We start from the raw sequence: 72,089 nt of genomic DNA, 5'->3' as shown, positions 1-72,089 counted from the left end.
CAAGCTAAGCCTTAGGCCTGGGTCGAATCAAGCCAGATTTTTTTTTGTTTTTTTTTTTTGACATTTTTTATTTTTTGTTAAATAAAACTAAAATACTTAATTTTTCTTTGGGAACAAATTGAAAAAACAAGAAATCCAACAAAGAAATGAAAAAATACTTAATCAAATACAAAGTGGACAACAAATTTGAAAAAATAAGAATTTTATTTCATTTAAATTTGAACAATACAATGGTCGGATGAATAAAATATGGAAAATGGAACAAATTAATAAAATATAAAAAATAACATACTACTACAAATTGAAAATAAAAAATACATTGTTGAAAAAAATATCAAATAATTTAAATAAAATTGAAAAGAAAATCTACAATAATTTGAAAAAATGCTACACAATTGTTAAGTATACAAAAAATATTGACTTCATCATTTTCTTTAAATACCACCTGCACCTCCATCTCCTTGACTTTGATCATTTGCTTTAGGTGAAACATCATATGTAGTGTCATTCCCTCCTTTGTATTGTAATCTATCCTCAGCATCCAGTCAATCTTTAAATCAGATGCACATCTACAAACTTTCATCATTCATACAGCTTCTCTTGTTGTTCAGCACCCTAGTATATACACTAAAATAAGACTCCGATGAAATTGTAAACACCAGAGGGGTTAATAAATCACGTGCCATGACAATAAGAACTGAATATTTTTTTCATGTCCAATCCACCAGACTAAAATATAAAAATTATTCATTTCCTTAAGTCAAAAAAAATCACCAAAACTAGAAAAATTTGCTTGTAAATAATAATTATTACTGAACTTGTTGATGAAGTGACAATAGATTTCTACCTTCCACTTATTAAATTCCATAATGCTTTTTCCACTAATATAACTAGTTTTAGAAGTGGAAGATGCACTTGTACAAATTGTAGATTTCTTATGCCCTATCATTTGAGATTCATATAAACTATACATTTCAAATAATAAACTATTAATTTCTTCTTTTTTATTTTCAATTTCAATACTCATATTTTTACAATATGTTTCAAGTAAAATATCTAAACCATCTTTACTAATCCTAGGATCTAGTATTATAGCTAAGCAATAAAGAGGAAAAATGTTCTCTCAATATTTTTTAAATTTATTTTTCACTATTTCAACAATACTTTTAAATTATGAATTTTTCTATATTTTGCAAAAAAATCACTAATCATCATTAATTGATAAGCTAAATTACAACTAATTGGGTAATAAACACCCGATAATTCATTAGTTACATCATAAAAATGTAAAAAAAAAATCATTTATACAGATTGTCATTTCCTCGTCTTCCTCAAGTATAATATCATGTGGCATTTTTGCATTATAAAAATCAATAAGAATGTGTTTGTAAGAAATACAACTTTCTAACATAGTATAGAAAAAATTTCATCTATGTTCAACATTTAATACAAAATGTTTATATTTTAAACCATAACTTTGACATGCATATTTAAATTCTTGTTTTCTTACTCTAGAACTTTATATGTATAAAATACAATTTCTAATTTTAGAAATATGATGAGAAATAATATTTAAAGAATCCTAAATACATAAATTTAATATGTGACATGCACATCTAATATGAAATAATTTACCATTTAAACAAGGTTTTAATGGAGATTTTAAAATATTTATTACTAGCATTATCAAAACTATTAGAAAAATGTTTATTTTCAATTCCATAAGCATATAAAGTATTTAAAATACTTACAGGAATAACTGGGCTAGTATGCAACCACTTAATCTTAGTAAAACTTAAAATATTTTTTTGTAAAAGCCAATTTTCATCAATAAAATGATCAGTAGCAGAAATATAACTTATATTAAATTTAGATGTCCAAATATCAAAAGTAATTGCCACTATAGCTAGAATTAGGATTTGATAAAATAGAAATTAAATTTTATTTATATGAATAAAAATTTGATAAAATAGTAATTGCAACTCTTGCCTCATTTTTTCTTGAGAATGGCATTGCCTTATTTCCTTAGGAATTAAAAGAGTATGGATAAATGAATTTGCCTGGGTAAGTGTTTCCTGAGAAATAGTTACTTGGGTAAGTGCATTTAACCGGGTAGATAGCTTCCCAAAAAACGAACAGAGCCTTTGATTGCAATGTTTTTCTTTTTCCTTTCTTTTTTTTATTGTGATTTGAATTGATGAAGGAGAGTTTTGCTGGATTGGATTCCAGAGTAAAGGCAGGGGGACTAAGATGACTGTTAATAAAATTTTAAGATGACCACCCTCCGATTGGACAATGCACAATTATTTATCATGGTTTTAAACACATAAATGTCACTAGTAGACACCAATAAGATAATCCAAGTTTAGACATCCCCCAACCAATTAAGGAAAACACCATTTTAATATTTCCTCTAACACACCCCTGTGTACATAATCTGATAAGAAGGGTGGTATAAACATCAAAACTTGAATCTGTCCAACCAAACATGATTTCAATATGATGAGGTCAAAACACCTACATGGTTCGTGTGAATTCCAAATAAGGTAGTCCATTAAATAGTTCAAACCGATCAAATTGACCCGACTCAACCCGTTATGGTCAGTTTTCAAAAAGCTTGTATCAGTTTCGGGTTGGTTAAATATGAAGCCTACTAGTCGATTAGGTTTTGGTTTAGTTAATTATAAATCTATTTGAAACCAATCCGAACTAACTATCTATTCTATCATTACATATCTTAGAAAAATTCTAGCTTTTGCATTCTTCTTCTCTTCATCATGATTTTTTGTTTTTTTTTTTTCTTATTTTCGGCCACTAGCACCTAACCCTTTGTCTCTCTCTCCTAGGGGCCAGACCCAAAGTAGTGTGACTTGTATAGAGTTCAGGTACGGTGACCTCTAGCTTCTATTAGTTCTGTTATCATTTATTAATTTCTTTTTATAGTTTCTGTTTTTGTATTTGCGTACAAATTTGCAACAAACTGGTTGGTTCATAAATAAAAAATTAATTTTCTTCCTTTTTTTATTTTTCCAACGAATCTTGTGTCCACCAGTCAATTTCTTTTTAATTATGCAAAAGAAAAACCTCACTCACATGGGCATTCAAATTGATGAAACCGACCATAAACTAAATTTAATTTACCATCAGTTTTGAATTCTAATGGGTTGGTTTCGGTCTCCATAAAGGTCAACCCAACAATTTTGTTTCGATTTGCAATTTTATGTTAAACCAAACCGACCCAACCAATGTACAACCCTAATTCCAAATAAAAATACAACACAATGTTCCAAATACGAGTTCCAAATAAAAATACAACACAATGTTCCAAATACGAGTTAAGGCCATGATTTAAAGTATCAAATACATTTTATACCAAACTGTATTATACATATTGATTTTCAAGGTCACTAAAACCCTATATAATGGGAATTAGGCAATTTCATGTTTTAAGTAACTCATTGGAGGGGCTCGCTCATAAAGTATTAGGCTCAAGCTCAATTCGAATTAGAGACTTGAGCTTGAGCTCAAGCTTGGTTCGAGTCAAAAGCTTGGAAGTTCAAGCTTGGTTATCTTTGATTGCAGATCTCTCAAGCAGCCAAGGTCTCCCTCAATTGTCGAGATGTCAAACCGAGGTCTCCCTCAGCTGTTGAAGTGTTGAGCTAAGGTTTCCCTACCAAGCGAAGTGTCGAGCTAAGGTCTCCCTTTGTTGACAAGGTGTCGAGCTGAGGTCTCTCTCAGTTGTCGAGGTGCTGAGCCAAGATGTCCCTTAGTGACCGAGGTGCCGAGTTGAGGTCTTCCTTAGTGGTTAAGGTGTCGTCTAGCTCAAGCTCGATTCGAATTAGAGACTTGAGCTTGAGCTTAGAAGTTCAAGCTCGGCTCAGCTCGAACTCAACTACCTTTGATTGCAGGTCCCCTAGCAATCAAGATGCTGAGTTGAGGTCTCCCTTAGTTGGAGAGAGTGGCATTATTGCAATTTATAAGGAGAGATATGGCGAGAGAGAGAGATGACATTCTTGTTATTTGTAAGAAAGAGAGAGAGTTGGTAGGAGAGAGTGGCATTCTTGTAATTTCTATGAAAAAAGGCAAAAAATACTGGTAGATTCCATTTCCCTCATCCTTAGGCCTTCTTACGTACACATTTCAGCTTAATATATTTATATAGATAATGCTAAGTGTGCACTAATGGTAATAAGATGGGTATTGATCGAAAATGAGAAAAAAAAAAAGTATGAACTCTTTTTTTAGACGCTAGATACTGCATTTTTCAACATCAAGTAACAATACTCTAAACCATGCCCAAGTCTTAGCCTAAATCTTAGCTATTCAAGGTGGCATTCTTTGGAGATAATGTGTTTGAAATCTAAAAAGAGGTATAGATGATTTTCTAATTTTTAGAGGATTTGAATCCATAAGTTTGTTTATGTTGGATCAAACCCTTTACCATCTGGAATTTATTGATTTTACTATTTTATCCCTAAAACATACTATTTGGAAATGTTGAATTCAATTGGCATTATCTCATAAAAAATAATTTTCAACCTCAAAATAATATTGAAACAATACAAATAAAAAATATTAAATTAATAGTTACTAATTAATAAATGAAATGATTAAAATTATAAAAAAAAATAATTATGACTATAAAAATATTAAAATAATTAATAATTTACACAAATAAAAATTAAAATATTTTTTAAAAAATAATGAAATAATTAAAATTTACTAGTTAATAAAAATAATTAATAAATAGTATAAGTAAATTGAATAAAAAATAATTAATGTTTAATAAAAATATTAAAATAATTAATAATTAATAAAAATATTATTATTACTCACCAAACCACCGTTGTTGCATGTTGCAGCAATAGTGGTGGGGGGAGAGAGAGAGTTGTCATTGCAAGTTGCAGTGGCAATGGTGGGAATACAGGGCAAAGAGAGAGAGTGAACGAGCGAGCGAGAGAGAGAGAGACAGAGAAGTCAAATGTTTAGGTTTTTTGGGTTTGGGGTTATTAGAAGTAATTTGCATAATTTGCAAAATATTGTAAGGATATTTTGTACTATGCACCAGCTCTGAAATGTGTATGAGCGCGTTAAGAGTCGGCCCAAGGTCTATTATTTTCATATTTGAAAATAAGATTCAAACCAATTTTAAGAGGTAAACCAAACAAGGGGTGAGGTTTGAAAAGTAGCATTTTCAGATTCAGACCTTTGAAAAGTGCAATCAAACGACACCTTAATATCTTTTTAACATTTCAAATCTGAATTTTTAGATTTGTCAAACGCCACCAGAGTGTCTCCTTCATAATTACCGCTTTCCTGTTGATGGAAAGTACTAATGACTAATGAACCAGAATGGCAAGTGTGAGACATTAATGGTAGTATTCTAAGAATTTATGATGGCGGCGCTTGCTTTCTTAAACTATCTTCGGTCCAATTAAGTTGAGTTCATGGCCTTCCATTATTGTATATATCTTTGTTTTAACTGGAGAAATTAAAATTGAAAGTGGCAATTCCTTTCTTGTTGAAACTACAAGTCAGTTTAAACAAAGTTTTAAGTTGATTTTAAGCCCAATATATAGGCTCATTTGCTAATCGAGTCGAAATCGACCCCAATAAAGTTTGGCTCATGAGACTCGCGAGCTTAATCGATCTTTCACACACATACACAATGAAATATAAATTTAAAACCAATCTAAAAATAAAATTATTTTTATGATGGCAAATAAATAATTCAACTTTTTAAGTCAAATGTGTCAACCATGATATAATAATTAAATGAAAAGATGAAAAAATATAAAGCACAAAAATATTATGTAATAATACAAAATTTTATAAATAATATTTTATGTTAATCATATTAAGGAAAATTAGTGTAATAAATAATAATTGCTTTGTTGATGTTGAAAATAAAATTTAAATTTTAAAACCAACACCAAAATGAATGGAATAAGTAGATCAAATATCCATAACGATAAATCTAGAAAAGAGAGGGAGCTCTTACCTTCCCGCAGTTGAATGGAAATACTTGAACCCTACAGACAAAAAAAAGTGGATAAGAATGTTAGATCTATAAAGTACAAACGCAAATCTGTAAAAAACATAGCTTGATACCGCCGGAAACAATGGCGTTTAGTCAGCTAACGACCGTGTATTACAACCGACGAGAAAGAGAGTGACAAAGCCAAAAAGGGGAAGAAAATAATCGCCAAGGTTTAGGGGTTATAGATTTGGCCTTACCTTGGCCGGATATTGCTTGAGACGTCATCGAAGACTTAACCATTGCTGAGATGTTGAAGTAGTGAGAGAACGACTATGTTGGAGAAGATGGGGTCATTGTAACTTTGGAGGAGAAGCTCTAAGGCACATCTGAAGACACTGTCTTTAGAACGTTATTTTCCCCCACTCAGTTTTACTGAGTTTGCTGTTGGGCTACAAGCAAATTCATTCCCAGGATACAACAGAGCCTTGGGCGAGAATCTTCAACCAGCAAAGTTGAAGAGTCTCCAAATAAACCTTCTGTGAGACTGTAGCAGACCGAACTGAGAGAGAGAGAGATAGTGAATTTCGAAATTGTGTGATTTGGAGTCTGATTCATGCTCCTTAAATAATTTGTGAAGAGGTATGAGGAAAAGGTAGGTGTTGGTTTAGAGAATGCACCTTGAACAGTCACAATTTCAAACATTGTGACTGTTTAAAAAGTAGTTAACAGTTAGTGACTGTTAACTTTGAATTGTGCCTCTTGATCACACCCGATCGAATCATGACCGTTGATCTCGTCAACGGTGATCAACGATCAACAGCACACCAAAACCAAAGCTACCCATCGCGAAGTGCGAGCAAAGTGTGCCTCTAAAGCGCCTCATTGCGCCATACACATGCGCGCACACGCGTTGCGCGGCATCGAATCCCCATACTCTCTTCTACTAATTCTAAGGAGTGTAAATCAGCTCTTATTGAAATACTGAAAACAAAACTTGTAATTTTCCAATGTGGGACAAGTTCAAAACTGGGTTTTGTAAAAGAAATTTTGATTTTTCAATCAAGTGTGCAAGTGCAATTTCTCATGTAATTGACCAATCAAACCCATTGGATTTAATCTCTTATGAGATTAAAATCCAACAATCCCCCACATTGATTGATCAATTACATAGTTCTCTCTCAATCCAAACTACTATGACACAATTATGCATACAAAAGGTGTTTATCAACTTAAACCTCTTGTTAGTATAGTTATCCCAGTGCCTTGTCAAAGTTATTGGTGGTAAGACCTTAAACCAATTACTCTCAAAACAGACTAGAGACACCTATACACACAAAATGTCCAATCTCTACAAAAGTTTCAAGTTTTGCTCAGCATTGTTATGGCCATGTGCTTCTTTCCTGATTTCATGAACAATCCCGAGAGCAAACCCAAACCCTCATGAGAAGCAGCACCACTTTTATGTTCACATAGGTGAAGTTTCACTATGTGCTCCATTATTTGACACATTTCAAAACTTCATTGAGATTTTATCTCAACCTCTCATCATAACGGACAGCATTGTTTACTTGACCTCACATAGGTGAAGTTTCACTATGTGATGGGAAATATCTCAATGTCAGTACTAACAATCGCATTGCTGTAACTTGTTGTTACCCATTAAACCCAATACTGATGGTTTTTCAGTTCAAGTTGGGTTACCATTACAGGTGACTAAGTAAAGGGTTTTAATCTCATATCTTTGGTTGTCATTCTTACCAATTCTCTAACTAAGCCTTGGTAAGAGAATCAGCCAAGTTTTTACTTGACCTCACATAGGTTATAGTGATGACTCCATCTTGAATCAGTTGCCTAACAAATTCATGTCTCAGACTTATATGTCTGGACTTACCATTGTAGGTACCACTGTAGACCCTTGATAGAATTGTCTCACTATCACGGTAAATGGAAATTTGAGGCATAGAACTAGGCCAAAGTTTTATATCCAATAATAAATTCCTAATCCATTCAGCCTCTTTTCCAGCAGCCACTAAGGCTATGAATTCGGATTCCATGGTCGAGTGAGATATACAAGTTTGTCTCTTGGATGCCCAAGAGATTGCACCCCCACCAAAGACAAAAATCCATCTAGATGTGGACTTGTTATCTCCATTACCGGTAATCCAACTTGCATTAGTGTACCCTTCTAGTACAGCTGGATAATCACAGTAAAACAAGTCAAGTTCCAAGGTTCTCTTGAGATACCAAGAACTCTCTCAATTGCCTTCCAGTGCTCTGCACCGGGGTTACTTGTAAATCGACTGAGTTTACTTACTGCAAATGCAATCAGGTCTGGTACAAAGCATAACATACATCAAGCTTCCTACTGCACTAACATACTCAAGTTGCGCAATTGCTCTACTAGTATTTTCTACTAGCTTTATACTAGAATCATATGGTGTGCTATATTCTTTAAACCCTAAATGCTTAAATTTATCAAGTACTTTCTCAATATAATGTGATTGGCTTAATGCATAGCCCCTACTATGCTTTTTAACTTTTATTCCCAAGATGGTATCTACTTCTCCTAAATCTTTCATCTTAAAGACAGAGGATAAGTAGTTTTTAGTTTCATTTATGACAACCATATTTGTACCCACAATAAACATATCATCAACATAAAGACAAACATCTACTCCATAATTTTCAATGAATTTTGAGTAGATGCATCTATCAGCACTATTATGTTTAAAGCCAAAAGCTAGAATGCAATAATCAAATTTCTCATGCAACTATTTAGGTGCTTGTTTTAATCCATATAGTGATTTAACCAGTTTACAAACTTTCTTCTCATTTCCAGGAAGAACAAATCCTTCTGGTTGTTCCATATAAACCTCTTCATTTAAATCATCATTTAAGAAAGCGGTTTTAACATCCATTTGGTGAACAGATAAATGATAAATGAATGTTAATGCTATTAGTGTTTTAATAGAATTTGTTCAAGCCACTGGTGCATAGGTGTCAAAGTAATCAATCCCTTCCTTTTTATTAAATCATTTTGCTACCAATCTAAATTTAAAAATTTGTATAGTTACATCAGTGTTGTATTTTCTTCTAAACACCCATTTACATTTCATTGGTTTTGATCCTGGAGGCAGATCTACTAATACCCATGTGTTATTTAACATTATTGAATCCATTTCATCATTTATAGCTTCTTTCCAAAAGGCAGCATCTCTAGAGATCATGGCCTCACTATAGGTTTTTGGATCATTTTCAATGTTTATGACAATAGGTATTTTATTTAAAATCTTCTCTCTATCAGCCTCAACAAAAAATACAATTGACTGAGTAGAGATAAAATCTGAACCTAAGTGTTTATCTGTTCTTTGTCTTTGACTTCTTCTAGGTCCTATTGTAGGTGTTACAGTTGTGTCATTTCTTCTTTCGGTCTCATTATTATCAACAGGTACTAAGATCTGAGTTTTTCTATCATTTTCTGTGGATTCATTTTCTATAGGTTCAGAACACATTTTATTTTCAAAAAATTCAACATCTCTAGTTTCAATTATTATATTGGACTCTAAGTATAGAAGCCTATAGGCCTTGCTATGTTCTGCATATCCAATAAACATACTTAGCTCTGAGTCCTAATTTGGTTCTTTTAGGATATGAAACTCTACAATATGCTAAGCACCCCCACACTTTTAGATATGCTAAATTAGGTTTTCTTCTTGTCCATAATTCATATGGGCATTTATTATTAACTCTAGAAACAATTCTGTTATGTAAATGGCAAGCTGTTAAGAGTGCTTCCCCCCACAGGTTTAAGGGTGAATTAGCTTTCAACAACATGCAGTTTATCATTTTTGTAAGTGTTTTATTTTTCCTTTCAGCCAGACCATTCTGTTGAGGGATATAGGAAGCAAAACACTGATGTATTATTCCAAATTCTTCACAGAAAGAATTAAACTCATTTTTAAAGTATTCAACACCCCTATCACTTCTAAATATTTTAATTTTCTTTTCTAATTAATTTTCAACTTCAGTCTTATATAGTTTAAACATGTCAAAGGCTTCATCCTTAGTTCTCATAAGATAGACATAGATGTACCTAGAAAAGTCATCTATAAATGTTATGAAGTATCTCTACCTCCTCTAGTTAATACACCATTGAGTTCACAAATGTTAGAATGGATTAGTTCTAGAAGTTAAGAATTTTTCTTAACACTAGGGAAAGATTTCTTAGCTATTTTAGATTTTACACATATTTCACATTTTTCAGTTGATTCATTATTATAAGCAATTATACCAAGTTTGCTCATGTTCTTTATGGATTTAAAATTCAAGTATGCTAATTTATCATACCATAAAGAGAAAGAATCAATAATATAAGCGTTAACTTTTCCTTCATTAATACTTAATTTGAACATACCATTACAACCATATCCATTTCCAACAAACATCCCATTCTTGGATAGGATTAGTTTGTCGGATTCAAAGGCAACTTTGAATCCCCTCTTACAAACAAGATTTACTGAGACCAAGTTCTTTCTAATATCAGGAATATGGAGAACATTCAGGAGAGTCAGTGTCTTTCCGGATGTGAAGTTCAACTCTACGTTGCCTCTTCCAGCAACTTTGGCACATGTTTGATTTCCCGTCTGTACCTCCTGGCCATCAGTCACTTCTTCATATGTCTTGAACAAGGACTTCTCCTTGCAAACATGGACTGTGGCGCCTGATTCAAACCACCATCCAGAAGACGATTCTGCCATGTTGACTTCAGTAATCATGGCCACGAGATTGTCTTCTACCATGTTTGCAGACTTGGTTCCACCTTTCCGATGTCGGCAGACTCGGGCATTGCCCCTTTTTTCCACAAACATAGCAGGATCCTTTCTTATTGTTGCTCTTCTTGAAGTTCACATCCTTCTTCTTTACTTGTAATGCAGGGTTAGTCTTCTTCAATCCGTTTTTCACAAAATTGACCTTAGAGTTCAGCATACCGGCCAGGGACTTATCCCTACTATCTTTAAACCGAGACTCTTCTTCAACACGAAGGTGTTGCTGAATTTGCTCCAAGGTAAGTTCTTCAACCTTGTGTAGAAGTTTCTTCCTATAATCCTTCCAAGAGGGTGGAAGTTTGGCAATGATTGCTCCCACTTGGAAAGATTCAGGAATGATGATGTTAAGGGATTGAATTTTATTGACTATCACCTGTAGTTCATGAACTTGCTCTAGTATGGGTTTTTGGTTGTTCATGGTGATGTCAAAGTATTCTGCAATAAGATACTTATTCGTACCTGTTTCTTGCACCTTGTATTTGAATTCCAAGGCCTTCCATATTTCTTTTGGAGATGTAAGTTCCTTGTAGAAGTTGTAGAGCCGGTCTGATAAAGCATTCAGTATGTGTCATCAGCACAGAAGTGAGTGGGTTCAGGAAGTGATTGCAGATTCGGGTCCAACAAATAGAATATCTTCAGTGTGGTCAGAAAGAATATCATCTTGTCTTGCCATCGGCTGAAATTTTCTCCATCGAACTGGTCTAGTCAAACAAGATCTTGGTTCATCATCTCGATCGAAGTCATGCTTGCTTCCGCCTCAATTGCAAAATAATGTTCTAAAATTGTTGGAGAAGATGGGGTCACTGTAACTTTGGAGGAGAAGCTCTAAGGCGCGTCTGAAGACACTGTCTTTAGAACGTTATTTTCCCCCACTCAGTTTTACTGAGTTTGCTGTTGGGTTATAAGCAAATTCGTTCCTAGGATACAATAGAGCCTTGGGCGAGAATCTGCAACCAGCAAAGTTGAAGAGTCTCCAAATAAACCTTCTATGAGATTGTAACAAACCGGACTGAGAGAGAGAGAGATAGTGAATTTCGAAATTGTGTGATTTGGAGCCTGATTCATGCTCCTTAAATAATTTGTAAAGATGTATGAGGAAAAGGTAGGTACTAGTTTAGAGAATGCACCTTGAACAGTTACAATTTCAAACATTGTGATTGTTTAAAAAGTAGTTAACAGTTAGTGACTGTTAACTTTGAATTGTGCCTCTTGATCACACCCGATCGAATCGTGACCGTTGATCTCGTCAACGATGATCAACAATCAGCAATGCACCAAAACCAAAGCTACCCATCGCGAAGTGCGAGCAAAGTGTGCCTCTAAAGCGCCTCGTTGCGTCGCACACACTAATTCTAAGGAGTGTAAATCAACTCCTATTGAAATACTAAAAACAAAACTTGTAATTTTCCAATGTGGGACCAGTTCAAAACTGGATTTTGTAAAAGAAAAACTAATTTTTCAATCAAGTGTGCAAGTGCAATTTCTCATGTAATTGACCAATCAAATCCATTGGATTTAATCTCTTATGAGATTAAAATCCAACACTCTAATCACAGTCAAGACAGTCCGATATTTTTTTCTCAATGTTTTCTCTTTTCATCGGGGTCACACTATATCAGTGCGTGGTACAACCCCGCATCGTAACTTTTAAGAAACCGCATACCACATTTTCGCATCCCATCGCAACAATCAAATGCATGAAAAGTGAGAGTGTTATTAGAATATTCTCATTTTTCCATCCCAATCACAACAACCAAATACACCGTAGACTTCTGAATTTGATTAAAAAAGATTATTTGCACATCCCCTATCTTTGTATTCGTCGATGTGATGATTTTGTATTTGCTTGGATTGTCTTGTTTTGTTGATGTGTAGTACTTGTGTATCTATTTCTTACTCTTGATGGATTAAGTTTGAAAATGAGTCATAATGGCTGATTGGAGGAAACTTTTCAGGGTTTTCACCTTGCCTCGTGTTTGTCATGTTCCTCCGTGAGGGAAATAGATAACTCATTCTATGGCCAAACATGGGCTCTCTCTCTCATTCCTTCACTTGGATGTAACCAACGCGTCCTTATATGTCGAACGAAATTTGGTTTTATACCTAAAAAACTACATCATCAATGGGTCAGATCTATCAGAGGTCAGCCTCAACCCAAACCCAACACAAGATCCGGACCCAACCCGACCCTATTCCGATGGAATCAGGCCAGGACAGGCTTACTATGTAACCCGACCCACTGACATCCCAAGGTTAGCCCCAGTTTTTTTTGGTCTACAAACCTAAAAGTCAATAGCAATTTTCTTTGTAAGATTAGGACCAATGCAAAGTCGACGTGTTGAAATGGGACCATCTCTAACTGAGACACATCAGTGATTTTGAGTTGAGATGGGCGCTTGTCCTTTTAGTGAAGCCCGAAAGTTCAAACCCACTTTTTACTATTTTGTACCTACTGTGGACCCATTTGCAGCAGTCCTTATGGGCTTTGTCCAACCCAGCAATCCAAACCTCGGCCTTTGTGTTATAACGACAAAAATATAATTCCTTACCTGTACTGTAACCCAAGACTTGCGTAAAGGTATGTAAGTCGTTGACAACTTAAAAGAGAAGCTGTGAATGTGATATGAAGAAGGAGATAATTAAAAAAGTTTAAAAAAAAAAGTGTAGCGTAGTATACACCCGTGAATTGCTTTATGTGTGCATTCCGTAAGCTCAAAAGTGGTGAGAAAGAAGCCAAACCGTGACAAACTCTGCCTTGAACCAACACGAAGTTAAGGTTGCGTTTAATGACGTAAAATTTCATTGTCAATTTGTATTTTTACATTTATTTTCAGTGTAAATATGGACCGGTGAAAAAGTTTATTTCCAGTGTGTATTTTCATACATTTGCTTTCAGTATATGGTTTATGTCAAAAATTGGTATAAATCACTCTATCTGTTGAGTTTTACATAATACATGATGTACTGAAATTTTAAAAAATCGGCATTGAATTCCACTGAATTACTCGATGGAATTTACACCAAAAACAAAGAAAAATATTAAGTTGAAGTCAATGCCAGAGATCCTGTAAATATTTGCTACCTTATATAATCCTACAAGAGCCACAACAGCTGTTATCAGTTATCACTTCATTGTACTAAAAGACATTTCTAGATTGTCCATTTTTTCGACTTGATGACATCTACGACGTTTACTTTTCAAAAAATGTTAATGGGCTATTTGTTGGCCTCATTTGCAATTGGATTTATGTTTTGTGGGCCAACATTTTACGACTGGAAATTCGACTATCTTGCTAATTAATGAGGGCTGCATATATAGCACATAACATGCACTGTGGTGTGGCTAATGGGTTGGTGGTTGTAATTCAATGGGTTGCCTTCAAGTGGATAATAATTTCTGGTTGGTTGTTTTAATTGACTTCAGAATGGGACATTTTGGAGTCTGAAATTAACTCTGACATTTTGGAGTTCAGAATGGGACATTTATGGACCCATTGACCATGTGGATGGACCTAGTTAAGTCGTCGATTCATTGATAAATATTTTTGCAACTTGGGCGTGTTCAACCTGAACCTAGACTGACCCAATTCACAATTTCACACGGGTAAGACTTTTGATCCCCGGGTGGGGTCTGGACCTAAAATTTTGGTCTTTTTAATTTTCAGGTTAGGTCTAGGTCTGAACCCAATCTGATCCCGGCCCAACTTTATCTCAATTATATACATGTATATAATTTTTTTTTCTGCTTTAATGTTAAAAGTGAATATTTAACAAAAGGGGTGAATTTCAACCTAGGTGCAACCTTAATAATTGGGCCTAAAACTTACGTCCAAGGTCGAGTTTGAATTATCCAACCTGAACGCACCCAATTATGTACATGTATATATACATATATGCATAATTTTTTTAATAAACCATACATACATACATGTATATCAATTTTTAGTATGAGATGATTGACCAATTCAAACCCAGCCTGAGCCTAAGCCCAACACAAGTGCATCAAATTTTATTATCACAGGCTGGGCTCAGGTTGGATAATTCAAACTTGACCTTGGGCGTAAGTTTTAGGCCCAATTATTAAGGTTGCACCTAGGTTGAAATTCACCCCTTTTGTTAAATATTTACTTTTAACTTTAAAGCAGAAAAAAGAAAAAGAAAAGAAAAGACCACCCCATTAACCATTCTATATGATCGTTTAAGTGATGGCCTGGTGGGAGAGAATGCTCTTATGATCCTTAACGCTATGTTTATTTGAAGGAAAGAGTAGGGAAAGGAAGGGAAACGTAGAAAAACCCATGCACGATTTGTAAAGATTTCCCTCCCTTTCCCTACCTTTTTCTTCAAAGCAAACATAGCCTAAGTGATGGCCTGGTGCCAATTGAGTGGTGGCTCCGTTGGCATGTAACCGGGTAAGTCCGGACGAGATGCAGTTTCGAGCCCTGCTACTAACGGCACTAAAAAAAAAAAAAGTGATGGTATGGTGAGATTAAGGTTGTTCATTTCTGGCTCAGACCCGCTTTACCCATCCCGGCCCAATGCTGAAGCTTGGCTAGGCATGGTCCGGGTCCGGGCCATGATTATTTCTTAGTACGTAGCAAGTGGAAATAAATAGGTATGGGCCAGACATGGTAGGCCCCAATTTGCGTGTTGACATGTTGAAGATTCCTGTACTCCTGCTAGTGTGCCTTTACTGCCCCTCTACGGAACAACAGAGAAGGGAAGAGGATCTGCTTTCACACCTGGCGCCTTACACGCATATCCGAGAACATGCGTCACATGCATGTTCTCGATGCACAGTGAATATACCTGTGAGGCGCCCATTTGTAAGGAATAGATCCCGTCACTACTTCAGTCCGAGTTGATATCTCCTTCCTTCCAACATAAAAACGCGTACAGGGAGTGCGGATACAGATCATGTTAGAACTGTTGGGACGATTTCTTATGTTGTGAGGAGAGATTCGACCTATTTTATTCCTGATAATGACAGGCAAATTGTTTTGGATTGCGTCGTTTTTCAGACGCGTTTTCGTTTTACCATGCTTCAATCCATTCTTAATCAATCAACCCAACACTCTTAATCAATCAACCCAACACTGGACCATTTGGTGGGGTTGTGATAATCACAGTCACAGTCATAGGCAGATGATGTTTTTGTCTTAGATTTTAGAGTTGCATCCGTTACAAGTTAAAATCTAACAAGCGGATTGGATCGTTGTTAGAGGTGAGCCTATTTTTTAAACCGAACCGATATCATGGATTTTGGGAAAACCATAAATCAAAATTAAATCAAAGTCAATCAATTAATCTATTGAGAAATATTAAAAATACATATAATATATTATATTATATATTATAAATATATATTTACAAATAATCTATATATATATATATATATGAAAAACATATATAATACATACAAATATATATAATATTTATAAACATATGTATACCAGTCGGTTCAATTAATCATTAATTTTTTATATTGATTAACCAAAACCAAATCAATACCTTCAGTTTGTCAAAAATAGAAAATCAAACTAAATCAACTGGTTTGGTTAACCAGAATTCTTGTTTCGGGTTCATTGATTCAATTTGACTTTTTGATTTTTCAGTTTTTTATAATTTCCCCTAATTGTTATAAGTCAGAGAGACTACCAACTGAGACACATGTGACTGCAATATATAGATTTCAATCACTCATAATTACAACTTAAATGAAGCAAACATTTAGGTGAAATTCAATTCCAAGTCACCACTACAATCAGTACCAGCGAGACTTACCAACAAGTTAATTTGCAGCTTGCATTTTGGATTGGATTGAGTTCATATTTTTCAACCCTAACTCGAACTTCAATTTCAGGAATCGGGTTTAGACAACTGGTCTAAGTTATACTCCTAAATTTAATACAAATTGAAATATCAAATTATTTAGGAATCATACCTATTATTCATATTTTGTGAGGCTTCATCTCTCCAGCTAAATCAATCCATTAATTTCTAGGAACCAGGCATGGGTGGTCAACGATCAACATCGTTTTCTTGTACCGATTACCTCCCAACCCCTAGTGGCAGTGTAATTCAATTCCAAGTCTCCACTGGAACAAACCTGCAACAATACCAACTGAGCCCCATCAGTTGATAATCAACATCTAATTGGAAATTTGGAAAACCTTTTGAACATTCAGGAATACAACCGATTTCAACTTGGAACGACCCCTTCTCTATCATTGTCTCAGGAATACAAATTGAAATTCTCAGCCAGCCATTCAAAATCTCAAACTCGGTACCAACAAAGCAAGCAAAATTGTTTTTAAATCATTAATTATATATATGTTTTTCAGACTCCTTACAACAATATCACTCACTGTGTACGTATCTATACTTTAAACCATGGTTCTAACACTTTGTTCTGAATTGTCACCCTTTATCAAAAGAATGAGACTGTCCAAAGTCACATCAGTGAGTGAAATCAATGAGTTCCTAAAGTTGAAAGCCTGCTTCCGCAACAGTAAGCGAAGACTTGGCAAAAGCGTCCAAAAGTCTTTGGCTCCACAAATGGAAAACCGTGAGGCGATGGGAATAACAGAGGAGAAGCAATCAAAAGTAATTGGCTGAACGTATCAGTCATAAACATTTTCTATGTGAATTCTCTTTTACTCAAAAAAGATGTAAGCACAGTCCAATCCCTTGACAGTCGTACATTACACCTTTGGCAATTCAGAAACCATCAGTCCAAGTCAATCCGAAAGATGTTGGAAACTCTTGTGTCACGTTTCCACCCTTAACCCTTTGGCTGTGTTTGGTTTGATAGTAAATAAGTGAGAAGCAGAAAGTTCAGGGAAAGTTCTTATGGAAACTTGTGACAGAGGAATAGGGCTACGGTAGACAGGTAACCATTATTCAATATTTTGAATCTGGTAAACTAAAATAAAGTATTGGGTGCTTTTTTTTCTGGGTTTTATGGGTGTTAAGCCCATTTCCTGTGGGGTCATCTTAAATTGGACCATTTCCTGGGCCGTCTTTATCTCTATACCTAGTACACCATGGGCTGAGGCGCTGAGTTCGAGTAGGAGAGTGGCTGGACTAGTTAACATGCATGACTCCAGTGTTCTTACTTCCTAGCTTGCCATGCAGCAAATACGTTTAGAGGCAAAAAGAAGGATTCAAGTTATCGAATGGAATCCTTAGATTGATGAGAACAAGAATGTACATTACCATATTGATTGATTTAGTGGGTCTAGAACGGACTGTAGACTGTGGAGTTTGGAATTGGGGTGCAACTTGGGCGGGCCAACCAAAGCCTGGACCAACTCAGTCTGCATTTTTGCATGGGATGGATCTGGGCCCTAAAATATGGGCTTTTCTACTTTTTTAGTCTGGACTCGGGCCTAGCCACTAGATAACCAAAGTCTGGCACAACTGCATATATACATGTAGTGATACATATATGCATACATGTATATTCATGCATACATAGACACACACACACGCACACTCGTATACATATACATACATGCTTATTTGCAAAAAACAAAAATCCTATTCAAAGGCTTAAATTAGTGATACTGAATAGGTTGTACAACTTCTTAGAACATTAGGCCCAACAACTAACAAGGCCACTTAAGCCCAATTAACAAACCCAAGCCTAACCCAAGTATGTCAATTTTAAGTTCGCGCTGAATCTGGATTGGAATTTGGAAAGATCAGGCTTGACTACGGGCTCAGTCTAATCATGGGCCTAAACCCAATTTTTAGGATTGGGCCTGGTTTGACCTTAAACCCATCCCAACCCGCCCGACTTGCACTTGCACCCATAGGAATTGTCACCTCAGTGCATGCTTTGGCCTTTTATGGGGATGGACCTAAAAGCCCATAGTCTCTGTGAACCGACATCGCTATCCCTGAAATCGACAATCAACTCAACCGACGTTCAAAACCCATTTACGGATTAGGATGGCAAAGAATCAGAGATTAAACACATGTATGTACACAGACCGACGTATGTAGCAACAGAACAAGAGCAGTTGATTAGGCTTTGATGGAAAGAATTTGATCATGGAAATATTGAATTCAGTAGCCCAAATCTTTCGAGAGCCACGTAGAAGCGTGCAAGGCACAGCAAAAACTGCAAAGTCAACTACTTACGAGATTTGTAAGCATCGTCACTTTCATCGGGAGAGTGCAGTAATCGTTGAATTTGTTGCTGATGGTAGACGAATGAACACGTCTATAAGATTCCTGGTGGAATGAAATGATTTCATATTGGCTCTTCATTGCGTTTAAGAACACAGATTCATCATCTAAAACTAAAACTGAAACGGAGCCATTTAAAAGAGGGGGTGGTTTCAGGATTTCTGTACCAAGTGCCTAATTTTCATATTTCAATATAACTGGAGTCTGAGACTGGAAGTGTTCCATTTTAGACGAGGACACCAAGAGTTCTCCATCACCGCACAGGCACAGGTGTTCCCTCTAAAACCGACTACGGATCACCCTGCCAACAAAATATGTTCCAACAGCCTTCAAACAACATTTGACACCACATATCTTTGGTGGGCCCCAATTTTATAGTGAGATACGCGGTGTCAGATCAAGATAGTAGGTAGGGTGTTTTGCCGTCAGGTGATCCAAAGTCCTAAAACCAAGCCGTCACCTGCCAATTCATGACATCTGCTGTAACGACGGCCCTAGAAGTAATGCTGGTGGGTGGGGGATTGGCGAGGAAGTAGGGATGAAATGCCAAGACGTCAAGATGCATTCAAGGGCATTTTACAATTTTGACAACCAGCCCACTTTCAAGAAATGTTGATCAAATGAAAGGTCATGGTCATATTATAGAAGTTTTAACCTTTAACATTGTTAACCCTTTTTTTTTCATTTTAATTTGTTGCTTAAGCATGATGCCTTTGCTCCAGAAGGGAACCATTGACATTTTGTTGCCCAGTGCAATTTGGGGTTCTAAAGATCTATTCAGTGGGTTTACTAGAATACATTAGTTCGACCTGCATTTCTTTCATGGATTGATTCTCCACAGAAACCCTTTTAACAATGTGCTTGAGGCAGCCCCTCCTACGGGTTTCCATCATATGGTTTATTGGTTCTCTCCAGTAAGGGCCGTAAGGCTCAGTGTGGGAAGAGTGTAAAAAGAAAATGTTCAGCGCAAAAGATGATGAACCTTATATTTGCACTCTTTTAGGCTTAGTTTGGAAGGAATACAAAACTTTATATTTTGTATATATTTGTAATGTACATATTTATATTTATACTCCTTCCAAACTGAGCCTTACGGAAAAATATCAGTTAACGATATTCCCAATGAAGCACAAGTGCACATGATGCTGCACTCGGCACTGGCAGTAATAAGTACACGTTCGACACAAAAACAAGGTCTAATCCTGCAACATCAGCTTATTCTGATTGTAGTAGACACGGCTTTGATAAGATTCCGAGTCATAAATGAAGTGTTTTAATGGAAAAAACTTTTGGTTCTCACTTCTTTTGCCATTGGGGGCCTGAGAGTATTTAGGTGTTACAAAAGACATCCTGCAATGGTCCAAAGCAGAGACAAGTAACACTAAATAAGTTCACAAGCTAATCATTGGTAGCACCAGTAAAAGATAATAGTGCACAAGGAGGGGATCAAGGGCAACATTATGCTAAGGGGAAAAATTGGTTTTACATCTTTCAGAGATTAAAGTACTCCCCTCTATACCCTTTCCCTGCATTGGACAGGAGTGAACATTCATTCTTTGATTAGCATTGCAGTAACCTCTGGCATCTCCTTCATGTATACCAACTTCTCACACTTTAGCACCAAGGAATGACTGCAAGAGAACATCTATGTTACAAAGAGAGCCTGCCAGTAAAATATATCACATTTCCCATCAAATATGGGGTAAAAGTAAAAATTAACAATACTTTTAAATGACAAGTCAGGGTCCCCCTGTTATATGACAGCAATCCAAAGAATTAGGTGACGAATCACTTAAAGGATTTTTTTTTAACAAAAAAGTTAACAGTGAGACCCATCCACCCATTTTTGCTGTTTACATTCACTTTTCAGATAGTTTTGGAAAGGAAATAACTACCATTTAAAAAGAAAGCTATTCAAATAATGGGTCACGACTATGGTACTGGAAGACATGATAATGGAAAAACTTATAACCAATCAACTGGTATTATAATAGTAATAAATCAAGAGGTACTCACCAAAATTCATGGGAGGGTTTTGAATTTGATGGTCAAAGTTCTTTCAGTATCATGCCTTCCTGGCATCATAGATTTAGCTTCGAATAAAAAAAAATTCTTGCTGTGTCCCACCCACTTTCTAAAGGAAAACTGATAGGTTATTTTAGATTTTCTTAAGAAAATTTTAGCATTTTCTCACAATCTATCACTCTTTTTGGACAACCAAATACATGCAAGTCTTGTTTTCACAAGTACTTCTAAAAAATACTCATTTTAACAACCACTTAAGGCTATTTGGTAACCCACTTTTCAAATCACTTATTTGTTTTTAAGTACTTATTGCGGTGGGAATGTTTGGTAAGCTACTTTCCCCATAAGTACTTACATTGACACAAATGACAATTTTAGCCCTTACTTCACTCATACATAATAATAATAATAATAATAGGGGAAGATGACAGAGAACAAGTCTCCAAGCTGACACAACCCAATGATCCAATTGGGTTTCTTCAGATTATCAATGACCGGCTGAAGCAACCCAATGATCCAATCCTCAATACCAGATCTGTACACCTTCCACAGTATTCCGAGAACCATGTTCACCCATTTCAGGGACTCTTTTCTTTGTAAATCCTTCTCGAGAAACAAAGAAAAGCTTGTAGGCACCTGTGGTCAAATACCAGTCCGAGCATCAAGGCTCTTGTTTATTTCTATTCCTTGATGTCCACAGCTTATCAAAGACAACCCCAACAAAGAAAAAAGAAGACAAAAAGACCCACCACATTCCTACTGATTGGAGGAGAGGGAATGGGGTGGATTACTCCCAGATGAGTCGTGAGTTTATCGACCATAGGATCTTCCTGGAAGATAGTAAAACTAGACGCCATTTGAATATGCTCCGGAGCAAGTTCTCCATGGTCTAATTCATCTGCAAATTGCTTAGCAACCAAGACTTTTGCACCCCGCCTTGCTGAATTGCAAAACTCAATACTCAGATTCGGATTTCGACCATCGGTTGAAGGAAGCATACATGCTCTACAAATCCATCTTCTTCGAGAAACCTTACTGGAGACGATTCCAAGAAATAATTTTTTCCCACAGCACCCAATTAACCGGGAATTCCTTACATTTCCACCTCCACTCCTAACCCCAATTCTATCAATCTTACGAGGATAAACAGAAGGTGAAACCCAAACAAGACGCGAGACAACCCAGCTCGCAAAAGCAAATTGCAAGATCATTTAAACCGTTGAAACTCAGAGACCCAAATCTAGAAGGGGCTCTGCAATTCATACGAAGTAAACAGGTAAACATGAATCCAAAGCCAGATTGACTGGCAAGGGAGGGGCGGAAGGAAGATGACAAAGTTGAAGCCGTGATGCATCAGATTGGGGAGTGGGGACAAATCAGGGAAGAAGATGATGAACAATGATTTTTGGGCGCGGGGGTATTTTAGGCATTATAGAAATTTATCAGGGACTGGTTCGTCCTAATTTTTTGGAGTACTTCTTCAAAAAGTTTTAAAAAAGCCAACTTGAAGTCACTTTTTCAAGGTACTTTCACTTTTTTACCAAACACCCATAAGTACTTATAAACCACTTAATGTGTGGTCCCATGTCTTAAAAGAAGTACTTGTTTTACTTCTTTTAAGTGTTCTCAAACAGGACCGCAGTCATGTTCATTTCAAAAAAGAGTTTGGCTACAATGCTGGAAAGACATCATGCTGGAAAAACTTATAGCCATTGAACCAGCACATAAAACTGGTAGCCAATCTGGAAGGTTCTTGTCAAAATTCACGGGGGGTTCGATTGGTCAAAGGCTCAAAGACCTCCCAGTATTATGCCTTTAAGAACAGATTAACTGTCTTAACAGAATTAACTATTTTACCAGTGGAAATGACGTTAAATAGAACAGATTGGAGAAACAAGATTCATGTAGTCAACCCCATAAGTTGGGATAAGGCATGGGTGAGTTGATGATGTCGATCATCATCATCATAAATTTGAAAAGGAATCTAAAGAACACAGTAATAGCATATGTAATTGTGACACACATGCAGAACAATATGTCAAAATGCATTAAAATTCAATTGTTGTTTACACCAGTTTTAGACTTCTGATTGAAAAAAAAAAAGAAAAAACAATGAAGCTACTGAAGAGGCTTGTCCAGAGAACCATGTAACCAAATTTGGCTCTCTGAATACTTTTTACCAAACATTGCTTAGAGGCTTTCAATGTCAGCCCCAAACGGGCACATAGTTGTTTGAACCAACATGTGACATTCATAACACATGAAATTCAAAAATTTGATCATAATATGAAATTTTTCCAAGAAAATCTCTAAATATTAAATTACATAGAATATACAACTATGCAGTATGACCACAACAGATGCATCTCACGATTCTCACCAGGGAATTTATGCAATGGGCCACACCATGCATGTTCCATTTAGTGGGATGTAAATTGTGGTACACCACCCAAGCAGTCCTATGGAAACAACAAAGAAAATGGAAAGGCCCTTTCCAAGATTTCAGAGAGAGGGCGGGGCCAAAACAAAATGTTAAAGAAACATACATTTGTTCAACCCCTTTATTAGCCATATTCTACAGATAATCGTTATACAATGAATTGAAGGTGTATATAGTTTATTCCATCATTTTGTATAGTTATATCCTAGATTCAAACTCCACAATTTTTAAGTGTTTATGTTGAAGCTGAAGTTAAAAACATTCATTTCAAAACATGTTTTTCATATTAGGTGGTGATTGGGGGCCAAATGTTCCGCCACCTTGTTACCTGCCAAGGTTCAGAAACATCTGTATTTGAAAGTATAGAACTCACATTGTTTTTTTTCTCAGTTCTTTAAATACAGAATTCTATGACAAATGTGGATATGTTTAGATTTGGATCTAGCCTTCCTATGAAAACACATTATAATAGCAACAGGATCAATCCAGTTTGTATCCTTTTGAAAGTAAACCTGTAATGTGTACTAGACTACAAACTAAGGTAAAACCACATCTAGCTGCTTTTTCTCCCATGGTTCTGGTTGTACATTTTTTATATATATCTGAACATAATGGTTTATGAAATTTAATAGACAGCATGTGGACCAGTCTAGCACAATATGACAAGTACAGAAAAAGCAATGTTTTTTAATAAATTATAATCTGAGTATTCCTAGACAGTGAATCTTATCTGAAATGCATGAAATACCAAAAATGGATAGACCTGCTGAATTGCCCAATCATAATATGCATCCTACATGTGACCATTCCATCATTCGCCTATATTCATATAGCATTTAGACTTGGATGTCAACAGAATCAGGCTCAGTATGGAACTGACTCAACCCAACCTGACTCAAAATCACTCTGACCCAAACCAGACCTAACCCAACCAATGAAATAGGATTCCCAAAACCGACCCACCCCATCCCGTGAACATTACCCCAGTTCTTAGTGAAGGCTATATTTACAATGTTTTCAATACCACTATATCAACAGGTCGGTGTCAATCTGAGCCCAATCAGAAACCCGGTTAAGATTGGCACAAAGCCACAAACCTGATCCAATAGGGTTAGTCAATGCAGGTTTACCATTAAACCTGGTCCACAGACATCTGTTTCAAAATAAACCATTTTTACACACAAATTGTTCAAAAATATAGGTTTTAATTCCTTTTTTGAAAATGATAATATTTTTTAAAGCAGGGTATGGGGGTATAGTACTGAAAGAGCAGTTTTGTATAGTCCCTGTATACATGATGCCTCTTTTGATAATTAATATAGTTATACTTCACCTTCTCTCAAAAAAAATGTCAGTTCTTCCACATATTACAGTTGACATAGGTTAACATAGGCTATAGGACAACTGTGTTTTAACACTGGGAGATATACATACCGCATGCATGTAAATATGTGTAGATGCATATGCATGTGTGTTTAAGTTTGCATAACTATCAAAATATATGTATGCAAGTGTTTATATTCTAAGTATATGTAAGGAGTTGATATATCCAGGCAGAGTTGTCAAGGCGACTAGGCAAGTTGGTTTTTAGATATGCAGCTGGTTTTTTGTTTTCCATATAAACTTGTATTGTGCAGCGGAATTGCAAATGCAGGTTCCAAAAATTTTAAGTGTCTAATTTACAAATATCAGTTGCATGCGATTATCTAGTAGGAAAGTACTGATGCCACATGAATTATTATCTATTTCCGAAGAAGTATATTTCCTCCAGCATAACTGTAACACAAGCACAGAATTAGCACCTATACTGCAAATTCTCCACATTAGTTTCCACCAACCAAATTAGGTTAACAATATATAATTCAAATTGGTAAGAATTTACTTACATTATCTAAAAGAAAGGCTAATAATTTCAAGACATTGTAAAGGATATTGATGAATGATGATGGAGTTAAAAGACACATTCAGAATCCCTTGTGTGCACTCGTGTCATTTTGTACTGGAATACCTTTCAAGTTTCAACCTATTCAACATTTTTTTAGCAACTATAAACCTATTCAACATTGAACAGTCTCAAAATTTTGACCCATATTGCATCTCAAAAATGAATACATGATTCAATTTATAAAATTATGACCAGAGGCATGTCTTTTTTTCCCTTTCAAAGGTGAGACAATACAATCAACTATTAAATGAACAGAAAAACTTAACAAATGCAAGAAATTGCCTCAGTATTTATCTTTAGTCTCATTAACAAAGAAGATTTCTGGGTGGCCTCAGCTGGTACTTTGGCTTCAAGAGGGGTATTAAGGATATTGAAACACCTGAGGCTCTATTGCTTCAGAATGTTCTTGAAGGGGTTATTCTAAATTGTTCCCATCAAGATCGCTAAATTTGGGTGGCCTACCACTCGATTTTTCTTCACACACCTCCTTCCATACCCTTTTACCGTATCCTGACACATTGCAGCCATTCCCAGAGAAATAAATTTTGAGTTGGCCGGTGCCTCCTAAAATTAGGGCTTTTGTTGGGAGATTTTCCATTTGATAATGAACACTTGTGATAATTTGGAGAAGGCATAATTGGTGTCTCTTCTCAGGCCCTCTTTATTTGGCAAGTGGTGAGACTGTTTTTCATTTATTAATCTCCTGTCAATTTGCCTCCAGCATTTGGGTTAGGTTTGGTTCTCTTTTGGGATTCAGGTGATCTCCAAATAATGTGGCAGGACTTTTCAGCTCATCCTTGTTGCTTAGGAGGGGTAAGATATCGTGGAAGTGTACTAGGATGCTATACTGAGGATTCTATGGAAGAAGAGGAATGGGAGCATTTTCAAAGGAAAGGCAAGAACCAAATAGAACTATAGGAAATTACGCAACCAAGGTGATCCACTGGATCAAAACTATAGAGTATAGACCTATTTGCTCCATTTTCCATGGATGACATTATGACAGTATGGGTCGTTAATTTATGGTTGCTAGAAAAAGCAGTCAAGCTTGTTGGACTTCAGCAGGGGGTCTCCAGTTAAAACTGAATTTTGATGGGTGTAGCATCAGAAACCAGGGACCTTCAGGTGGGGCATTAGAGATGAGAAGGGACCGTTAATAAAAGCTTGTAGCCATGTACAAATGTCAAGCACCCAATTTAAGGAGTGCTGACCCCGCATAGAAATCCACAGTTACAATGCAGCCCAAAATAGTTCTTTCCTAGATATCCCTTGTTTGGCTAAAATGTCAACCAAACAATTAGCTGATCTTATAATCCATCTAACGTTTACACCAACTCCCTTGTTAGATACCTGATTTCCCTCATGGGTTGTCTGTGGGTCCAGATTCCTAAATAATCTGCTTCCATCCATCCAATCACCAATCCGGTGTCCCCCTCCACTTCAATCTGTTGGAAGTCCAATTGCTTAGCCAATCTCAAGCCTTAAAGGAGGCCCATCACCTCTTAGCAAGTCTCCCATCCTATTGACCCTGAGTATAAAGCAAAGATTCTTCCTCCTCCATCCCTTAAAGATCCCCCTACATCTGATGGTCTCCCAGATTATCAAGTGAAGTCCCATCAAAATTCAGTTTAATCCTTTGATGTGCAGATGGGGCCCAACTATCCTGGCAGAAGCTTAGGCGTCAAAAACTTAATAGTCAAGGACTGAAAAGTGGTGCTGGGATGGTTAAAACTAAAAAGGTGATAATCCACGTATTTGGCAGCACAGATTTGTGACAAGGGAGATAAAACAGTTGATGGGAGAGTCAGAAGCTACTGTTACTTGGCTAAAGGAAATCGCTTAGCTGACACATTGGCTAAGCAGGGGTTCAGAGGAAGCATCTATTTTGGGCTCAAATGTAATGCAAAAGTAAAGCAAATAGAAGAAAGGAAGGGGGCATTGAACAGACCGTGTTTAGAGATACAGTGGCATTTTATAAATATTACGTTCTTTCTGTTTTATAATAAAACTTTCAGTTACTGGTCAAACTAGGAAAAAAAGTTTCAAAAACCAAACTTGACACTGGACCTATGGATAGTCTTTCACTGCTATCTGGTTAGAATTGCCCAAAATTGTAAACAAAAAATGGTCATTTTTCAAAAAAAAAAAAAACTACTAGAAAATAGGATAATTATATAAAATTAAATGTCAAAGTCAAATATTTTTATATGAAATAGGGATTATCCAAGAGTTGACCAAGGGACTACTTGAAGATGTCCCTAATCATTCTGGAAACTAATTGACAGTGCATGCTTTGCTTCAACTCCAAAACAAGTTAACACACTCAAAAACAAAGAAAGTCCAATCATCATATCAATATCAAAAGGTAATACACATCATGTTTTCCATCCATGAATAATAAAGTCATAAAAAGTTTAGAAACTCCAAAATACGTCAAAAATAATAAATAGGAACCAAGAAATTAAAAGCAAGAAGAAAGGAAGAATAATTCCTCATTGCAGTGCTTTAACAATCAAATTTCCATGGCATTGAGGAATACACCTCTAACATAATGTCAATTGTATTTTGAACCTCTAAGGTTGTGCACCAAGGTGTTTTCCTTGAGCTTTGCTTAAGGCACAAGTCCTAATACCTCTTTTAAAACACTTTGAAAAATTTAGAAATTGTCTTCACTGAAGGTTCAGAAAAAGATAATATACTAATACTTCAGAAAAAGAAAATTTGCAAGAATCTCTAGTATAAGGTTGCAAACAATTGAATATACCTTACAAGGAATACAGTCATATTCTCAAGATTGCTAAAATAACATTATAATATGTGCAATAATATATCACAAGTAAATCTACAGATACACTAAATATGCAGAACTACTACAGTCTACATTAAGACCTATTTTACAAATGGAATGAAGCTTCTCTTCTGTATTATGATTTATGAGAAGTCATTTTACGAACAAGATGAACGTGATAGTATGTTATGTGCAATTAATTCAAACACAAATTCTGACCATAAAGCATTTAGGTCTTGTCATATCATTGTAGAAATTATCGATTCTTATAGGGAATTGTGTGGCAGAATGTTCTCAATTGACAATACACTTTCTGAAGATCAACAATTATATGATTTACTTCATAAATGATCAAAAGTTTAAAGATTATCAAGGCATACCAGCCAATGATTTTAGGCTCATCGCATGCACCAGTAATACCTAAGAGCATCATAACTCTGTTATTGCCTCAAAACTTCACCAGCCTAGATGGTCATATCAATTGGTATTATTAAAATTACTGGTCAAATAGATCCCCTAGGTTTGAGGAGGTTTAGGTCACAGACAAAAGACAGATCCTCCTGAGCTCCAACTATTCCCATCCTGCCCATCGCATACAATATTTCACTTCTTTGGAGTAACAAAAGTTGAATTTACCTTGACTCCTGCCAGAGTACCAGGCTTAGATGTAGTTGTGCTCCCAAAGTTGAACCTTGCTTTCTTTTCTGCAGGCTTTAGTATTTGGAAAGAGCACATTAGTGTCTCATCCACACTCATCATGGCACCTGAATTATCAAATTCCCCACAGTAATTAGGTGCTGAAAAAAGTGTTACAAGTTGCCTGTTAGCAAAGAACTCATATCCATCTTCCACAACCTGACACCATCAAAGCACTAATTAGTTGAAAAGTTATAATTGCTTTGATTCTAAAAGATGACTCATAACTAAAATGGCAATGTAAACCTGGTGAGCACGACAAACTAGATCCAGATCATGCTTTTCAAGAAACTCCGAAACCTTATCAGCACCAAAAGTATATGAAACTCCTCTATCATTCATCCCCCACCCTTGAATATCCTTACTGGGGTCAGACCATAGAAGATCGCAGAGTAACCCAGTGTCTGGGACATCTGTTGGCCGTTGTAAATTTCGTATTTGATCCAAATTATGAAGGTCTGGAGAAAGTCCTCCATGCATGCAGAGAATCTTCTCATCAATTAAAGCAGCAACAGGTAGGCAGTTAAAACAGTCTGTGAACACTCTCCACAGTTTGACATTGAATCTTCGCTTACATTCATCATAAAATCCATATATGCGGTTTATGGAAGCACATTCATGATTACCCCTCAGGAGAAAAAAGTTTTCTGGATATTTTATTTTATATGCAAGGAGAAGGCATATTGTCTCCAGGCTTTGTTTTCCCCGGTCAACATAATCCCCCAAGAACAAGTAATTGGCTTGAGGAGGTAATCCACCATACTCAAAAAGCCTTAGAAGATCAGAATATTGTCCGTGAATGTCACCTGAGCATAACAGAAAGATGTCAAGGAAAAAATATACAGCATTTCCTTTTTCTTACAAATAGTTACACTACATAGTTAATCTACAGAAAGTGAACATATATGTGTTTTTGTAAGTAACAACAATAGATTGCTTGCAAAAGAACATATGTTGTGGTTTAAGTAAATTGGGTCTAACCAGAGCCAACCCAAGCCCAAAACCAAGTGCAGAAGAGTGAACACTAGCCCAACTGATCCAAGCACAACGTAGGGTGCTCAAATAGACCTTCAGTTTGAGGCACTTGTTGCTTAATCCTGGCTTGGCTTGGACTGTTTAACTTACCAAATTAAATTTTTTAGTTTTAGGGTGAACAATGAGAAAAGAACCACAACTCCTATTTTTCCCCTGAACCATCAGCAAGGTCTGATCTGAAAGATTTTTCTTTTGTAATAAATTTTTTATTTAAATAGAAAAGGCACTGGAGCATTCCAAATTCCAAATTGAAGTAGTCAAGTACTCAATTTGACATTTGGATTAATGCAATACAAGTAACAGTAATGAAACAGCTAAAATACTATGAACCACCTGGATCACTTCAAGAGAAAAATCAAAAAGAAAACTTAAGATTTTGATTTTAGAAGTACAGGAATGGGAGGGGATTTCAAGTTCTTTTTTGGGTGGGGGAAGCCATTTTCATTATCACATGTCACTGTCTCCATTGCCATGCAGTCTCCACCATCACAGATCACACTACAACCAAAAAAACAAAAAACTTGAAATGCCCTCATCACCATGCAATCTCCACCATCACACTACAACCCAAAGTCCGCCTTATCTGAGATTAGTTGCTTCACTGCATTGACTAATTTCACTCTATCCTTTAAAGTCCTCCTCTCAATATTGTTAAGTTATTGCCCAACATTGATACTTCTTTGAGGGAGCACAGCCTCCTATGGAGAAGAAGAAGAAGAAGAGGGTTCAACTCTGCCTTCATTCGATATTCACTGTTCCTTTATACAAGGTCTGACAAATCATACCTAACTTGCTGATATGTATAACTACTTGCTTAAGGCAGACCTTAATGTCATAGTTTTCTTATGTAAACGTTCTTGATAGATGCTCTCAGCCGCATGGGTCCTCCTCAAGATTCAATGGGCTTGCTGCTATCATGGGCCCAGCTCTAGCTTACTGGATTACGCCCTGTCACTAGTCGTGGGCCTCCAATTCTAACAACTCCCCCACCCTAGAGACTGGCCTTATCGTCAAGGTCAAGATGATGATACTTTGTGAAGAGCTCATATGGCTCCCACATGGCATCATCAGGCGGGAGACCAAACTAGACCACCAAGGCTTCCAGGATTATTTTCTTCCCTAATTTACCATAGCAAAAGTTAACAATCTTCATTGGCTCTATGATGAGCCCACCATCTTCTGAGTAACTTGGTAAAGCAGTGGTGGAAGGAGTGTTGGGCCCTATGTGTTTCTTGAGTAGTGAGACATGGAATAATAGGTGGAGCTTGGAGCCTACTGTTAGATCCTAATGGTAGGCCACTGTCCCAATCTTCTCTAAGATCTCGTATGGGTCATAGAACCTGGGAGCCAACTTATGCCATCTTCTTCAAACTATTGTATGCTACCTATAGGGCTGCAGCTTGAGGTAGACCAGTTCACCTACTTGGAAGTTAACAGGCAATGTAACTTTCATGTATTCTTGGGCCTCTAAGAGGTTGGCCTTGAGGGTTCACAACACTTCATCTCATGCTAACAGTTGTTCTTCTACAAAGGTGATTGAAGTAGATCCCTTCTCATAGGGGTGAATAACAGGGGATTCTTGACCATACAGAGCGTTGACTGCCGCCATACCCATTGCCAATCGGTAAGAAGTGTTGTACCAAGATTCTGCCCAAGGAAATCAACGGACCCATTGTCGTGGCTGCTCTCCAGCGAAGCAATGCAAATAGGCCTCATAAATCTATTCACCACCTCGGTTTGTCCATCAAATTAAGGGTGATAGCTGGTGGAGTGCTACATTTTAGTCCCCTGAAGGCAAAAGCACTATTGCTAGAAGTTACTCATAGATGGTAGGTCTCTATTTTGTCGAGTACCACGAAGCTTAGCTACACCCCTTATAGGAGTGCAACTTGAGTTGACCCAAGTTAACATTTTACACTGCTTCAGCCTCAAGCTTTGTGCCAATCCCATTCAAATATCAACAAAAGTCCAACTCCATCCCAAGCCTACCCAAGTTGCACACCTAGTTCCTGATAAACATTTCCACCACCTAGGCTACAATTAAGGATGAGGAAGAGTTAAGAAATGCCCAAACTTTGTGAGCCAATCAACAACCACCATGATAACAGTCTTCCCTACAGAGGATATTAAACTAGAAATGAAGTCCATCGATATCTACTCCAAGACCTGGCCTAGTATCAACAACGGTTGAACCGCTGAAGTAAACTGGCTGGCATTATTGCTTCATACTTCTGCTACATATGGAACAATTGGCCACAAAATCATGGATGCCATCTACATTCCCATCCAATAGTAATTTGAAGACAGCCAATTAAGTCCATAATACACCTAAGTGTCCCCCATGGCTGAACTGTGAAAGAGCTCTAAAAGTTGAAGGATGTAGATAGATGAGTTGAGAACCACTAGACATCCCTTTACAGAGAAGAAGAGTGAGAGAGCCCAATATATTGTACCCAAGAGCTGACGCCGGGTTCGTAAGCCAACTAGTTCAGATTTGCACCAGGTCTAGATCCTTCTAGGCCTCCTTTCTAATGCTGTCTGCTAAAGGGTATATGCGCTGGATTACCAATACATGGGCCAGGTTAGGATAAGATGCCTACAGCCTTGTTAATTGGGCTGGATTTATATTCAATGAGGTAATCATCACCCAACAAACCATTTTTGTTGCTCCTCCATGTGGGACTGCTATTTTAACAAAATCCTTTAAGCTTCTCTAATATGTTTTGATTATGAACTAACGGTGTAGTAAGTAGTGCCACCATTTTTGAACTTATATAACCACCGCCATGAGCTCTTTGACATAAGTAGATTTGTGCTTGGGCTTGGGCTAATAAGGCCCGACTGAAAAGACAATTGGTTGGCTTTCTTGCATAAGGGCAATCCCCAACTCTGTCCCTGAAGCACATTCCAATACAAACATTTTGTTGAAGTCAGGTAGGGCCATGGCTGGAGGTGATGATACCGCCTTCTTAAGCTCTTCAAATGCTTGACGAGCCTGACAAGTCCACCAAAATGAATCTTTCTTCAAAAGCCTGGTAAGCAAGGCCACCAATAGTCCATAGTGGTGAATAAACCCCCTGGCTCCTATAATATGCAGTTAGGCCCAAAAAGCCCCTCAACCTCTTAATGAATCTAGGTTGAGGCAAATCTAGCATGTAGGTTATCTTCAAAGGATCACCCATTACTCTTCCACCAGCAACAATATAGCCCAAATAGTACACTAGAGTCCAACCAAAAGTGAACTTAGAAAGTTTGGCATACAATTGTTGTTGCCCCAATGTGTGTTGAAGGTGAGAACCGCAATCTTTGCTATATGTCAGAATATCATCAAAGAATGCCAATATAAATTGCCTCAAGTAGGGACAAAAGATGTCATTCATGATAGCTTGGAATGTGGTGTCGAGAGATATATTGTATTTGGTTGTATTTGAGCTTTTAGAGGTTACAAGGGGTATATTTGTAGTGCTGATAAGTTTTGGGGACTTGTATGTATCTATAAGAGGAAGAGGGGCCTATGTAAAATTCTGGTATAATTTGTCATTTTGCTTATTTAAGCCATTAGTTGTGTGGGATTAGGGTTGAGTGATAGTGGATATCCTGTTGTGAGTCTAAGAGATCAGCCACGTATTTCTTGTTCTCATAGTGGAAACTTTTTCCTCTCTTCCCGTGGATGTAGGCTACTGAGCCGAACCACATTAGATCTTGGTGTTTTCTCCATTTCTTCTTATTTTCTTCTTGACTTGTTATTCTATTTTATGATAGTTGACATGGTATAAAAGCAGGTTGCTGATTTCTGGGTGCATCAACTGAAGATAGAGTTGTATTGATCAACCCTAACCCTTGGTCACTCTGTTCTGCAATTTCACCCAGAGAAATCCTCTTACAACTCTCTTGGAAGGCTTCTGCTGGAAGTGGAACTTCAATGGTTGTGTCGCCCAGGCCAGTTTTACTCACTCAGAAAATCTCTGAGATTAAACAAGTTTTTGGAGTTCTGATCTTCTCTCCAGGGCAGCAGCAGGTTTCTTCTTCCTTCTTTGGATGTTTCATTCCCAAGTATGCATGCAAGCTTCAAGCACTCCATTTCTGGCTGGATATTACTCCAGATTGAGGAGTTTGCAGTCAGTCCTGGAGGGTATTTAATACTCTCCCCAGTTCAACAGTCCTGAAACACTTGGGTTTGGACTGTCAAAACAGCATACAACTTGGTTGGTGTTGCTCTCGGTAATTTCTTTAAGGATTTCAATTCCTCAAAAAGGTGGCTTATCTCTGCTACTTGTCTGACTGAAGTTATTTGATCATATATATCTTCTGGGCCAGATTTCATTGTTTTTATCTGCATTGCTTACTTCAGCCTTGCTGTTTAGATCTTTTTTTTTTTTTTGAAAAAGTTGTGTGTTTGGTTTCTGCGATACTACTTTCAGTATTTAAATTGCTGCTATTCCAAGTTGTGTTGAGGTAGTAGTCAACTACTAGGAAATCTCTTCGTGTAGTATTCGACTACTAAGAACAGGATACTGATAGTAGTCAACTACTACGAAATTTCCTCGTGTAGTAGTCAACTACCAGGAATAGAATACTGATAGTAGTTGCCTACTACAAAATCTCTTAGTAGTCAACTACTAGCAATAGGGTATTGTTTTCAGATCAACAAACTAGTATAGTGGTTAACAACTTTGAAATATAAATATTATAGAAGCTCTGCAACTTCTTTGGTCTATTTATGATTATCAATATCAGCATGTGATACTAGAGCTCCAGATGACTATTTGGAGTTCAAGAAATGTCTCAATGGTGCAAATTTTCTAAAATGGTTCTCCATTGTTATGATCGGTTCTGATCTGATCTTGTTTGAGGCTTGGTTTGATATTTGGACCATTTTGGTGAATGACGGATCTATTATCATCAGTGAATATCTGGTTTGTTTACCTCATACATATTTTAAATGGAAGATGTTTGACAAAATGTTCCAGCACTAATCCTTTATTATGCTCATTAGTTCTGAGTTATTGTTGTTGGAGTTTTGATCTCCTTTGGTGGCATGGGATTTTGATTCACTTTCCGATTGGCCAACTCTGATTCCTCAATTTGGTTTATGGAGTTCATAGTTGGTTTTCCGCTGGCCAACTCTGTTTTGGTAATTTTGTTGGCACTTCTAATGATCTAGTTGTTTGACATGGTTGGTTCTTCAGTTCGGAGATTGTGATTGGCCTTTTGATGGCTAAATTCAATTATTTGGCATGATATGTTTTGGCTTTCCTTTGGCCAACATCAGTTTGGTAATTACTAGATCATGACTTGGCTCTACTCTGGCTTTTCGACATAGGTTCATTCAGCTTTTTGGCATCCAACTTTGGTTTTTAAGAGGCCCCTTCAACATCTAAAATTTCATTGCTGCTACTTCAACAACACACCTATTTTCATGGAGGTTGCTTCAACATCCTTCTTACAAACTCAAGTTGGTTTCCCCACCTTGAGTTTGAGGGAGAGTTCTGAGAGATATATTGTATTTGGTTGTATTTGGGTTTTTGAAGGTTACAGGGGTATATTTGTAATGCTGATAAGATTTGGGGACTTGTATATATTTATGGAAGAAAGAGGGGCCTATGTGAAATTCTGGTATAATTTGGCCTTTTGCTTATTTAAGCCATTGGTTGTGTGGGATTAGGGTTAAGTGAGAGTGGATTTTTTGTTGAGTCTTGAGAGGTCAGCCATGTATCTCTTGTTCTCATGGTGGATATTTTTCCCTCTCTTCCCGTGGATGTAGGCTACTACTAAGCCAAAACATGTTAAATATTTGTGTTTTCTCTATTTCTTCTTCTTATTTTCTTCTTTATTTGTTGTTCTATTTTATGTTAGTTGACATGCTGATGGGGCATTCATCAAGCCAAATGGCATGACAAGGAACTCATAATGCCCATCATGAGTGTAGAAAGCAGTTTTGGGCATGTCTGCAAGGTGCACTCTAATTTAGTTATATCCCAATCTTAAGTCCAATTTTGAATGGATGGCCACTTCTCTTAACTCAATAGTCAACACAAAAATGACAAGTCACTTGCTTCTTTTTTACAAAGACAACTAGGGATAAATACAAGCATGTACTACGCTAGATCAACTACTTGTCAAGGAGCTCCTAAACAATCTTTTCAATTTCTATTTTCTAAAAATAGGGGTAGTGGTAAGGCTAGACTTTAGTAGGTGCACCCCCCAGTATTATGGGTATCCTATATCCCTGGGCCCATTGAGGAGGCAACCCATGAGGTTCTTCAAATATACCACCGCATTAGGCTAATAGAAGTTGCGATTATTTCACCTCTTTAGCTCCAACCTGGACTTCTGTCTCACCAATAAGTAGCAAACTAACAGGTTGTAGTTGTAGGCCCAATTGCATTAAACCAGGTTGGATCAAGTGCATGCAACTTCTGAGAATCATCTAAAGACCTTCAGCCTATGGGCTAGATGGGTTAAGCCCCTTTAGATGACAAGGGTTTCCTACAACCATGAAGCCTATGACCAAATGAGACCAATCACATAAGACAAGTCCTAGTAACCATAACCATTGGATGTCGAGGACCATTTTGTCTCCACTGAAATCAAGAAGGTACAAATCTAGAATGAAGTCATGGCCTTGGATTTTAAGGTATTGCTTGTAGCATAGGCTCTCGCAAACAATATGATTTCTATCAACAACATGCACAACAAAGGAATCCATGTACTGGATAACAAGGCACTTGGAAAGTAACAAAGTTCAGTGTACTCACAAGCACAAGATGGCCTAGCAACCTTCCTTCTACTTGCATGGCCTGGGGAGAAGAAAGGCTCATTAAGGCATATAAAGATACCTCTAGATTGGCTAGGTCTCTCCTCTTATATTGGGCTTCTTTGTTGGTGGCCTCCACTAGGCCATCTTCTTCTAATTCATTGATCCATAGTATAAACACCTATTGGACCTTGCACTTGTGGCCCGACCCAAATTTCTCACACAATTGTAACATAGGCCTCCTTCCCTTCTAGCATGCATCTCAGCCCAAGTGAAACACTTGAAAGGGAACTATGGGTTAGGCCATAGGCCCAAGAGTGTGTGGGCCAACCATCTCAACCTTCTAGCCAAGGGTCTTTGAGTAGTGGACCAACCGATTAGGTAGACCTCTTGAACTGGATCAACTTTTCCTCTTACAAACACACACCCATTGTCATCATCATTTTTGTTCACTTCAAGGCCTTTACTGCCAATCGGATCTCATCCTTGAAGCCTCCTACAAAAACTTTCCAACAACACTTTCTCCGACCACTCCAGAACTTTTGTCACCAATCTCTCAAACTCAATTGGTACTCGCATACCAATCTTGTTTGTTGTAGAGCTCATCATAGTCCTCATAAGCAGATGGGCAAAATCTCACACACAAAGCTTCAATGAAATCCACCCAAGTAACTTGAGGGTGAGATCCTCTATACCACTGAAATCATGAGATTGCATCTACCTCCAAACAGATCAAGGCAATTGAAACCCTATGGTAATTGGGTGTTTCATGGTACTGAAAGTAACTCTCTGCTTTGAATATCCACCCATTGGATATTCTCCAGAAAACATTGGAAAGTTTTTTTTACGAGTAATATTAAAATTTTATTAATTAAAAAACTGATTTGGAGAAAGAAGAAGAAATAGATAAAATATCAATTTTTAACATGGTTTGGCTCAATAGCCTACATACACAAGAAGAGAGGGAAAATTTTCCACCATGAGAACAAGAGATACATGGCTAACCTCTCAAGACTCACAACAAAATATCCACTCTCACTTAACCCTAATCCCATACAACCAATGGTTTAAATAAGCAAAAAGCCAAATTATACCAAAATTTCACATAGGCCCCTCTTCCTCCCATAAATATATGCAAGTCCCCAAATCTTATCAGCATTACAAACATACCCCTATAACCTCCAAAAATCCAAATACAACCAAATACAATATATCTCTCAACACCCTCCCTCAAACTCAAGGTGGGGAAACCAGCTTGAGTTTGCAAGAAGGATGTTGAAGCAATCTCCATGAAAATGGGTGTATTGTTGAAGCAACAACTAGGAAACTTTAGATGTTGAAGGGGCCTCTTAAAAACCAAAGTTGGATGTTAGAAAGCTGAATGAACTTGTGTCGGAAAACTAGAGTAGAGCCAAGTCATGATCTAGTAATCACCAAATTGAAGTTGGCCAACAGAAAGCCAACACATATCATGCCAAAGAATCAGATTTAGCCATCAAAAGGCCAATTACAATCTTCGAACTGAATAACCAACTATGTCAAACAACTAGATCATTAGAAATGCCAACAGAATTACCAAAACAGAGTTGGCTAGCGGAAAGCCAACTATTCTGAACTCCATAAACTAGAGAAAAGATTCAGAGTTGATCAACAGAAAGCCAACTATGAACTCTATAAACCAAATTGAGGAATCAGAGTTGGCCAATCGGAAAGCCAGCTAGATAAAGTGAATCAAAATCCCATGTCAACATTGGGAAGTTTAACTAAATAGGTTTGTTGGACTCACCACTACTGCCATTAGAAGAAGCATCTTGCTCTAATTCATTAACTCCAATAGATGAGGACATTATCTTCTCACACTATGACAACATAGCTGTCAATACCTCCTTGGTCTCCTTCAAGTTGCCTTAAAACTTGTTAAGGCCAACCTCCAGCCAATTTATCCCATCCTCCATAGTTGTGGATTGAGTGTTGGTCATAGATCTGATACCAGATTGTTGGGTTACTGCCCAATAGACCTCTTTACGAGCAAGGTCAGGCTTTGCCTCTTTATTAACAAAAACTGCACATGCCCATGCCCAAGCCAAAAGCCTAGTATGGACATAGAAGTCCTACCTATGGTGTAATATTATATTAGTTTGGTTATAAGTTAACAAATAATATAATATATATATATATATATATATATAATATTTGGTAGAATAGTATATATAACATATTTATATATAATTACATATGATTAATATATATTTTTATTATATGCAATATCATTGGCCTAGGCACAAGCTCAAGTCAAGCTTATTTCAAAAAGCCTAAGCCTGGCCTAAAAAATAGTCAAGCCTGGTGCTCAAAGCCCAAGACCGAGTGCCTAAAATTTTGTCTCAGCCATGCTAGGCCAGACCATCAAGCTACCTGGCCCACAAACAGGTCTACTGCACAACACATGTGCTTCTTACCTTCTTCAAGGCAGCACAACCTCTTGTAGAGAAGAAGAAGAAGAAGAAGAAGAAGAAGAAGAGAGAGAGAGAGACAAATGAGGATTCAAGCTTCAATATTATTGTTCCTTTTATACAAGGCCTGACAGCCTAAGAAAAACATAACTTGATAATATGGCTAACTACTTGCTTGAGGCAAATCAACCATAATGTCATGACTTTCTTATGTAAAATAGACAGTAAATCAGCACCTCACGCCTTTCTGTGGGAACTCTATATTGTACCTTAAGTTGGCTCATATTAATTATTCTTAATAAATCACTCTATTACTTATCAAAAAAAAAACACCTCCCCATCGATACTATAATTGTCCTTTCCTACAAAAACTTTGAGAAAAGCATTCTATAATCTGAGAGATACTACTAGCAAAATTCATATGACCGTCACTCCTTGTACAGCCAAAATTTGTTCCCCCAGCCTACTAGTTCACACTTAAAAAACTCTTCTTACTAGTTATAGTGGCTTCTTTTATATTATAGATATCTAACTCCATGGATAGTGGAGTTATGATAATTTTAGTGATATGATGACAACCTTTTATGCGATTTGAGTCTATCTAATTTTCTAGGTCTATATTAGAGTTGTTTTCGGCTTGTTTAGTTTTACTAGAATTAGTTGCCAATATTTAGACTTTCCCTATGAGTTATAATCATATTCAAGCATAAAAATTTAAGAGTCTTTTCTAATCAGTTTTTAAGTCTAAATTGGAGCTTGTAGACAATGATTTGAGCCCTTATCAACCCTAGAAAGCCTACCCATTTACTATGTTCCCACCTTTAGGATACTGCCTTTAGTAGCTAAGAAACTTGAGGAAATAATGAGGGCTTTTCTATGGGAACCCAGTGAGCCTAAGAAAGATCACTTAATTAATTGCAATTGGGTGGCTAGGGGTTTCTATAGGAATTAATAGGAATTGGATGGGTAGGAATAGGGGTGCAACTTGGGTGGTCTCAGGTTGGGCTTTTGTGAAATTTTGAATGGACCCAACAAAAAGGCCCAAGCCCAAGGCAGTGTAAAATGCTAACTTGAGCCAACTCAAGTTGAACCCTAGGTAGGAGGAAAGAATTTGGGGGGAGGTGGGTAGGTTTGGAGAATTTGAGACTAAAGAATTTAGACCTATAAGGTAAATGGTTATGAAGATATCCCAAAAGTTTTAGCATGTGGTGGCAAGAAGTATTCATGGTGAAAATCCAAATGGTTGGGACCTTGGCCTGTCATAAAGAGCAATATTATCATCCCTGTAGAAAGCAATTGTTGGTGTGCTCCCCCCTTTTTTCATCTTTTTTAAGACAAATAAAAAAGTTCATTAAATCGGAAGAAGGTAATATGCAGCAGACATCACCCACAATTCAGCTAACAGGAAATAAAACATAAAAAAGAACAAAAGAACAGACAGAAAAAATACTCTTGTATCATTTAACAAAGACTCAAGAAATTCCAGAAATCAGAACCAAAATCTTCTCTCTTCGAGTCTCTAAATTCTGGAAGAAGCAACACCCATTACACCATCTTGAACCAATAACAGCACAATACTGCTCCTCTCTTGCTTTGTTGGAAAAGATTCTTCTCTTTCTTTCTTTCCAGTTTATACACCTCCCAGAAGACTGCTGTTACATTCCCGGTAGGACGTAACAGTAGTTTTCGTCTACTTTGAAGGAGACAAGAGACCTCTGATAAAAAACCAAATGGTTTATGTTAACATTCTTCAATAGATGGCATATGTGTGTGTGTTATTCGGTTCTTTCTTTGGATGGCTAAACACCAATTAGAACAGGAAGGAATAGGAGAGGAGAGAAACTTCAGGCCGGCGGGGAAGTGGCGATTGGAGATGATCATTGAAGCAAAAAATGTCCTATTCGAACAGGGAAGGACAAAGGGGAAGGTTTATCTGAAAACCAGAGAAGGCAGCAGGGCGACAATTTTTCTACCAGAGGAAGCGTGTTATTGGTTGAAAGGATTTGTTGATTGAACTGTTAACACCATACGGGAAGAAGGATGGAGAAACTCGGTGATCTGTGGGGGAAAAAGATTTGAATCGGTACTAAAAAGGAATGGAAGAGGCTGGTTTATCATGGTAACAGATCACTTTGGCAATAACAAAAGGCAAATGATATGTATACCGGAAGGACAGAAGGGGCGAGGATGGGCTTCCTTTGCTCTTAATCTTCAGGCATTTCTCATGGAGGTTGAGAGGAAAGTTGCAGAAGAACCTGATAGTAGCCACGTGGGAAGTAATCCAACAAATCTTTGTGCCCCAGAGCCTTATAAGGATCAATGCCCTGAAATCATGGTAGCTAGTTCAACTGAACACTGGAGAGTAGCATTTGAAGAAGGGAGAGGTAAGTGGGAGAACAAGATGGTATTAATGGCAGATAGGGCGATAGGGGACTGGATGAAGATCTTAGCTGCAGTTGCAGAAAGACTGGGCCTAGAAGGAGATGCAGTCTTATTACCGTTAGCTGAGAAGAAAGCCATATTAGATATTGGCGATAAGAAACTGAACTTTAGCACAGTCGAAATAGAAGGAAGACTGATACAGATACAGAACTGGGTTCCAATTTGCAATGAAGTAGAGCCAAAAGACAGTAGCTTCTTGATCAAACTTCTAGGACTACCCTTCAATCTCTGGAACGAACCAACTCTTAGGAAAATCGTCAGACCTCTAGGTGGAGTTCTGCTGGAGGTTAACACGAGGAGCCTGCGAGTTGTAGAACTAAAGGTTGCAGGGGTTAAACCAGAAAACCTGCCCAATTCATTCGAAGTGCACTCAGAAGATGCATGGTACAGAGTCTGGTTGGCCCCAGAAGCTGAGGCATCACTCTGGGGAAGACGAACACAGGTAGGAGGCAGAGAAGAGATTGCAGGATTGACTACACATGGCTCTCAGGGACTGGCAGGGAAGTCTGAAGCGTGTGGGAGAGTGAAACAGGAAGGGAAACAGTCACAGGGGAGTCCCAAGTCTCGAAGCCTTCCTATTAAGGCTATTAATTCAAATATCTTTATGGTAAGAACGAGATATGATGGTGGCCCTTCCTATGCTAACATGGCCAGAAGGGGAAAGGTTCGTGCGTGTCTTAATAGAAAGATATCTGAACCGGCTGCAAGAAAGACTGACCCGTCTGGAAAGACGGGTGAGCCAACAGGGGAATCTTATGGCAACAACAGAGGCCCATGTGACAACTTAAGTCATCATGTGGGAAGGGAAAAGGTAAGGATGATGATAGATGAGAGTTTTCCTCTATCATCGTCTAAGACAGGTTTGGCCGAACAGATGGAGCTTCAGAAGAGGTGAACGGCAGGGGGAAACCGATCTCTGAGCTGGGTAAGTCGACCAGATGGTGACAAGCAGAATTGCCATGCTTTTGATCACCCAAACCTGTGCTACATGAGAAACAAGACAGAAGAGAGGGAAGAAGAAGACCGAGGGTGGATGAGTTGCAGTTCATAGAATGACTGATGAGAACCAAGAAGAGTGTGAGAGTTTAGGCAGCTTGGGAGATGAAGGACTTTACGAAGACCAAAATAGGGGGAGTTCAAATTTGGAGTACCTGTTCCTTGGGGATACGATGGGGGAACAAAAGGAGAAAGGGGAGGTGCAGGTGAACGAAACAAATACCTGTGTCCAAAGCCCAAAACTGGGCAAGCCCCTCCCAAGTGCTAGTACAGTGCAAGAGTCTGGGAAGGAGATAGCTCGGGTATACCCAGAACTGAACAAGAGTACATCACAGAGAGGTAAACAACTGGGTACAGGAAGAGGTCTTTGTGTAGATCAAGTGATGGGGAATAATTCCCTCCAAACCGAGGAGACAAAGAGCTCCAAATTCTCGAAACAGGGAGTGACAACCAATTATCCTCAATTGCATACTCCTCACAAACCTCAGTTGACCTCAGGCATATCTGTCAACTCTGTCAATTCAGTTTTTGCCACTGATGAGTGTTCTGTGTCCCTTGTTCCAGATTCCCTTCTCAACCAAGAGTTGGAAGCCCATGGACAGAAAGCCACAGTGAGTAGACAAGGGGATAAGGAAGGGGAGGAAGTGGTGGAGAAAACATGCAGGGAGACAAAAATTTGAAAAATCATTGAGAGATTAATGGTGAAGTGGAGAGGAAGGAAATGCAGAGGGGGATTACAGATATAGCAGAAAGGGCTATTGGTGGAGGAAATGAGGAAAGGAATAAGAAGATTCCTAGGAGTGAGAAGAGTGGAACAATAGAAGAAGAGTTAGTTGCAGAATTTGTGGGAAAGTTGGGGTGCAAAGTGAAGAATCCGAATGATTTAAAAGTTTATCTGCAAAAAAAAAAAAGAGGATAGTAAGATCAAGAAAAGAAAGTTGAGTGAAGTTGAGAGATTGAAAAGAGATATTGAGGGGGACAAAAAGTTTGAGGTGAGAGGGGATAGAAGAAAAGGGTTTAAATAGATTTTGGAGGTTTCAGGGTTGAGTTTAAGAAGTTAAAATGAGAATCCTAAGTTGGAATATGAGGGGATGCGGCAGTGTCAGGAAGAGAGCAACAGTTAAAGAGGTGATTAAGAAGTTTAACCCAGATGTTGTATTGATTCAGAAGTCCAAAAGAATGGATTTTGACTGCAGATGGGCATGGAGTGTGTGGAGATCTAGGGGGATAAAGTGGGTGGTTGTTCCTTCGTGGGGATCCTCAGGTGGGATTGTAACATTGTGGAAAGAAGATATACTAATCAGGTGGGATTGTAAAATAATCCTCAGGTGATCATTTTGTCTCCCTGAAGTTCACACAGATGGAAAACGGGTATGAATGGGGGTACTAACAAATGTATATGGCCCCAATGACTATAGGCAGAGGAAGAAATTATGGGAAAAATTAAGTGACATTAGGGGCCTTTGGAAAGAACCATGGTGTGTGGGAGGGGATTTTAATATAGTGAGATTTACAGAGGAAACCAACAATCCCAAACAGAGAATGACAACAAGTATGAGGAAATTCAACCAATTTGTGGATACTTTTGAGCTTAAACAACTTACACTCCTAAATAATAACTTCACATGGTCCAACCTTCAATCAAGGCCAATATGCTCAAAGCTGGATAGGTTTTTATTCTCAACAGATTGGGAGGAACATTGGGGTAACCTAACATCTAGGGCACTTCCAAAACTTACTTCAAACCATTGGCCTATAGTGATGTGTAAGGAGGAAATGAGAGGTGGACCTACCCCATTCAGGTTTAAAAATGTGGTTGACCCATCCAGATTTCAATGAGAAGATCAAAGAGTGGTGGGAGCAATCTAATCTAGTAGTAGAATGGGAGGGAATAAGGTTCCACAAGAAACTTCAATTCCTAAAATCACAAATAAAGGAGTGGAATAGGTTGGAGTTTGGAAGAATAGAGGAAAGAAAACAAGTATTGCTGGAGCAGACTGAGGAATTGGATATGAAGGAAGAATGGGGATCTTTTGGAGAGGAAGAAAAGAAAATGAGATGGGATTTGAGGCGGCAGATGGAGGATATCCTGGTTAAGGAGGAAATAAGTTGGAGGCAGAAATCTAGGTGTAAGTGGCAAAAGGAGGGAGATAGAAACACTAAATTCTTCCATTCAGTGGCAAATGGGAGGAGGAAAAAGAATTTCATATCAAAAATGGAAGTAGAAGGAGCAGTTTTGTCCCACCCAATAGATGTAGCAGAGGCCTTAATAAATCATTTCAAATCTATGTTTAAAAGGCCTTTGAATGAGAGGGTATGGTTGGAGGGATTGGAATGGCCGACTCTAAGTGCAAAGAACAAAGAGTCGTTAGAAAAGAGTTTTGATTTGGAGGAGATAAAGGAAGTAGTATTCTCAATGGATAGGACAAAAGCTCCGAGTCTAGATGGCAATGGCATTTTATTAGGATTGCTGGGATATGGTGGAGAAGGATCTTAGGTCAATCTTCAAGGACTTTCACAGAAGAGGAATAATTAATCTGGGTTTGAACTCAACTTTCATTGCTTTGGTCCCAAAGAAGAAAGAGGCATCACAACCAAAGGATTTTAGACCTGTCAATTTGGTGAATAGCTTGTACAAAATAATTGCAAAAGTGTTGTCCCTTAGGATAAAGAAGGTCCTTCCCACTATTATTGCACCCAACCAAGGAGCTTTTGTGGAGGGAAGACAGATCCTGATCAAATCCTCATTGCAAATCAGAGCTTGGAGAGCTTTAGGAAATCTAAGAAGAAGGGAGTGGTATGCAAATTGGATTTGGAGAAGGCTTATGACCTAGTTGATTGGTCTTTTCTATTGAAGGTGTTGAGAAGCTTAGGTGTTGTAAATGGATATGGGGCTGTATTAGGACTTGTCACTATTCTATTTTGGTGAATGGAACTGTGGTTGACTTTCTTCCTCCTTTGAGAGGTATAAGACAAGGAGATCCTCTCTCCCCCTTCCTATTCACCCTGATTGCTGATGTACTTGGGAATCTGATCCGTAGAGCAAACTCGAGGAATTTGATAAATGGGTGGCGAGTAAGAAGGGATAAGGTACCACTGACACATCTACAGTTAGCAAATGACACAATTTTGTCCTATGAAGGTGGGGACATAAATTGGATTTGGAATTTAAAATTGGCAATACAACTCTTTGAGCAAATGTCTAACCTCAAGGTAAACTTTGATAAGAGTTGTGTGGTGAAAGTGAATGTGGAGAGGGAGTTAAGAGAATATGCAGGTGTGTTAGGTTGTGCAACCTCGGATTGGCCTTTGAAGTAAAATTATCTATCCTAAGAATGTAAGCTTCTGGAATCCGGTAGTGGAGAGATTTGAGAAGAGGTTGCGTAAAATTATCTATCCTTAGGAGGGACAGTCACTCTGATTAGGTTTACCGTAGCTAACCTACATGTTTACTATATGTCGGTGTTTAAGATCCCCACTAAGGTATCCAACTTCTCGGAAAAATTAATGAGGGATATTCTGTGGGAGCCTGGAGAGGAGAAGAGAGATCATAGGGTGAGTAGGGATGTGGTAAATGATGTAAGAAACTAGGAGGCCTTGGGATTGGAAACATCAAGAAAAGGAATATGGCTTTGTTGGGAAAATGGTTGTGGAGGTTTACAGTGGAAAGAGATAAACTGTGGACAAAGACTATGGCTAGCACACATGGGCTAGAAGACAACGGCTGGGATCCTGGAATTGTGGCAAGGGCTAGAGCTACTTCTCCTTGGAAATCCATTCACGATCTACTTCCAGATTTCTCCCCTTGGATCAGGTATGGTCTTAACTCTAGTAGTCGAATAAAATTTTGGGAACAACTTTGGATAGGAGTTCACCTCTGAAGGACCAATTTCCCTCCCTGTGTGCCCTATCAAACTTGAAAAATGAACATATCTCTTCTTTCTTAGGTCCTTCAGACTCCACTTCTAGTTTTGGATGGAACCTAGGCCAACGTAAAGCAATTAGGGATACAGACTTGGACAGCATTTTATCTTTGTTAGCCATCCTTGAGAATGTCTCCCTAGATCCTAATAAGGAAGACACCAGATTTTGGACCCTCTCCACCTCAAGTACTTTCTCTTGTGCTTCGTTTTTCAAAACCATAACTCAGTCTTCTGTCCCTCTTGGGTTGTCCTTTCCGGTTAAGGAACTTTGGAGCAAGCCTATTCCTCCTCGGGTTGGTATTTTTTGTTGGGAAATTTTCCTAGAAAGAATAAACACAAATGATTTACTTCAGAAAAAGAGACCCAATTATTGTTTACTTCCTAATAGATGTTCTCTTTGTAAAGCTGATGGGGAATCCGGTTACCACCTTATGGTCTCTTGTAAGATTACTAAAACTGTATGGGAGTGGGCTCTTTCCCGTTTTGTGTGTTCTTGGAATCCTCCCGAGAGTGTCCAAAGGTTGTTCTCTCCTTCGTTTTTTAGATGGCCTAAGAAGCAAGGGAAGATTATGCGATGGGGTATTAGGGCAGCCGTGTGTTGTTCCCTGTGGGAAGAAAGAAATTCAAAAATATTTTCAGACAAGAAAGAACCCTGGAAGACCTATTAGACCTATTAATTTAAAGGGCTGCCCATCGGCTCAAATTTATGGATCTATTTTCAGACTTTCAGGTGACTGACTTGTTAAGAAATTGGAAAGAGATAGCTACCTCTGCTCTGTGTAAAGGACTCTTAGTCCCTCATGTTCCACTCTTCCCTCTGGATTTATAAAATTGAATTTTAATGGCAGTAGCTTAAGGAATCCAGGTCCCTGTGGGATTGGGGGAATATTCAGGAATGAGGAAGGGATTGTTACTGCTTTGTTCTCAGGCCCTGTAGAAGAAGGAGACTCTCTTAGGGCTGAGATCCTTGGAGCTTTGGAAGGAATTCAAAGAGCAAGGGAACTAAATATCAGACGCTTGGTCCTGGAAGGTGATTCGAAGGTGGTGATTAGTTGGTTCAAGAAAGAGGGCAATGGTCTATGGAGCTATAACAATGAAAAGAAAAAATTCTGGCTGTGTAGGGACATTGAGATACAATACAGCTGGGTGAAGAGGACCGCTAACTCAACCAATCGAGGCCTGGCTCGTTGGTGTGTTAGATGGGTTGTCCCAGCATTGACGTGGAATCAAATCCCGTAACCCGCTCTTTCGAAAAAGAAAAGGGGAAAAAGTATTGTTGGTTAACCAAAAAAAGAGGACCGCTAACTCATTTGCAGATGGGTTGACTAAGCAAGGGATAAATAGGGAGTCTATCTTTTGGGCTAATTTTTAATTTTCTTTCATTGTATTTCATTGATGGGAAGCTAAGACATTTTATCTCCCCCTTTTGTATCTAAAGTTTCACAAATCTTCACATCATTAATAAAGTTTTTGTTATTGATCCAAAAAAAAATCTTCAATTGATGATTCTGAAACAAACAGTTCAAGTATTTACAGACTCTCAATCTCACACAACTACCCATAACCCATTACACCCATACACGTACATGACCTATCATGACACACTCTGTCACTACTAACTGACTCATAAATAAGGAACAAACTAATAACAACTTTCACATATGGGCCATGTAGCTCTCTACTCCACACATGGCCCAACACCTAATCTAATATTGACACCCACTAACTTGTTCTTTCAACTTAAACCATTCAATAAGTGGGCCCACAAATGGACACATTTATTAGACATGTAACATTACCACCCCCTTAAAAATGCCCTTGTCCTCAAGGTACGAACCAAACGCAGCCTTGTAATACATGTAAATCCCCCATGTTCTTCCCAAGAACACATGGTTGAATCCAATCAGCTGATTTTGTAGATAACTTCCACCAATTCGTGTAATCTCCCATGTACCTGGGAAGCACCACCACTTGAATTGAATTCCCTGTAGACAACTTCTGTAATTAAATGCCCACCAGCCTCACATGGGTATCCAACCCAAGGTATTCTTGCAACCTGTGGGTTATTTTTGGCAAAGGTGACATCAGCTTTTCTAGCAAGATGAATAGCTCCAGTAACTGACTATCAATATCAGAATCACATGGTATGTCAAGACAATTAGCAGCATAGGATATCTTTTGTGTGTATGCAAGTCCGTCAACAGAGCTTGTGGAGTTGAAGGGAACGCCTTTATGGATGGGCATTGCCGATGTTGACTCCAACCTTATCACCTGTGGGCCCCAGGAAGTCTGAAACGGATAAGGAGGATGACATTTGCTGCTCATGCACAAATCATGGAACCACCAGCTCAAATTTGCCTTTGTCTGCAAGCAATGGACTGCGTACCCTTTGTCATTCAGATTGGATCTGAACACAGGAAGGAAAGTGAAGAAATCAGTGGTACCTCCTGTAACATTAGTATTTCTCAGATGCTTCGGATTTGAACACAGGATGCTACATCTTCCACGGTTGGGACACTAGGAGATTTCTCGCTGTAAGCATCAGCAATGACATTGAGGATATTAAGCTCACCACCAATGAAGGTGACGGTTCAAGCACCAACCAATTTTGCACAAGTGTACACATCTGCAACATTTCCAGCATTGAGTTCATTGAAGTGGTTAATGTAGTTGAGATCCATTTAGCTATCAGGTGGTCCAGCAAGGTCAGATTGAAATCACCTGGCACAGAGAACACATTATAGAATCTGATTTGGGCACCAGGTGAGGGAGCATCAACAGAGGCATTGCCTGGTAACTTGATCGAAGAAACTATCATAGTTTGCATTGCTTCTGTTGGAGCGGGGATACCTCTTTTACCAAAATAAACACTTATTTCTCACTCTTTGCAATGCCATCAAGTACAACACCAATAGTGTAATGGATGAAACTGGTGTAGAACTGAATGGAGATCGAACCGGTTCCCATTGTCCGAGGTGGGTCCCAAGGAATGCTTGCTTTATCATCTTTGCTGCAAAATACATGGAAGCTTAGATCTTGGAAGCCATTTTCTTTTCATCGTTTGAAGCTTTCGCAAACTTCACAGCCCCCCTTTGTCTTTGAATCTCAAAACATGGCTTTGGAGATGATCGCACCAAATATGTACGTGTGCTCACTTTCGTCCATAACAATGATCCCGGCATTCAAGAATCTGATAACCTGTCATTGAAAATCAACGCCTTGATTTCCCTAACAGCGCCTGATGATGTCTAAACTTGTTGCAACACCATAAGTTTCGGTGCCTTTGCAGGATTGAGTTGTAACCCAAGTAGTGTTCTCCAACTTGCAGAAATAGCTGCTTGTAAGGTTACTGCTCTCATCATCTTTCTCCTTCTTCTCTGGTTCCGCCAAAGCAGCAAGGACTTCTATGTCCACTTCTCCACCTTCCGCTGGCTTATCTGAAGAATCAACCACCATGATGGTTTCTTCTTCTTTGCCAAAGACAGCTTCCATTTGATCGAACAAACCATGAGGGAGTCGAATATCTCTATGAATCATTCCATCATCCGCTCTTGGCCAGCAGCCAATAATTGAACCTTTCCTTGAAGTTGTCCCAAGTCGGTGCTCAAAATTGGGAATCATAACACGCTTTGATACCATTTATTACGTTCCTAGTAGGGCGTAACGGTAGTTTTCGTCTGCTTTGAGGGAAACAAGGGACCTCTGATAAAAAAACCAAACAGTTTAGGTTAAAATTCTTCAATTGGTGATTCTGAAACAAACAGTTCAAGTGTTTTCAGACTCTCAATCTAACCAATTACACCCATGTCCCATACACATACGTGACCTATCACGACACACTCTCTCGCTACTAATTGACCCATAAATAAGGAACAAAGTAATAACAACTTTCACAAATGGGCTCATGTGGCTCTCTACTACATGCATGGCCCAACACCTAACCTAATATAGACACCCACTAACTTGTTCTTCCAACTTAATCAATACATGGGCCCAATAATGGACCCATTTGTTAGACATGTAACAACTGCAAATGGAACAGAACACAGAATTTTAGCTTTCTTCCCCCCATTGATACCTCGCCACTTTTCAAAGATCTCCTTAGGCAACTGAGGATCCCATCCGCTCATGTTGAAGAGGCAAAAGTAGAATAACCATATGCAGCTCACATATGCATCACATTTTCTAAATCCATTTCACAGAGGACGTACCCGTTAGACAAGAAGAAACCTCTTTTCTTCAAATGATCTTGAGTAAGGGTGCTGTCCATTTCCACCAGCCACACAAAACTTTGTAGAAAGATTTAACTGAAAATCTGCCATTTTTGCTCTCCTTCCACCATCTCATCAGAACTTTCTGGCTGAATCATTGCATCTTGAAATCTGGACAGCAACACTACACATTCTTCCACCTCTCTGTCCAAGAGAGGCCTTCTAAAAGTGGGGCACCAGCACACCTCACCCTGCCTTCGTTCAAAGCAATTAGCAATGGTGGTATTTTTTTCTGCTCAGCCTATATAATCTAGGACAGCCTCAAAAGGCTTGCCTGCATTTAACCACTCATCCTCCCAAAATCTAATACTAGACCCATCTCCCACCTTCCATGAAACACAAGCTTTTACTGAAGCTTGGAATTTCATGATACCCTTCCAAACACTCACCCCATAAGAAGAACATACCTCCCTTGCGTCCCACCCAAAATTCACCACACCATATCTGCTCGCATTTACCCTCCTCCACAATGCTTCCCTCTCCCACCCAAATATCCATGCCCACTTCCCCAACAAGGCTTGATTAAAAGCTCTCACCCTTCTGATTCCCAAATCCCCCTCTTTCTTTGCCCTACAAACCCAATCCAACCTCCCCAAATGAAACTTTTTTGGGGTTACTTTATCTTCCATAAAAAAACCTTTTACATCCTTTAAATTTCTTGGTAGATTTGACAAAACACTTTTAATGATTGTGACCTTTCCCCCCAAATGAGAGATACCTCTTCCATCCTGCCAGTCTCTGGTCAATTCTATCTAATACTGGTTGCCAGGTAGAAAGTGCTGAAGCTTTCACACCAACAGGCAAACCTAAATAAGTGAAAGGAAGCATTCCTCTTAGGCAATACCAAGAGGAGGCACTCTTCTAAAACATCTTGCTGCATATTCCCTATCCAATTATGCCCCCTTTGTTTAATTTACCTTCAGACCTGAAAGCACTTCAAACCCTTTAAGAATTCCCCCCAAACTCAACACTTGCACTGGTGATGCATCCAAAAAAATCAAAATGTCATCTGCATATTGAAGATGAGAAATCATCAAGCTTTCTCCTCCACTACCTTAGCAATTAATTTGCACAACTATTCCACCACTAAAACAAAAAATATAGGAGATAAAGGGTCCCCCCTCTCTCAATCCCCTTGAAGATCCAAAGAAATCAGTAGAGATCCCATTCACCAGCACCAAAGAAAGACACTGATGAAATATATACAAAAACCCAACTCCTCCAATTTTTCTCCAAACTCATTAGCCCCATCACCTCCTCTAGGAATCCCCACTCCACATGATCATAAGCTTTTTCCATGTCTATCTAATCACCCCCACCAATCCACTCCTCATTCTTGCATCCACACATTCAATTGCAATTACCACTCCATCCAATATGTCTCCGTTGTATAAATGCCATTTGTGTTGGACCCGCCACCAAGTGAAGGACCATCTTCAATCTTATGGAAAGCACCTTTGCTAAAATTTCATATGGACTAGAAATAAGACTTAAAGGTCTAAAATCTTTCATTCACAGAGCCCCCTCCACCTTTGCAATTAATGAGATAAATGGTGCATTTGCCATTCTTTCTAACTTTTTCCTCCCACATCTCCTTAAACATTCCCATCACCTCCCCCTTCACTATTCTCCAACATGCTGTAAAAAGGCAATGTTAAAGCCATCTGGACCTGATGCTTTATCCCCTTTCGTTTTCTTCACAGCCCCCCAAACCTCCTCTTCATCAAACACCCTCTCCAACCACTCACTCCAATTCTCATCAATTCTATCAAAGGCCAAATCTCGTAAAAAACAGCTCCTTCTATGCCCAGATTTTTACAAATTAAAGTAGAACTCATGAATTTTCCCCACTCTTTCCTTTTGATCATCAACTATTCTGTCATCATCTTCTATTCTTAAAATAGTATTCCTCCTTCCCCTCAGCAAAGTTTGAAAATAGGCTGTATTCTTGTCCCCCTCCTTCAGCCATAAAATCCTTTTTTAAGCAAGGCGCAAAAATAAAAAAAGGCTAAAAGATCAAAAAAATGCAAAAAAATCAAAAAATCATTAAACATGATATTAATAAAAATATAAACTTTAATTTTAAAATAAATGTTTTAAAAAACCTATTATCTAATATTAAAATACATAAATACAACATGTAAAGCATATTCAAATGATAATTTAAAAATAAAATCAAATATATAAAACATTTTCAAGCATATAAAACCCATAATCTCTTTTTTTCTCAATTGCACTACTTCAAGTAGTTAATGTGATGTAAAACATATTACATTCCTGATTCTACAAGCCGCCTTTGTACCACGCCCCTCGAGGCAAACACAAATAAGCCCACGCTCACCAGAGCTTCGACAACCCCCCCTATTTGGTAATGGTGTTCATTCATTCAACCTAATAAAATGTCTTCTTAAAAAGCAATTAAAACTACAAAATCATTATTTCTTGTGTGAGAACTAAGAATTTAAGACCTAACATGGACTTGTTGGGCTTGCCTCAAGGGGCATGGCATGGGGGTCTGGGGACAAAGCCCCCGGCCCACCCACTAGACACAAAAAAAGCAAAAAAACATCAAAGTTTCAAAAGGTGCATGCCTACTGAGGCGCAAGGCACACCAAGTGCATGCCTAGATGCACCAGGTGTGCGCCTTTTATAGGGCTGCGCCTAGGACCTAGGCGAGGCGCCTACCCTGAAATGCGCCTCGCCTATGCGCCTAGGCGCGCCTTTTAAATCACTGTTGCCACCAAGAAACTTCTTCAAAGTGGATAAGTCTGTCTAGTTCCATTTTATGGCTTTCCCTTCCTCCCACCCAATCCTTGTAAGATTGTCCTCCTCCTCCAACCTGTTTACTGTCTAGTTTTTCCATCTTCCCCAATACCTCTTTCTTTCTAGCAAATGCGTTACCAAACACTGATTTGCTCCAAGCCTTCAGGTCCTCCCTAAGGATTTTTTTTTTTTAGTTTCATTTAATGCGACCTTTGTTCTAGCAATAAAATCAAAATCTGAGAGGATATTTGGTGGGGGTGGAAAGTTTTCTTAAAAAAAACTTCCCTTGCTTGTATGCCCTCTCTTCCTTTAAAATTTTGACTGATTCTCAGTTTGTGTCTACCTCCTCAACTGGTTTAAATTGGGATTTTGGGTTTAGAAGGGGTTTATGGGATTTAGAGGTTCCCCCTATGTCTTAGATATTTTCTTAAAGTTTTAGGGCATATGTTCCTTGATCCCTCTAAGATCAATGGAAGGATTTACACCTTAGCTCCCTTGGGGACCTTCTCATATGCCTCCTTAGCTGCTTTAAATGCCTCACTTTTCTTCTTTTCAACCCTTTCTGATTAATGAAATTTGGAGTGGATCAGTGCCACCTACGGTCAGGACCTTCTATTGGGAAAGTCCCTCCATTTGAAAATTAACACTTCTGAGAATCTTCAAAGGAAAATACCAGGCCAGTTCTTATCTCCTTGCAATGACGTTTGTGCCTTGCAAATGGAGAAAATGCTAACCTCCTGTCCCTTTGTAGTTAGAATTTGGGTATGGTTCTTTGATCTATTTGGTTGAGGGGCACTCCTCCAACTGATGTAGTAGGTCTCTTTTCAATTATCGAAATATAAGAGCTAGAATTCTTTGGAGATGCACGAGAGAAACCAGCTTTTGCACAATTTGGAAAAGAAAGAAAAGAAAGACTTTCAACAATAAGACAAAAACCAAGAGCGTCATAATTAATAGCATCACAATAAGGGTGGCTCATTGGTTTAAAACATTGAAGCTGCTTGACCCTTTCTCTACTGATGACTATGAGAAGTTGGAGTTTGGTAGCAAATTCCTAATCAGCTAAGTCCTTTGTCTCATCCCAATGGTCACCACCTCCAGAGAACATGGTGAAGATGAACTTTGATGGCTGTGGTAGAGATAATCCAGGACCTCCTAGTGTTGGAGAGCCTTTAGGGACTCCCATGAGAACATTTTGGCAATATTTTCAGTGCCTATTGGCCAAGATAATTCCATACTAGCAGAGATAACTGCAGTCATGCAAGGACTTCAGGTGGCTAAATCTTGCAACCTAAGAAATATGATAATAGAAAGGAATTATTCTAAAATGGCGGTGCAATTGTTGAAGAATCAAGAATTGACTCCCTGGTCATACAGGAATATAATGAAGGAAATAAAAGTGCTAATGAGGGAAATGGTGGTGGGTATACAATGGGTTTATATACTAGCAGAGATAACTGCAGTCATGCAAGGACTTCAGGTGGCTAAATCTTGCAACCTAAGAAATATGATAATAGAAAGGAATTATTCTAAAATGGCGGTGCAATTGTTGAAGAATCAAGAATTGACTCCCTGGTCATACAGGAATATAATGAAGGAAATAAAAGTGCTAATGAGGGAAATGGTGGTGGGTATACAATGGGTTTATAGGTCAGCAAATGGGCTGGCTAATATGTTAGCAAAACAAGGGGATAGGAGATAGCTATTTTGAAGCATGATGGGGAATTAGTAGTGCAATAGCATCAAGCGAATGGATGTAATCTGATGATGGTGGGAAAACCTGTTGCTTACACTGAGGATGCCTAGCAAGAAAAACACTAATCCAAGGGTCACTGGTTTTTCCACCTTACAAACAAGGTTCAAATGACATGGTTAAATGACTCAGCTCTTTTATCTCTTATTTTATTTTATCGGATTAGTTCTTTTATCTTTCAAGATGATATTGGATTCAGAGCAGAATGCATTTCAAGCATCACACACTTGTTATATAAGATTTGGGGTAACTTATCAATAAGTCACTTCCAAACCCTAGAGAGAACTACTGGCATGCTAACCAAGACACAGTTGTGTTTGATAATTTCACCAATCACCATAATAAAAGTGATAACCATTTTACTTTCAAAAACCAATATGAAATTAGAAAGAACTCTAGAATTATCAGGAGAACCACACTGAGAATCATAAACCAAATCAAAGATGTACCTGCAAAAATATTAACATGTTTATGTGTAAATAATGCCCAAAACAGCAAAGGTCTAAGCACATACATCTAGAAGAAGAAACACAAATAAGAACATCAACTAATAATTTCATCAACGACTTGAAGCAAACAATCAATTTACACCTTGCAATCATAATTCCCACCAGGTGATGACAGTATGACATCAATACTATATTTGCCATAATTCCTCACCCTTAAGTGTATATCTTGGTGAGGGAGTAATTAGTATTTAAGAATAGCACTATATTTGCCATAATCAGCACAACTACTATTTATAGATACGAATATTCTTTTCAAATTTCAAAAGATTAGCACTAACATAATACATTCCAAAAGAAGCAAATATAGCCTATAATCAAGACTATTTCCATTAGCTAAACTACAAAAATAAACATAACTAATTTCAGAGGGAGGAACATAACTAACTTCAAAACCCATCGTCATCCACAAGCCTATTTGCCTCAACCCACACTCCCCAGAAAACAGAAGGCAAGACATTACAAAGCGGCAATTGTGGTTAATATAATTACCAAAAAAAAAATTGTGGTTAATATTCAGAAACTCTTGTTAATTTTGGGAAGTAAAATACATTTGAGGAGAAGTAATTCAATTAGTACATAGAACAGATATTCCTTAGTAGAACTTGGATATTTCGAAACAGTCCATTTCCGAACATCCAATTTTGATCCACACCCAGAAGATAAATTTTCTTAGTTTTAACTTTTAAGTCAAAATTGATCACATCCCATTTCAGCGCAGGCAACTGAAGTCAAATACAGAATAGATATTGATCAAAAAGAAATCACTGCGTTCCTACAAAATTACCGCAAATCTTGATAGACGCTTCAAGCTCCAATAGATTGGGCTGTTTCAAGAAAATTTCCTTGGAGACGAAGCAGAGCTGCCGGATCTCCGACTCCGAGAGTTGCACCTGTTTCCCTGGTTTACCTCGAGCTTCCAAAAGCCGATTAATTATATCGTCAAGAACAGCAGCGTCCATCTCTAAATTTTTCCGGAACTCAAACTCCCGATTAACAACCCAAAAGAGATAGGTATCTCTCAAAAGAAAACAAAAAATTACTGAAAATAAAACAAGAACCTTCTTTTCTTCTTATGACTCTTCTATCAAACTCGTCTGAGAAAAGAATCACATCCGCAGGAGATGACCGGAAATATTTATCTCAGTTCATCTTTGGGATCGACTTTTCTTCCCTTGTGAGAATGGAAGAGATTTTGAAACATTCCTTAGGATCGGTGACTTAAAGGCAAACGCAAAAAAAGCAAATATTCTTTTTCAGCAGAGAGGGCGACCAATTATGAAAGATAAAGAATGAATTTTGCTCATTACTTTTAAAGGCAGAGAGTGAAGTGATGGACTCGAAGTTGCTGCTGACCTCGATTGAGAGAGAACCGAAGGAAAGAAAGCTCAGGAGAGAATCAGAGAAGTGCGCAGTGCGCTGCGCACGTTAGTGGTGGTGCCGCCGCCGGTGGAGCGCTTGAACCCTGCAAACCGGGGCCGGCAAGCTTACCGCTTTTATGCGAAACTGCACAAGAATGATTTGTAGTCTAACTTGGTAAACCCCCTGGAATTACGAGATTGTCCTAGAGTGGAGCGTGTGAACTTTCTGGAATCCCGTAAATAGCCCTCATCGTATTCGTATCCCTTGGCTTGACCCCCGCCATCGATGTTGCAGCTAAGACAGAGAAGCCAATCATAATATGCCATGTAGACAATCTATCGCACTTTGCTGTGGAACGTGGTGGGGCGGAGATGTGAACTCTATGATGTATCCACGGGGGCGTGTTTTTGAATTTCCTTTGCCGCTTTGGCTGCGTCTTCGGAAAACAAATTAAAATGGAATCGGGATTTGCTCCTCACACCGACCACAGAGCATATCCCGCCAAGTATTTGGAACATAGTTCGAAAGATATTCACGATGTGCGGCTCAAACGTCTTGTGTCAGGAGAGATCTGTTAGTAGAGTCGGATTCATAAAAATTTTGTAATTTTTCGATGTGGTGGCTTTAATATATCTGTCGTGAAACCTCGCTGAAATTGCATCAGCTGGAATCGGAATTCGCTCATCAAAGAGCGCACCTCATATCCCACCCGAAACATCTCTCTCCCATGACTCACACACAATTACCCCTAGGGGTGATCATTCTTAGACCGACCCGGCCCAGTCCATAAATTTCCGAGCCTGGGCCCAGGCCCGTATCAAGCCTAGAAAAATTTGGATCCGACTTGGGCCCAGTACTTCAGGCCCAACTCAACCTGCAATATAACATAATATATATTTTTAAATATATATTATATATGTTATATATAAGTATATTTTATTTTATATCAAATGTTTATTATTTTATATAATACATAAAAATTTTAAGTTTTAACATATAAATCAATATTAATCAGTTAAGACATGTCAATACATGTGTGAATACTTGCCAACTCAAGTATATACATTGTTCTCTTAGGGAGGGCCTTCATTCTCATTCCCTAAGAAATGTGGGACTTGGAAAAATATTAAATGGTAGCACTCATCATTTAGTGTTATTCCAAGTCCCACATTGCTCAATAATGGGGATACCTAAAAGGACGTGTAAGCCAAGCCAAACCAACTCAAATAATTAAATTAGGCTTATGCTTTTCTTTTTTTTGCATAGGTCCAAAGCTTAGTAAAGCCCAATTTACCTTGGCCTTGTGTCATTTTTTTGCATATATTAAATTTCATTTATTTAATTTTATTTTAAATTAAATAAATTTTAATAATTAATTCTTTATTACTGAATATCATTGGCCTAGAAAGCTTGTAAGCTCGACCTAGACCCATGTAGGGACAGGCTTGGGCTTGCAAAATAGGCCCAAGGTGCAGGCTAGCTCAGGCCTAGGCCAAGACGTGTTGTGAAATTGGCCTAAGGAGCAGATCTAGATTAGATTAGCTGAACGCAATAGTTGTTCAAGAGGTTGTGGAATCCATAATAGTCTCGCAGGTGATAAAATACATATAAATAGGACCCACAAAAATTTAATCCTTTATTGTGAAATTCATATTAGCTAAGCATGATGGTTGTTCAATGGGTTGTGGAACCAGTGATAATTCACCATCGCATTCAGCCAATCCTTTCTCCTTATTGTGAATCTCATGTATTTCAACATTGGTGTTTGGCATTGTCATTGATTCCATAACTTGCTATATAGCTAAGGCATTTAGCTAATCCAAACTCCATAGACAAACATGGATTAGGTTAGTGGTGTTCATTATACAATTCAAACTGCCATGCTTTACACATGGAAATTGATGACGATGATAATAGTAAATAATGTGTTTCTAAAGCTTTTTACAATTTTTTATATTTCAATGTTCATAAAAATTATTCTTAGTTGTCAAACATTTTTGTCTCATATGATGAACATACGATATTAGAAATGTGCCTAAATGTTTTTTATAATTCTTTTGTATTTTTATAATTTTGTGTGTTTTATATTATTATTATTATTGTTGTTGTTGTTGTTGTTGTTTTTATGGCATCAACAATGGGCACTTTTGACCCAAAAGGTTGAATTGTTAGCTTGCCACCAAATAGGAAAACAAACTCATTTTTGTTGTTCTTAAATTTGTATTTTATTTCTATCATCAATAATATCAATTATTCTTTGTTACACTAATTTTTTTCTTTTATATGACCAATTAATGTAATATTTAATGAAAGAATGGGAATTAATACTCTAAATATAAGACTTAATGAGAGAGAATATGGTAATTCAAATTATATTTGTGCCCTCATAATTAGAAAGGGACCAAATCCAAAATTAAGGGTATTATAGTCAATAAAAGGATTAAATAAATGTTAAATGGAAATTAATACCTTAAATATGATACTTAATGAGAGGGATTTGAATGAGGAAAAAAGTGATTATTCAAATTATACTTTTGTCCTTACAATTAAAGAGGGATCAAATTCAAAAATTGTGATATTTTAATTAAACAAAAGTTCCACACTATCATTCACACTTTTAAGTTAATTGTTCAGCTTGTTATGCTTAAGTTAATTGTTTAGGCTACTTACCTTGGTTCGTCTTCCCTTCATATTTCTTTTCGACCTTGTAGTCTTCTTTTTGCATTAGTAAGTAGTTATTTTCTTGAGTTTTATTGTCTTATGATTCTTTAAACCGTGAGGAGTATGACCAACCAACTCGGGAATCTGTTGGCACTCCCCCCTTGTCTTCAAAGTTGGAATCTAAGAATATGACTTTTAGGCATTATTCACCTAAGGAGAATGTTAGAGTCCCATATACTAGGAGACCTAATGTTAACCGTGACAAGTCTAAGAGTCTGGTCTCAGGTCGAGGTGATGAGGATGTAGCAATGCACCAACGTTGCTACTCGCTAGAGCAACCAAGGATAAGGAGCTTAAAGAGACCAATGAGATTAAAGTAATCGAAGTAAAGGGTGCACCCTGGTTTGATGATTAGAAAGGCTATATTAGCAATACTTCATCTTAAACTTATATATAATTAGGATCCCTGAGCTTAAGGAGAGGCCAAGAGGGAGCATTGGGCATATACAAGCACCACCTTTGGGTCAAGCTAAGGTTTCCCCTTCATCTCCATGTAGTAGAGGTCCTAACCCACTATGGCATCACATTGACTTAGCTAGCCCCTAATACCATAAGAGCATTATCCAAAACCATATAAGTTGCACGTCAACACAAGACTAACATGAACCTTAGTCGAATTGACCACCAACACGTTATGCAAGTACAACTTGAAAAGGTCTCCCAAGTAGAAAGGGTTAATGGTACTTCATGTATTGATGCCATACTCTCTTTAGTCAAATTGACTTAATATTGGATGACCTAATAATTGAAACCTCAACCTAAAAAGTGGGGGCATGTGATATGACCAAATACATTAGGCCAGTGAAATTATGACATGTGGCACGCCTTGGGGTACCCTTGTCATTTCATAAACTTTGGGGGCACAATAGGAATTTTCTCTCGTGCAATGGAAGGTGAATTCATTCCCATCAATTATGAGCTTAGTTAAGTGTTTCACCTCATTTAATGCTTAACATTCAACCATGTGGTGCCAACTCGAACAATGCGGATAGTAAATGGAGGTCGACGTGGAAACATGTTACAAAGTTCATCAATTTGACATTCAATGACCACCTTGACTATAAATAGGCATGGTGGCAATAAGTACTAGGGCTATCAACAGGTTGAGTCAGGTCAGGTTCAAGTAGAATCATTCCCAAATCAATTATTAATGGGGAAAAACCATAGACATAGAACTCTTCTATTTAATAGTTGGGTCTATCAGGTCTAGACTCGATTATACTAAAAATTATATTTATTTATTTAAATAATAACAAATTTAAATTTTGATAACATAATGCAAAACAATATGTATATATTTGGGGGTAAAAAAGTAAATCTTCTCTAATATGTGGTAAGACTCAAAGCAGATGACAAAACAAAGACTTTATGACACAATAAATGAATGCAAATGAAATGGATATGAGTTGGCGTCGTGAAGATAAAACATCCTAGAATCGTAAGGCCGCATCAATTAAATCTTGTGTCACTTCGTGAGATTGTAATAAATAAATCTCATAAAAATCACATCGTCATGCCATTAAATCTTTCCTTGTGGAAGTTACTTCACTTGATAAGCTATAATGATCTACCTCTTGAAAACTGCCTCATGAAACCTTGACCCTGTATAACAAGTATGCTTTACTCAAGTGGAATAACTTGTCTTGTGGAGTTGTGCTCACTTTATGGACTTTGTGAGGCTTTGCATAGCTTACAAGGTAAATCTAGCAAGCGGAGGAGTATAAGCAAGTTAAGATTAGAGTGTTAGAACTGTGATCGGTGTCTCAAGGAAATCATGATTGGTTGTACTTGGGTGTTGTACCTACACGTGTTGCTCTCTAAGAAAACTTGAGATCATGTTCTAATTGCCTTATGATCTTGAAAGACATGTGCCAAAGGGGAGAAATCTACAGGATATGTCTCAAAGAATCGTTTAATTTAAGGAATACTCTAGAATTCTTGCTTCATGTGTGTGAGCTTCAAGAAGCTCATGGCTAGCTCAAAGACAAAGAGTCGTCACCCATTTAATTTAAGAGGAAATGGGTCCTCTATAAATTATGGAAAGTTGATTTTGTTTTGAAAAATAGTAACTCCATTCTCCATCTAAAAGGCACTCAACTAGGATATTCTAAATTCTATATGATTTGGAGAGGAAAAATGTTAGGCACCCCTAAAACCCTCACTCCTCTCCCTCTAATTCCAAAATCGCAAGAAGCTTAAAAAAAAAGCTTTCACAAATTAAGAATTAACTAACAAGAATGAAAAGCTAACAATGCAAGTTAAGAAGCTTACATTTTTTATTTAATCTTGACCGAACTTGATATTAGCAATTATAGGGCTTGAGAATGATATTTTTTGAAATTTTAGAACAAGAGAACGACATATAACTACTCCTTGATGCAGAAAAGTGAATACTTGAGGGGGGTTTTGGTATTTCTTGAAGGTTAGAATGTGAATACAAGGAAAGAAAGAGCTCAAAATTTCTTAGGTTTTTATTGAGATTAGTTGAGGATTCGAATGGGGTTCTCTTTTTTCCTATCTCCTCTTGGAAATCCCCCATTAGAGCTCAAAGTCCACCCTATTTAAAGAGAGGGAAGGTAGGGGCAGGTTTGAAACTCGTCCTCCATGTGTCGAGGGCTTTAGAAAAGCTTAAACATGTAAGGAAACCTAAAAAACTTGATCTTGGTAGGCTTTTTAAAGGGTCTAAATAGTTAAATCAAGATTTTCATGTTTTTTTGGAGTTTTTCATGCCCAATGTGGTTACTTTCACATATGTTCATGTCAAATTCCAATCTGACATCTTAGTAGCAGAAAACATAAATTTGAAGTGACCATAATGGTCCTTATGTCAATTTTTAGGTTTCATTGTGATTTTAGTTCTTTTATGTCCATTTGATTTATCTTAATTGGTCTAGTGTGCCAAGGGTTTAAGTGAAGGGCTATCATCAACCTTCACTCTCTTGAAGTCTTAGGTTGAGATAGATAAATGGGTGATTTAATCAAGTGGTTGGAGCATTTTTTTTTTTAATTTAACAGTCAAATGGGTGAATCTGGTTGTGAAATGTGATGTTCTAGGTTTTTGGGTCTCTAAACATAATGGTGATGTCTGATTGGTCAAATGAGATAAGGATAGTGGAGATCTATGGTTTGATATGTCATAGTCAATAAGATTTATTGAAACAAAATCTTGGCTTGATGATGAAATAGGGGTGAACATTAAGAACCTAAAAACATAACCAAGCCAATGAAACTGAACAGAAAAATCTGATTAATCCATCATTTTTTGTTAACCTTTAAAAAAGTTGATGGTTAACCAAACCGACCTATATATATACACACATTAATTATATATATATATATATAATATTATTTTTTTATATTTTAAAAATCAAAATAGATCGCCAAGCTCCCATTTTCCCCTTCCCTTTGATTTTTCATTGTTCCCTTTTGTTCCAAAAGGAAACATGAATTGAACTCAATAAAACCCTAACTTTCTTATAGTCTTGCACTCCTCCGACGTTAGTCCTCCCTCATCGGTTTGGCGGCAGCTTCATGCATCACAACTTACAATGCGCAACATCTCCTCTCCATTTTCTCCCTTCTCTTTCCCTCTAATATCACCAACACCAAGATTTGTTCATGGTTTAGAGTCAACTTCAAAGTCTAGGCAAAGGCAACCGCCGATTCAAACATGTTTTCATAGTTTTCCCATCGACCAGCCTCAAGTGTCCAATCTGCTGCCATCCCATTTAGTTTCACCCTCCAATGAACAACATCTAGTGATCCCATTGGCCACTACTCTGTTGTTCGCCATCCAAGTTAAGGTAGTTTTTAGTTCTGCATAAATAATAGTCTATTTTTTATGTTTTTAGACTATTGATTAATATTGAATGAATGACTTAACAAGAAACTGGGTTACTAATCTAGAGGAAATGAAATTGAATGTGATGAACTACTTTTGCAATGTTCTGTTAAAGGAAGGGGCGGATTGTGATGATGATTTGCTGGAGGTTATCCCGTGTTTGGTTAATCAGGAAGACAATGATGTTTTAGTGGTCATTTCTTCAGAAGTTGAAATCCATGAGCTGGTCCATCCCATGGATAGAGATAGTGCTCCGGGAGTAGACGGTTTTACAAGTCATTTCTTTGTTTCTTGTTGGGACATCGTTGGCACTGATGTGGTAAGAGTTGTACAACATTTTTTTAATGGTGGCTAGCTCCTGGTGAGTTACACTTCCTCTTTTAATACTCTCATTCCAAAATGAAAAGTTCCTTAAAGTTTTGCAGATTTTTGCCCCATAAGTTTGGGTAATTTTTGCTACAAAATTATTGCAAAGGTAGTTACTAAGAGTAGCAAATATCTTACCTAGACTGATTTCACAAGAACAAGGTGCCTTTGTATAGGGACGAAATATCAGGGATAATGTGGCCTTGGTGCAGGAACTAATTAATGATATTGATAGAAAGTTGGTAGGCGGGAATGTGGTGCTAAAACTAGACATGGTGAAAGCCTATGATCGGTTGAACTGGTCATTTCTCTTTGCTGTTTTGAGAATGTTCGACTTCAATGAAAACTAGATTGATTTGGTAAAAAAAATGGTAAAAAACTACTAGTTTTTAGTTCTGTGAAATGCAGGAGTCGTAGGATACTTTTAGTCCACAAGAGGGTTACGGAATGGGGACCCTCTGTCTCCATATCTGTTTATCATTGTAGAGGAAGTTTTAAGCAAAAAATCATCTAAATTGGGTGAGGATTATCCTACATGTATTTATGCTACTCATAGGGGCTGTCTGGTAATCACTCATAATCTTTATGCCGATGACACCATTATCTTCACTCGGGGCTCCAAGTAAGTGCCAGAGAAAGTCATTCGGAGGTATGGAAAGTGTTAAAGTCAAGTGGTGAATAAGACAAAGAGTTGCTTCTTCATTTCAGCAAAAGTATCTCATAGTAGGATCTAGATTATCCTTTTAGTCATAGGTTATTTTCATAAGAAATTACCTTTTATTTATCTTGGTATTCCAATCAGTAAGGGTAGGGTGAAAGTATAAGCCTTTGAAGGTGTAATGCAAAAAGTGGTGATCAAAATTTATGGTTGGAAAGAGAAAACGATTTCAACAGGAGGCAAGATTGTTTTACTCAAACATGTCTTAAATAATATACCTATCTATTTGATGTCAGTAATGGCAACATCGAAAAGTGTTATTAGGCATCTGGAATAGTTGATGAAAAGCTTCTTATGGACCAAATCCGATTCAACCAATTATCATCATTGGGTTGCCTAGGAAAAAATTGTGAGACATTTCTCTGAAGGGGCCTCCAAATTAAGAATTTATATGATGTTCATAAGACTCTTCGGTTAAAGGCTCTGTGGCGGGTGCTTTTCCATAACTCTTTATGGGCTGATTTTTTTAGAGCCAAGGTGTTGAAACATGATCGTTTTTATACAGCTATCCCTCCTTGCTACACTTCTCATACTTAGAAGGTAAACATGGAACTAAGAGGTGATCTAATCCATCTTTCGAGGCGGATGGTGGGTAGGGGGGAGTCAATTTTTGGTTTGATAAGTGTACTATGAATGGCCCCTTGATTAATAAAATCATTCAACACGTAGGGATGAATTTGCAACTAAGGGTTTGTGATGTCCTATATGAAGAAGGGACTTGGCACATAGATCAAGTTTGTGGTTTTTTAGAGGAGGATGTCTTAAATAACATCCAGGGATTTGGTGTGAGGCTCTCCAACTGGTATGACAAAATTGTTTAGTTTGCTGAGGCGAAGGGAGAATTTACTGTAAAATCGACTTTGTCTTTTTATAGGACTGCTCATCCTTCTGTGACATGGTCTAGATGTGTGTGTGCTATCATGACCCTTCAGAAAAAGACATCAATCATGTGTTGGTGTATGGCTGTTTAGCTCGAAAAATGTGGCTATTCTTCAATAGAATGTTAGGGTTACCTTTCAGGGGAAATGAAAGTATTAAGGAGCTTATCTCTTGTTGGTTTTTAGCGGCATCAGCTAGAAATCAATGGGCTATTTGTGGTGGGGCTGGTTGCATGCTTTGCAGTTTGGGAGATTTGGAAAGAAAGAAATAGGTGCAAGATGGAGAATAAATTTAGATGTTCAAAGTTGGTGATTTGGATGGTAGTGCAGTGGATTCATGAGGTGTCTTCTTCATTATCTCTAATCCATAAGGTGAACTACAACCAACAGCTATCCTTACAAGGTTTGGAGTTGTGGATCCATTTGATTAGAGAAAAGACTATTAAAGTGGTTCACTTTATGTTGGTTCTGGAGGGTTTTTTGAAACTCAATATTGATGGTGCTTCCAGAGGAAATCTGGGCCCATGTAGTGGAGGGGTATCATTAGAAATAGAAGGAATTAGTATGTTTATTATGCCTTTTGCAACACTTATGGCATTGAAAATAATATAGTTGCAGAGGCTATGACTTTACTGAATGGATTAAACCTTGCCGTTGCTTTAAGTCTACATAAGATTGTGGTTGAGTTGGATTCCAAAATCTTGATTGATATTCTTAATGGAATTGTACAACCCCTTGGAAGCTTTGGTTTTGATTGTCTTAAGTACAAGAGCTTAGGAGTAAACTAGAATTATTTTGTGTACATATTTATAGAGAGGCTAATCAACCGACGGATGCTCTTGCAAAACTTGGTTGCTTAACTTCTCAGAAAATTGTTTATGACTGCATAAAACTTCTTCCTTCCCACATCTAGAACTTGGTGACTATAGATGGTCTAGGTCTTCCTTTTTTGCAAATTCATTGATCTTAGGTTTCCCGGACACTTGATGTTTATATGAGCTGGGTTTCCTTTGTATAGTTTTGAGGGGTAAGGCCTCGTGCCCTCCCTCCGAGGTTTTTTTATTATATATGAATAAATTTTTGGTGGCCACCCATCCACTAGGAGTAAACTTTGGGGTTAAAAAACGAATGATTTTTTTTTGCATAAATAATAGTCTATTTTCATTTTTTTGGACTGTTGAATGAATGAAATTTTCTATTGAAATTGTTTTAGATAACATAAATATTCAACTAAGTTTAGTCGCCCTTTTTTACTAAATAAAAGGGTGCTTTTTTTATGTTTGCATAAATAATAGTCTATTTTTGGACTATTAAATGTTGATCTAGAAATTGTTTTAGATAGCATATGTATTCAACTGAGTTTAACCACCATTTTCTACTAAATAACAGGGCTTGAGTTTTTTTTATTTGCATAAATAACACCATAATACAGTATTTACTATTGATTAGATTTATTTTTACATATATAAAGGAGTATTTGGATTGGCTTTTTTTTTTGCATAAATAACACCATAATAGACTATTGATTAGATTGTTTTCTACTAAATAGCAGGTTTGAGTTTTTTTTTTTTTTTTTTTTGCTTAAATAGCGCCATAACAGAGTGTTTCTACTATTGATTAGATTTTTTTTGCATAAATAACAGAGTATTTGAACTATTCTTTTAGTGAAACAAACTTTTATTTTATTCTTTACTTTTTAGTGGTTTTCTTATATTATATAAATTAAATTTACATAAACTTATCTCTCCACAAGATTCTCTTGCATTGATTTAAGATTGATTAAAGCATTACCCATATTTTTGGTGTAGATTAATAACTTCTATCTCCAAAATTGTAGAGTGAATATGGCCCAATATGAAAAAATTGGGATTTAAGCATATGAAATCCATACTATTTTATTTTATCTTATTTTATTTTATTGTTTTATTATATTTTAGGTTAATTCCATTTTATGTTTTAATAAATTTCATGACATTTCGATTTTTGAGAGGCTAGAACCTGGAACTTAGTATCTTATACACTAGTTAGAGATGCTTTAAGCTTATATCATATGTTTTGTGGAAACATGTCTCTTGTCTTTTTTTTTTCTTTATCTTTTAATTTCATTACATTTGATTATTTTTTTTTTAATTAAAATATAATTTTTTTTGTTTATCAAATGTCAAGTACGGGTGACAACAATACAATCACAGATAGTCAAAGTTGCAATCCTCCGATTAGAAGTACAAGCACAAACCCTTTAGTTATGCCTTTAAGTAATATTGGTAATTCATCTAACCCAGTTATTTCAGAGTCAATTTCAAAATCTTGTGCCACTTCTAGAAAAAAAAATGGGTGTGAGATCATTTTACTAAGTTTGAATGTAAGGACAAAAGTGAATAAAAAGGAAAGTGCAATTATTGTGATAAAAACCTAGTTTGTCCATTTGCAAATGGTACTAATTTCTTAAATAATCACTTATTTAGATGTAAAAGTATCTTCTTAATAATACGAACAAGAGGTAGAAGACTTTGGAGACTTTATTTTAAAATTATAGAGAGGGGGCACTACATAATCACTTGTGCCTTACAAGTTTTACCAAAATGAATGTAAAAAAGAACTTGCTAAGATTGTTATTGTAGATAATTTACCTTTTAAACATGTGAAACGAGAGGGGTTCCATGGCTTCTGTTCTAATAGTTAAAGATTGTTAAATCTTTATTTGGAGAGGAAAAAGTTAAAACAATTTTTTAAAAAGTTGTCATCAAGGGTTTGCTTTACTACAAACACATGGACTTCTTAAAATCTTAGTTACATTGTCTCACTTTTACTTTATTGGTGATGATTGGATATTGCATAAAAAATTTTAATTTTTTTGTCCAATTTCTAGTCACTCATGAGAGGTAATTGGCAAGGCCATTAAGAGATTAAGAGATGTTTACTTGATTGGGGCATTGAAAAGTGTTCATTAGAATGGTAAACAATGAAAATTCAAATGATGTAGGGATTCAATACTTCAAAAAGAAACTTAATAATTAGAAGAGAAGTGTCTTAAATAGTGAATTATTATACATGCGATGTATGCACATATTTTGAGTCGGATTATCAAAAATGGATTGTTAAAGTTAGATGATTCTATTTGTAGGATTCGTTTAATGATGTATATAAGGTCCTATCCAACAAAGTTACAAAAATTTAAAGATTGTATGGAGAAAGAAAAGATAGTGAATAGTAGGGGTGAGTATTTGGTAATTTTAAAAACTGAATTGAAAAAATTGAAAATGAAATCGAATTTTAATAAATATATAATATATTATATATTGCATATTATATACGAAAGTTTGGTTTATTCGGTTAACCGAATTTGTAATTCTAAAAATCGAAACTGAAACTAAAATATTTAAAACCGAATTAACAAAAAACTAAACATACTAAATCAAACAAACTGAAACAAAAATTTTCGATTTAGTTTTTTGGTTTGAATCAAATAATGCTCATCCCCAGTGAGTAGGGGTCTTGTTTGCGTAGATGTTGAAACTAGGTGGAACTCTATTTATTTAATATTAAAATCCACTTTGAAATTTTAGAAGGCATTTGATTTATTAGAGAGTGTTGATAGTAAGTATGTAGAGGAGCTTACTAGTTCTAAAAATACGGGTTTTCTTACTAATGGAGATTAAGAATATACTTGTGTTTTGTTGTACTTTTTTAAATTTTTTTTAATAAACTACAATAAAATCATCTAGTTCACTTTATGTAACTGGAAATGAATACATGAAATAAAGTGCTAAAGTGGACTAGGTAATTAGTAAATCATATGATGTTGATATGGCTAAAGTGCTAAAGGATAAGGTGAAACAAGTTTTAGTTTTTATATTTAAGTTTTATAATTCAACCCAATCATTTCCTAATGCTCAACACAGTAATTAATCTCAGGATTTAAATGAAACCAAAGTTGAGAGTATAAAAGATGTTACCAATTTCATGAATACATTATATAACAAACAAAAAGTGAGCCAATGAGGTGTAGAGAATAAAATAGAACTAGATAAATATTAAAGGGAGGAATGTAAAAGTCCAAAAAATATGTCATTTAACATATTGACTTGGTGGAAAATTAATTCTTCTAAATATTAAATGCTTTCTTTAGTGGCTTATAATTTATTATGTATGTTTGTATCTATAATTGCGTTGAAGTCGGCTTTTAGGATTGGAGATTATGTACTTGATTCATTTCGTAGTTCTCTAACTCTAATAATAAAAAGTTATCATTTGTTGACAATATTGGTTATAAACGTTACATGACTATCTTTATATATAGGAGAGTTTAGATGACCTTGAAAATATGGAATCAAGTAAAATTTTTTGTTTTTAATTTTGATTTTATTATTCAGGTTTATTTTGTTATATTAACTCTAATTTGCATTTATCTTAATTTTTTTTACTGAAATGTTATCTTTGACCAAAGAGCATCCTCTTGTAAACATTGACGATTAGGTGGTTATACACCCTGTGGTTATGGATTTGAATTCTTATGGTTGTAATTGTAGGCTTTGTGCCTTTGTTGTTAATTTAGATTTATATTGTATTGCCTTTTGATAATATTGTGGTTGGGGATTTTATGATGCATGTTTATTCATTAGTTTATTTACATTTTGATAGATGCACAAGTAAGAATATTAATAGTTATCACTACTTTTAATATTTTATATGAGCTTAAATGGCATGTTTATGATTTATTTATGATAATATGATATTTGATGCACGTTTATGAATGATAATATGATTAGTATTCATTTTTGGATTTTTTGGAACGACACTCACTTCTCAATTGTTATACACTAATTCACATATCTTTCTCTATTTTTTTAACTTGAAATATCAGTTGGTCTTGTAGTTGTTAACATGTTGCTATCAACTACATTTTTATGGAGGGATAAAAAACTATCAACTACATTTTTATGGAGTATTTCTATTATATATGCTTCTATTAATTCAATAAGTTCAATTCGAGAACAATTAATTGGAACTCAATACATAGACAAATTTAGTTGTTATTGCACTAGGCAAGTAAGTTTATTTTTTTAATTAACGAATATAATACAACCCCAAACAATTGCAAACTGAACTAGAATACAAATTTACCTGATTTTGCACTTGAATTCTTACCAAAAGTAACATTGTCTACAACCATAAAGCCATAAGAAGATGCATAAGTTTAGACTTATTTTCTAAAGCTACACATACAATAGAGTTTAAACCTATTGGTTCTTGAATTTATGCTTGGTATAATGCATATATAAGTACACACTTGTGTATCTTTAGCAAGTGATTCCACTTTATAGTTTATAAACATAATAATGCATCATTAACAAGTCATTATGCTTTTTAGATATTTTATGGGGACTTTTATAGAATTCCAAGGAAATTGTAAACTATGGTGGATGCTTGTAGGTTTAATTAATTTGATGAAAAGGGAATGATAATATTTGTAAGCTACTTTCTTAATTACTTTTTACTTGTTACTTAGTTGTTTTATGTTTGAGTAATTCATTTCATTGACCTTGCATCTTTATGCTTAATTATTGTTAGGTATTTTTCCCTATTTAATGTAGACAAACTACTCTGTTTTTCTATTTTGATCAACAATGTATTTTCCCATAATTGTTATCTATATTTATTCCTTAATTTTATGTAATTCTTGCAGACAATTCATTTTCTTGTAGGTTGCCCTGCATGCTTAAGAAACTTTTTAAACCTTTTTTGTAAGTTTACTTGCTCACCTAATCAAAGCTTATTCATCAATGTAACATTTGTCACCAAGGTTAGGAATTCTCGTTAATGCTACACATGCTATTCTAATTTAATATGATGCTTCTCTTATGTTATTTTAAAATTTAATCAAGTTTCTTTCCCTATTTATTGATCCTTTTGATTGACTAAGAAGGATGGTAGTTATATCTAGTTAGTGATTTATAATAAGGAGGAAACTATTGAGTTTTCTTTAAGGTTAGATTAGGTAATATTAGACTATATGATTGGATGTCGAAGCTATGAGGTTGATGATCTTTTAATGTTTTGGGTGTGAAGCCGATGTTTAAGACTTAAGAAACTGCCAAAAATACAACAACTAACCATTATAGTTGGTGTATTTGCATGAAAGAAGAGAAATAGGACTCCCAAGAGATAAATCTAGATTGAATTCTCAAGAGAAGGATTTAATTCTTTGAATGGATAAAAATAATTAATTAAAAAATCTAGATGCAATTATTTAGTGCTACCATGTTTTAATTTGTAAGATTGATTTGGAAGGAAGGGTCAACTAGGACCTAAATAATCGAACATTTTATTTTAATAGCATTTAGAAGAATACTTAATTGCTCTTCCATCCAAGTTATAATAATTGCCTACCCAAACACTAATTATACAATT

At 36.9% G+C, this 72,089-nt stretch overlaps 1 protein-coding gene across 2 annotated transcripts; it reads right to left on the bottom strand.

Moving 5' to 3' along the window:
• Positions 1–20,273: 20,273 nt before the first annotated feature.
• On the bottom strand, positions 20,274–57,363 carry LOC148864968 (serine/threonine-protein phosphatase PP1-like). Of its 2 annotated transcripts, XM_088977906.1 has the most exons (5): positions 56,580–57,358; positions 29,143–29,702; positions 28,837–29,055; positions 23,408–23,517; positions 20,274–20,633 (listed from the first exon to the last, which is right to left on the bottom strand). In XM_088977906.1, the coding sequence occupies exons 1-4, from the start codon at positions 56,752–56,754 to the stop codon at positions 23,416–23,418; spliced, it is 1,056 nt and encodes a 351-aa protein (XP_088834032.1). In that variant the 5' UTR covers positions 56,755–57,358; the 3' UTR covers positions 20,274–20,633; positions 23,408–23,415. The 2 variants fall into 2 exon arrangements, with proteins under 2 accessions (XP_088834032.1, XP_088834033.1); XM_088977907.1 differs by lacking the exon at positions 23,408–23,517 and having other exon boundaries at positions 56,580–57,363.
• Positions 57,364–72,089: the final 14,726 nt, after the last annotated feature.

Source organism: Nelumbo lutea, chromosome 3 (assembly GCF_056320005.1).
Source record: "Nelumbo lutea isolate HS-2025 chromosome 3, American lotus-T2T, whole genome shotgun sequence".
In the NCBI taxonomy this organism is placed as follows: domain Eukaryota; kingdom Viridiplantae; phylum Streptophyta; class Magnoliopsida; order Proteales; family Nelumbonaceae; genus Nelumbo; species Nelumbo lutea.
This window is presented reverse-complemented; position numbering and strand designations above follow the sequence as displayed.

Bases quoted from the DNA above. Each gene is read 5' to 3' on its own strand.
- LOC148864968 (XM_088977906.1), bottom strand. From the start codon at position 56,754: ATGGACGCTGCTGTTCTTGACGATATAATTAATCGGCTTTTGGAAGCT. The intron at 29,703-56,579 runs GTAATTTTGTAG...TGTTATGCTCAG, and splicing joins AGCGTCTATCAAGATTTGCG to GTGACATTCACGGACAATAT. The intron at 23,518-28,836 runs GTAAATTCAACT...AATCTTGGAAAG, and splicing joins GTACTCTGGCAGGAGTCAAG to GGCCTTTCCATTTTCTTTGT.